The sequence below is a fragment of the Lygodium microphyllum genome, chromosome 1, assembly GCF_053477565.2.
Source record: "Lygodium microphyllum isolate KBCC chromosome 1, Lygodium_microphyllum_v1.1.10, whole genome shotgun sequence".
NCBI classification, from domain to species: Eukaryota; Viridiplantae; Streptophyta; class Polypodiopsida; order Schizaeales; family Lygodiaceae; genus Lygodium; species Lygodium microphyllum.
The window spans coordinates 147,086,663-147,151,597 of NC_141135.1; the positions used below are offsets into that span (position 1 = coordinate 147,086,663).

A 64,935-nucleotide genomic window follows, 5' to 3' on the forward strand; every position below is an offset into this window, starting at 1 on the left:
TCCTAGCCAAAACCGTGTTGTTTGACACGCTTGTCAAACCACTTCTTTCTTCACACCTTTTCACAAATTAGAGCGTGGGTGGCGATAAGTCTAGTTTTAGTGAGACATTCCAACTCGATAAGACGGTTAGTCCAAGCCTCTTTCCCTTCCCAACACTCCTGCACCGCTATCCTCAAGTTAGGGATAAAAATTTCTAAAGGCAAGAAAGCCTCAGTTCCATATGTCAACCTAAAGGGCGTTTGTCCCACAACCATTTTATACGCTATTCGATAGGCCCATAAAGCTGCCATGAGCTTGTTATCCCAGTCGCTCCAAGAAGTGGAAACCACCTTTGTGAGCAAGTTGACCAAGATCTTATTCATTAATTTTGCCTAGCCATTGGCTTGGGGATAGTATGGTGAAGACTTCCTATGGATGATTAAGAAGGTTGAGAGCAAGTGGACAATCACCTCATTGATGAGATGGGTGCCCTGGTCGCTCACTATCTCAATAGGGCAACCAAATCTAGAGATGACCTACTCCCATAAGAACTTCATTGTGGTCCTTGCATCATTCTTCCTTGTGGCTCTTGCTTTAGCCCATTTCGTCAAATAGTCAATTGCTATGATGATATATCGAGCCTATGAATACTGAGCCACAGGACTAATGGGTTCGATGAAGTCAATGCCCCATTTCTCGAAAGGTTGTCATGCTATTACAGGGGTCAATTCTATTTTGTCCTTCCGCACAGGGATCTTAGTCCTTTGGCACTCATCACAGTGCTTGACAAATCTAGCTCCGTCACGGAATAGTGTGGGCCACCGTAGTTAAAACTGCAGCACCTTGCCGGCTGTCATATTCCACTAAAATGCCCCCCAGCGATTTCGGCGTGTTCCTCTCTCAACGTGTCATGCATCTCATGTTCGCACACACACTTGCATAGCAACCCCTCTTGCCCAAACCTATAGAGTTGGCTGGCAATCAGCTGATAGGGTTGGATCTTCACAATAAGCCCCCTAAGCTTGGCCTTCTCGATAGAGCTCTCGGGTAGACCATGTTCGAGCACGTGGACGACATCATCGGCCCAATATGGTGTTAAATCAGCCTTGAATAATTCATTGTCACTGGATAGGTCAAAGAGATGCGCATCTGGAAGGTCGTCCGTTATGCCTTGTCCATCGGCTTCACTTGTGGTTATGCAGGACATGTGATCTGCCATGTAATGTTGTTTCCCTTTGCGTACAAGCACAGAGAAGTCAAACTCTAGAAGAAGCAATAACCATCGTGCAATGCGTCCTGTAGTGCAAGGCTTGTTCACTAGATAGAGCAATGCTTGATGATCAACAAGAAAGGTGAAGGGTGTGGCCAAAAGATAATGTCTAAATTTCTTAATGGCAAACACCATGGCCAACCCCTCCCTTTCCATAGTGGAATAGTTCATCTCCATGTCAGTGAGTTGCCTGCTAGCAAAGCTCACTAGATAATCAAGGTTTTGTTTGCTAGGTTGGCACAAAACAGCTCTAATGGCAAACTTAGATGCATCTATATGCACATGGAACGTTCTGGTCCAATTTGGGGCTCGTAAGACGGGTGCAGTGGTAAGAGCCTTTTTCAATTCTTCGTAAGCACATTGGCATTCTTCGGTCCACTCGAATACAATTAGCAGCTTATACGATGGTCTTGCGATTAGTGCATAATTTAGTACAAAGCGCCAATAGTACCCTGTGTGACCTAAGAAGCACTGAACACCCTTATAATTGTTGGGTGGTGGCAAGTTGATAATAACCCTGATCTTTGAGAAATCAGTGGCGATGCCATTCTTGGACACCACATGCCCTAGGATGTATCTGTATTTCACCCAAAATTAGTACTTCAAGGGGTTCAATGAGAGATTATAAAGTCGACACCGCTCAAAGATTGCCCGTAGTTTCTCTAAGTGTTCCGCCCAACTAGAGTATACGCATAGATCGTCCACAAACACCTCTAGCTCAAGTTTGAGCATGTCTTTGAAGATCGTGTACATCAAGCGTTGGAAGGTTGTGGGTGCATTCATTAGTCCAAAGGGCATAATGATGTATGCGAATACCCCCCACTCTATAGCGAAGGTAGTCTTGTGCTTGTTGTCAAGGTGTACTCGCACTTGATTGTAGCCCAAGAGGCCATCCGGAAAAAGGTATGCTTCTTTACCTGCCACCTTCTCAAGCATGTGCTCGGTGTATGGCAATGGGTAGTTATCTCTCTTCATAGTGGCATTGACTTTCTTGTAGTTAGTGCACACTCGTATCTTTCCGTTTTTCTTCATAACAATCACTATTGATGATATCCAGTCCATGTGCTCTATTTCGTAGATGAATCCTACTCTCATGAGTTTATCAATCTCCTCTTTTACTACATGGGCATGCTTTGGATTCATGGGATAAGGGCGTTGTTTTACAAGGACATCGTTAGGGACCATAGGGATGTTGTGGGTCACAACCCTGATGTCGACTCCCTTAAGTTCATCCAGATACTGGGTAAACACATCCACGTACTCTCATATGAGAGCAACAAGGGTAGCCTCCTCATCCTTAGTTAGGTTGTCTGCTATGAATACAAGTCGAGGCTTCTCACCTTCCCCTACCAGGTTGACTTCCTTGACCTTGGCGGGTCCTTCAATAGGCTCGCTAGTTTGGCCCTGCCTCTTTTCTCCTAGCAGGACCACCACTATGTCACCTTTCTTGAACTTAGTGAAGCATTGGGGTAGGTCATGTGGTTTCTTCTATCTTTCTACTTCTAACTCTTTTGGTAGTTTGTTTCTTTTCTCCTTTAGCCGATTGCGCCTTAGGTGGACCAGCAAGTCCCCCTGGTGAGTTTGTGTTTGGATGGCATGGGTATTTTAGGGTCGCTCTCCGTACTGACTTCAGACTCCGAGTTGAACTCACAGCCCTCACTGGAGGAAGGAGTCTCCTCGGGTGGTCATAGTTCAGTAGGTGCGTCTGTCCTAAACACAGGTACCATTGGTGGTTGGGCAATTCTAGCTTGCTCATAATCCACTGCCCCTATGCGTTCCAACCAAGAGCAATCACAATCCAATCTCATAACTCCTCTTAAGATATCATATGCATTCCTTTCTTGGGGCCTGGGATCTGCTCTTATCTGCTCTATCACCCTTTCATCAGTATCGTACTCCACGGTATCTATTTCCTCCTTACTCTCCTCACTGATGGAGGAATAATCCTCATATTCATTGTCAAAACCATCACTCCTTAACTGCTCCTCATCTCTTGGGTCCTCCTTTCTAGCCTCTTTCTTGTTGGTGACTACCGCCCAATTGTATAGCAAGTTTAGGTCGTGAACTTTGGTCCACTTCCACTTGTGCTCACCTAGGAGATCTCTAAGGGGCAAGAGACGGAAGGATTGCCCTCCAATATACATGTCAGATACTCTAGGGTTTCTTGGAGTTCTAGATTATTATTTGGGACATCAAAAGTGATAGGTTTGGGCCAACCGCACGCACTCCTTGCCATCATGCAGAGTGGTACCATTAGCCTTGGGCGTTTTGCTGGCCTATGGCTCCTAAGCTTCTCCAGGGTGGTGCTACTCGTGGCATAGGCGCATCTCTTGACCTTGGTCGAGAGGGTGAGACTAGGGTGCTCACACTAGAGAAGTCCTCGGTTTCGTCTTCTATGATGGCCTCAGTATCCTTCAGGTTCTCTTGGGCTTCCTTTACCCACTCCTTGACCTTTTCAATCCCTTTAAATTGGTGCTTCGAGCGAGGGTACTCCCCTACCTTAGCACTCCCTTTCTCTGTTATTTTCATAGCAGTGGTTTTAGCCTTAGCATCAGTTACCTTCATGCCATTCACTAGCGTCGTCTCTCTGTTAGTTTTGAGAGTGATCTTAGCGTCAGTTTTCTTCTTTCTCCACCTACGACTCTTCTTCCCTATTGAGGCAACGTCTAGGTCACTAGGCCCAGGCAGTGATATGCCAGCCTGCCATGTTTGTGCACGTGTCATGATATGCATCAAGTGTATCCTCATTGTCGAATGTCTCAATGCCAAATAGTCCCAAAGGTACTGATGGTACATTGCATGAGCTCAAGGACGGCTTTTTTCTGGGGCATCCCTGAAGAGATGGGTGATGCTGCACTCAGCACACTTGAGATCAGCTCTCTCCCTATTAGCTTGCTCTTTTTCTAGGCATCGTGTCGATATGTGACCAGGGTGACCACAAGTCCATCATGTGACTAGGTCTTTGGTTGGCCTTGAAAAACCTTTGCCTCTTTTCCTTCCTAACGCCATCATTGGCACTGGTCGATAATCCATGAGGACCGGATTACCCTCTTCATCATACGAGATGTAAAGGTTCACATATGACTCCTCCTCATTGAGCTCTTCCACATAGTGGATGCGAGGGTCACTCGATAGATGTGTCACGAAGGGTCTAGGCAGTGTGGATATGCTCGTGGGATTGATCTCTAATCTAGGAACAGCCAGTTTTGCATCATTAGGTGCTAGAAGGGCCAATGGGGCTCCTATTCCGAAGAAGTTAGGCGGCCTATTCCCGTAGTATGGTGAGTTGTATTGCTGTGCATAAGGAAACTATCTTGGCAATTGACAATGCATTGCATCGTGGTCAAACCTTTCGCAATTTTCACAAGGCCTGGATCTCGAATCCTAGCACTTGGCAGGGATGTGTTTGCCTCCACAGTGCACATACTAGACATGCGGTCTAGTGGGTCTCTTTACCAACTCCTGCAATTGTGCTAGTTCTATCCTAACTTTGGCTAGCTCTTGGTCTTGTACCATGCTCTTGCCCTTATCCTGCATATCAAGGGCTGATCTCTCGCTATAGATTGTGGCTTTCTATGTGGTTCTTTGGCTAGAGCCATCTCAATTCGAGCTTCTAGCACTTCTCTCCCTAAGCTGGTCATCTACCCTTATTGCCTCATCGAAAACCCTAGCAAGCACATCTCTCTATAAGCTCGAGTTGCTTGCCAATGGCTTGTAAAGTTCCTCGCTACGGATTCCATTTATAAAAATGGTAGAGACTGCTCTCTCATTTGGTCATTCATTGGTATTGATTCTCTTAAACAGGCTGCTACGTACATGAATGACATAATCTCTAATGTCCTCTTTGTCCTTCTGACTAACATTCATCAGTCGGACTATGAGGTTGTCCGAATGCCCTGTCTCTGAAAATCTCTTAATGAAGTTCTTCAGGTGATTGAAGTTCGTTCGCTCTACTGCGTCTAGGCCGGTGTACCACGTCCTTCCCTTATCACCCAAGCAAAGCCCGAAAGGCTGTGAGCATTGGGCGAGGTCTGTGAGAACGTTGGCTTCACAAACCTACTCGAACTGCTCCATGAAGCTATAGGGGTCGTTGCTAGGCTAGTACTTGTCCAGTTGCTTAACCACTACAGGGATCTTGTTGTGGCTCTTCGCCCTCTACGTGACTCCTAAGCCTGTGAGTAAAGAGGTGGCTACCGTAGTTGCACTCTATTCAGCAACTGTGTTGTCTATGAGCCGCTTGGTGACAAGCTCGCTCAGCGTCAGTTCTACCTCTAGCTCCCTCTCCCTCTCTGCGTTCGGCCCCATTGTGGCCTTACCAGCTAAGGCTAGAATGCGTCATATCTCGTGCACCTCTAAGTCTTGCTACAATTTCCTCGTCCTTTACTCGCAATTATACGTCGTGATGCTTTGCAGTGCTTTCCTAGCTGCCTTCCTCTCTTCCTCAAGGCTCATAACTACTTCCTCAATCGATCTGCCATGGATCATGGTCCTTGTTAGCTGGTCGTATTGGTCAACCATATGCTACAATTCGATTAGGAACTCGCCCAAGTCTAGCTGGTCATCCTCTCGGTCCGTGTCTGCTCCTAACATTTCTGCAACCTCTCGCTTCACCTGGTTGTCGATCAGTCCAATCAGCTCGGGTAGTGACTTGCCCTCAATCATGTCGTCTTTGAACTCTTTGGGGTCTTCAGGGTCCTATTAACGGGGCTCTATGGCACCCAGCTATGTCTTAGGGTCTGCTCCTACTGGTGGGTTCTTTGAATTATTATGATTCTATGTGAGTTCCTTGTTATTGAAAGTAGCTGTTAGTTTTATTCACACTTGTGCTTAGTGCTTTCCAGTGCACAATGCTAAATCAGGCTTTCTCCCTTTTAATGAACTTTAAATGATGAAATCAGCGTGGGATGCGAATGCAAAATGAACAATGTAGTTTCCGCATTTTTTCCCTTTCGTTCGTAGCCTAATATGGCTCTAAGCGCATTTCCTGGCTGTTCTCTTGTATTGTCTAGGGTCTACGCTGCACACTCTACACCCCATCAAGGCTGAATTGGAATCTAAGGGTCAGTTTTAGCTCTAAGTCTTGTCTATTCTATGGCCTGCTACTAGAGGTTGACTCTAGGCTGCCCATGTGTGGTTTCTCCAATTTCTGGCTTCTGAGAGTCGAGTCAGGTACTCAAGGATGTTTGGGGATGTGTTCAGAGTGGCCTTGGTCTGAGGAGGTGGATCACTTACCAGTTTAAAATGTTGTGCTCTAGTGGTCCAATTTCCAGAATCGGATCTCGTCCGATTCTGGGTGGTCCAACTGTCCAAGTTGGACTGTCCGATCGGACCGGGTGGTCCGATCCTAGTCTTGGTTTGGTCTGACTGTCTGATGGTGGTCCGATTAGACGGGTGGATCCGAGTCTAAAAATGGGTCCTACTGCCATGTGGCAGGGTCCGACTGGTAGAGTCAAACTGTCCAATTGCGTAGTTGGTCTGATCGGACCAGGTGGTCTGAGTCTAAGGTGGTGCGTCCAATTGGACGAGTGGTCCAACTAGTAGAGTCGGACAATCTGAGTGTTTGATTCTGGGAATCGGACACCTACAGCCTGGTCCAATTGCATTTGTCATGGCGCAGTTGCGAGTGACGAATGCTACAAATGGGGGTTCTTGTACAAGCTTTGACTTTCCAGATCAAACAAGCACAACTTAGAGAAGATCAAGGGATACCTAGAATGGCTGGGCGACAACAAAATGACCAGATTGAGCCCCTTCTGTACCTGCACTCACACACTCCCTCTCAAGCTCTCTCTCTCAATGTGTGACTGCAAAATGAGGTCTCCCCTGACCTTTTGAGTCTCTTATTGCCTTGCTCAAGTCTCCTTCAACCTTATGGTTGCCCCTCTTGCACCCAACTACTCAAGATTTAGATTTTATGCCCCTTTCTCCTAGTTTTCAGCATGTTTTCAACAGCAAAAAACCCTTCTGTTTTCCCTATTTCCTTGGTCCTAATCCTATCCAAGTGCAACAAAAATAAAAAACAGGCTGAGGGTGATTTACATATTTGCCTACTCAACAACAAACCAAAATACTTTCTTGTTCTAAAGATCAAACCACCTAAATCTCCTATCTATCTCAAGCATGGGTTCAGGCTGAAAACCCTACCTCTATGCTTGATTCGAAGCGCGCGGCACTCAAGGCTCGATTCCGTCGATCTCAGCAACGGTACCAAAATGAAAGGAGATACAAGCTCAACCCCCAAGACGTACGGACCGCTTATTGGTCAAGTGTTTCAAGCTGAGCGGCCATGGCTACCTCTCACATAGCTGACACGCCCTCCCTACCTATGGGGTGTAGTGAGCTTACCTTGATGCCCAATCAAGTACCCTCCTCTCTCGTGCACGCCGGTAGCTCCACAATCCTTGAGACAAGCTTAAGCAACCTCAATCCCTTTCCAACAAGCTCCATCCTCCATAGCCGCACGAGACAAGAGAAGAGTAGAGAAGAGAAGAAGATGAAGAGAGGAGATGGGGAACTTCCTCTCTTCAGTCCCTCACACTCACTCTCCCTCTCTCAAGCACAACTAAGAAGGCAAGAAGAAGAGAAGAAGAAGAAGAAGCTTTTTGCCACACACAAGGATGAGCTTCTCATTCACTTTTCAAGTTTATATACATTCCCTACTTCCCACGTGCGATCATCCTCAATTTTTACATGGCCGGCCATAGCCTAGGCCCTTTTTCTCCATTCTTTCACTTCCTAGCTAGTCCTACCGCCCTTTTAAGTTTACAATTTGCAGAGGAGGGAGCTTGGCGCTCTTTTATAAGGATTTGAGAGTGCCTTTGCATTTAAAGGTGCGCTTTCTTGCTTTTAACTCCTCCAAACTTTGGCGACTGCGCCTTGGACTTTTGGCAGTTGTTCCCATGCTTTTGGATTTTTTTTCGGACTTATTATTCTTCTAGGCGCCTTCTCCATGCCTACCCTACACCTTTTCCTGCTTCTCAGATTTTTCTATTTTATCGTTTTTTTCGTGTTGGTGTTGCAGTAAACAAATTACTCCCTCGACATGTACCAACTTTGCACCTTATTGGACACATTCAAAGGAGAGGAAACCTCACCACCTTTCATGACTATACTTTACATATATTGGTATTTATTCATGTTGTTTCTAACAATTGTAGGAATTATATATCATTGGGCCATACACTTTCAAAATTTTCAGGTCTTCCCTAGACAACACACATTCTTGCTCAGAGTTCAATGGTCCATATGGATTTGTAACTAAACACACATGACCAACTATTTTGCAAAAGGTTCGCATTTGATTGCATTTTCTTTTAGCAACTTCTGTAGCTCTTACATCCTCATTAGCCAAGACAAGGTAATGGAAATCTTGTTTGTGCACCTATCAAGCTAGATCAAGCTCTTTTGGTACACACCTACAACTAGCTCACTATGACTCTATGCATCACATTTCTGACACACTTGGGATTGGCGAGTTCATGGTGCACAAATATTTTTGGGGTAAAGGAAAATGGTCGATATAATCGAGCAAGTGTCCCTTATATAAGTACATATTGTATAATTATATATAAGTGAAGGTAACAAAGAATGAGGGTACCATTCATTATACTTAAAAAACTCTTGTTCCTTTTTCTCTCAATCCTCTTGCACTCTTGTACTCCATAACTTCTGCCTCTCATCCCACCATTGGTTCTCTCTCAACTAGTATTAGAGTGACATTCATTGGAGCTTGTGCTTGGAGTGAAGAGTGTGAGGAGTGAAGCTACATTAGGAATATCAAGGATTTGAGCTCTTTATTTGCAACTTGAAAGAGGTATTACTCTCATTATCGAGCTCTACATTTAAGTCAAACACTTGTTTCAATCTAAGGAGCCATCAAGGCTCGATTCAAGGGCTTTCATTGTTCAATTTGGTTGCATTTAGGCAACCATTAGTATGGCTAGTTTTCAAGTCAAATTGCTTAGTTTTGGATTCTCCCAGAGATTGAGCAACATTGAAGCCTTTCAAGAGAATAGGAATCAATATTCTCTTCTACTTTCCTCCTCTCAAATGCATGTGTAGTAGAGAAAAATTTGAGAATACCTTTTAACCATTCACCTTGGGAGAAATTCTATCCATTTTGAGTGAATACGAAGCATCCTACAAAAGTCATAGATAGCTATGGTAGTTTGATAGTACTTCGATATTTTGGTTATAACTTTTGCATCTGATATCAAATTATGGCAATTTATAGCTCAAAATGAAGAAAAAAGAAAGAGAGCTATAGATATGTTTAATGAAAAAAGTTGCTTTTATACCACTTTTTTTTTGTTTCATACTAAACAAATGTATTCTGGTTGGATAGTTGTTTTGGATAGTAACTCAAAATATGCTTATTGTAGGTGGATTTCCTAACCATTTAAAATTATTAAAGTTTTGTTTTGAAGATTATTCAATAAGAAATAAGGAAATAAGGTGTTGTTCTCCCTTCAATATTGGATTTGAAAATTTTATAAATGCATAAACAAACAATATTATTTATAGCTTGTACACACCATGCATAGAACACATACTTTTAGCTGTTATTGAGCAACGAAGTTATAAATAGTAATCCTTTGGATGTTACAAATATGAAATAATTTTTAAAAAGGGATTTGATGTACTTCTTGGTCACTTGGTGTGTATTTATCTTGGTTTTGGATTATTGATATTATTTCGGCCATCGTTTGGCTTTTGGGGGCATTTAGATCACAATTGATATATAGGACATATTGCAATCATTATGCCTTCTTTATAAACTTTAAAATTTGTATTGTTTAATATTTAAATATTGAATGGTATTAAATTTTTACTAGAAAGAGCAAGTTTACAATATATCGATTCAAAAGTAGTAGCTAAAGCTAATTAAATGCAAGGGTGTTAAGCCTAAGGATATGGATACTAAGTGTAAACTAGATGAGTTGGCATATTCCACTATTATGTTGATACTCTCAAAGTCCATATATTTTAATGTAAAATACATAAAGGTGCTGGTGGATTTAGTGTAAGGAAAAAGCTTGGTGATCTATATGAGAAGGAAAGTGCAGCTTTATAGGTTTATTGATTTAAAAACTCATTGATCTCCATGTGAACAAGGAGGATTCTAGATCCAACCATCTCTTAATGCTATTTTAAACCAGTTGACATCTCAAAATATCACCTTTCATGACTCAATTAAGGCTATATTCTTGTTGGTCACCTTGCTTAAGAGTTGGGACACTTTCAAGATAACGATTAGTAACTCTGCACTTGTAGGTGATCTTACAAGTGCTAATGTTAACCGTTTGCTCATTGAGGAGGTGAATAGAAGGAACAATGTAGGACCAAAGACTTTTGGTGCACTCATTGTGAGAGAAAGGTCAAATGCCAAGGGGAACTCTCATGATAGAGTAAAGTTAATGAGTAAGTCTCATAATAAGAGGAATGAGAAATTCTTCTTTTGTAATAAGAGAGAACGTATGAAGGATTGTTAGTAGTGAAAGAATTTTTAAAAATAAGTATTAAAACTTTAGCCCAAAACCCATTAGTGAGACTAGCAAAGAGCATATTATGGATTCTTTCTTGTAAGGTCCTATTCATCTTCTTAGCCATATCATTTTGAGTAGGATTTTAAAGAGCTATAAATTCTCTTTTAATACCATGATTAACACAAAACATGAGGTGTAAATGCGTCTAGCACATCACTCTTCTTATATAGAGGATAAGCCCAAAGTTTCCTTGTGGCACCCTCTATGAAACTGAAAAAGTATGAAGCTTCACCCCAATGACACCATGGGCATAAGCCCATAGAAATCACTATGAACCAAGTCCAATGACTTTGATCTAGTAGTATCATCACCTCTCTTATGTGACAATTTAGTTTGTTTCCCAAAAAAATAATGCTCAAAAAGACCAATATAAAACATGAAAGATAATTCAGATGGCATAGAGCTTTCATTCTAGTAATCAACATGTGCCTCAAATGGCGATACCATAAAGAAACTAATGGCTATTCAGTAATAGCTACAACATGGTCCTTAGCCCTAAAAACATGCAAAGGATGTAAAGTACTAAATTTAGGCCCTTTGGCAACATCACTAACCCTTTGCAAATTTTTCGTACATGATTTTCAAAGATCACCCTATAACCATGGTCACCAAGATGTCCTATACTAATCACACTCTTAGTCAAGTTTGAAACATGTTGTACATTCCACAAGACAAGGGAAAATCCATGAGGCAGTGAAAAATGTATAATCCCAATATCAACAATGTTGCATACATAGTTATTACCAAGATAGATGCATCCTTATTTCCCAAGATCATAAGTACTAAAACACTCTCTATGTGGAGTGACATGGAATGATGCTCTAGGAGCCAAAAGCCAATTATATGACATGCACTTAGCTATGGTAACCAATAATGCATCACCAAACAAGAATACATAGAAAACATCTCCATCAACATTGCTATATGCAACAATCTCCTTTATTTTTGCCTTGCTTTTCTTTTCCTTTTTACTATTATTTTCAACAACAATAGTGTGTTTAATCAATAGGTCTTCTAGTAAGCCATTGGATGATAAAATTTCAAAGGAGTTATAGTCTTGAAAGAGGCCTATTTATGAGATCACTTACATTTCTTTGGTTGTGAGGCATTTGTATAGGTATGTAGGGACAAGCGAAGTAAGCTATCCAAAAGTGTAATCTTCCTTGATATGGAGATTCAAGAAAAATGGGCTATTTCTCATGGGATCCTAAGTTTAAGAAGGTGATACATTGCCATGATGTCATTCTTAATGAGGATAATATGCGTATGCAATCTATTAAAACAATTGAGATCTGTAGGAGTAGTGTAATAAGAGAGAACATATGAAGGATTGTTCCAAGAGGATGAATATCAATCACATGACTAGTATGTACAGATGTTCTACATGACATAGGGCTTGAAAAGATAGCTAACATTGAGGTGAAAGCATCACAAGCAAGTGGATATCCTCATGATTTATAGGATGGAAAAGTGGGAACAAACACATGCTCCTGTTGAGCTAGTCTCACATTGATCTATGAGGGTTTTTAGACTGCTACTATAATCCATCATTAGACTATATCATGGTTATGGATTGCAATGAGCTTTTTTGTTATGTTGATACTATGATTAAGGATGATAGTTATAAGTGGAAGAAGGAAATGTAGTTATAGATGGATTCTCCTGTTTAGCTCCTTTGTTAAGGGAAAACATGCATTACCATGCATGTGGGTCTACAAGTTGAAGGTATCTCCATCTAATGCATTACCTAAAGCAAGATTGGTGGCCAAGGGATTTAAGCAGAAGAAGGAGATTAATGAAATATTTTCACCTACAATCAAGATGACCACCCTTTGTATGGTACTTGTACTAGTTTTGCCAATGAGGATATGGAATTGATTCAAATGGATGTAAAGACAACTTTCTTGCATGGAGATTTGCATGAGGACATTGATATGCAACAACCTGAAGGATTTGTTGTGGAAGGCAAGGAATCATTGGTATGTAACCTATGTAAGAGCCTATATGGTTTGAAACAAGCTCTTAGGGAATGGTACCATAAGTTTGATGCCTTTATGCGATCTTAAAGGTACATTAGAAGTGAGGTTGACTACTGCTTATACACTAGAAAGGCTAGGAATAGAAGCCTTATGATTTTAATTCTCTATGTGAATGATGTGCTGAATATGGGAAGTTAATCATGGATGTGAATGCATTTTAACATGAAGGACTAGGGAAACGTTGCTCACATTCTTAGCATGTGTATTATATGTGGAATAGAGGCAAAAAAAAACTCTATTCATCTCAACAAGAATATATTGGGAAGATATTGGAGTGTTCCAGTATCAAGAGGGGGAAGGCAATCAATATTCCATTGCCTCCATATTAGAAACTTAGCCAAGAGGACAACCCAAAATTAGATAGCTGGGCTAAGATGGCTAGAGGTTCCTTAAGTATCCGCAACTAGTAGCTTGATGTACACCATGGTTATTACATGTCCAAACATTGTCTATCCAATGGGAATAGTTAGCATCTATATGGTAAACCATGGCAACAAGCATTGGGAGGCAATAAAGAGTATCGTGAGAGACTTAAATGACACTAGAGCTATGTGCATATGCTTCAAAGGGAAGAATGTATCTATTCTTGGATATATAGATGCTAATATTGCAAAGGAAAATAAACTTTAAGAAGTCTACTATAGATTTTGTCTTTACTTTCATAAGTGGTGTAGTCTCTTAGGTCTCTCGATTGTAGCCATGCATGGCTTTATTTATCATTGAGGTTGAATATGTTGCAATCACAATGGCTTGCAAGGAAGCTATATCAACTTCTTGTTTAGTGGGAGACTTGGGCATTGCAAGAGAGGTGCTGATATTGCACTATGATAGTCCCATTGCCATTCAACTGGTAGAGAACCCTATCTCTCGTGCAAAGACAAAGCACATCGAAGTAAAATATCACTTCATTAAGGAGGTACTTGAGAACAAGCATATTGAGCTTATTAAGGTACACACAAATGATAACCTTGCAGATCTTCTTATGAAGAGTTTGCCATATGAGAACTTTGCACGCTGTAGAGTGCTTATAGGAATTGGATAGTATCTTCACTTTCTTCTTATTCTCCCATAAAGGCACATTAAGCTTTAAGTGGTAGGTTATTGGGGTAAAAGCTAATAACTAATAGCTAGTGGGAGGCACCCCTTGTATAAGTACACACTATACAATCATATATAAGTGAAGGTAACAAAAAGTAAGGGTACCTACCATACATTGTATTTACAAAACTCTCTTATGTGCTTCTTTCTCTCAATCCTCTTTCACTCTTATACTCCATAACTTCTACCTCACATCCCACCATTGCTTCCCTCTCAAATATTATCACATTATTGTTGATATTATGACCACAAAGCTTATGGGAAACTTTCATGTTTTATCTCTTAGGGGAGTGTGTGAAATGTCATTGCATATTTGTAAACCATCACTATATTGCCCAATATATACAGTGCTATTGATGGCTCTCACATCAAGCTTGCTCATATCCTAACATCAAAGATACCCTTGCTTAATACTAGTGCAGGCATCAATTTTGATGCACATAATCATATATGGGATGTCTGCGTCTTAGCTTCCAGTAGTACCAATGATGCTACATATTAGAAAGCATCCTCCATTTATAGGTAATTTAGAAGTAAACGAGTTATTCAAGAGTTAACAATGATGCTTGAAGGTGTTTGTGTGCTTCGCTATCTATTGGTAGATTCATGATATGGCGCTTGTGCACATCTTATAAATCCCTTCAAGGAGGACCTCCCTCCAAGAATCAGAGACTAGAAGCTCTTCAATCATGACTTGTTGAAGGGAAGACTGCACATTGAGCATGCATTTGAAATGCTCAAAAATTGATGGCACATCCTTAGGGACATCAATGTTGACCTTAATCATATGCCCAACCAAGTACATTGTTGATTATTGTGTCCACAAGCTTCTCGTGGATATGCCTGAGAAGGATCAAGATGAGAACTTTGATCCTCATTTGAACAATGGCAATGTTGTATGCAATGTCACAAAGTCTAAGACAAAAGAGGGTCAAACCTTGCATCAAGTCGTGTTTGAATGGTCCAACCATGTGCAAATTTCTTGATACCTTATATTTGCAATGTCACAAAGTCTAAGACGAAAGAGGGTCAAACCTTGCATCAAGCCGTGTTTGAGTGGTCCCACCATGTGCAAATTTCTTGATACCTTATATTTGGTTCTTCCATTGCATAACATTTTTCAACGTAATAAACATTTCATTACAATGACCTCTTTCATGTAATGACATTTTATATGCATAAAGTTAGTATTTCATTGAAATTTATCATTGCATTATCATATCCATTCCATTTCTTTTAGATAATGGTTTGGTCTCATTGCTATTGCATTAAAAATTAAGTGTTTTATTCCTTTGATTTAAGGATGTGTTCATAAAATCTTTTCTTTTACATGTTTGTATTGTTTGCACAAACTCCCATGGATGCATATAAATGCTTCACAAACATGATATTTCCCTTTATTAAAGGAAAATGAAGCAACACTAAAACACAATAATACATAAACATCTCTAATCTCAAATCTTGCTGGTACAATGAAGCTGCACATCTATAAGACTTATTTCCATTTTGCAAAAACATTTGCTTTTGTTGACTGTTTGATATATAAGATCTAGAATGAGCAAGGAGCTCTATAATCTTGAGTTGCATCTTAAGCCTTTTCTCATCTAATTTAATGTGGCAAATATCCATACATTGTAAAGCCTTTGCTAATGCCCCAACATGGCACTCCATGGAAGCTCCCAATCCATTGAGTGCAACCATTATTTTCTACATCTTAATCTTCTATCCCTGTATCACACGACCAGTGGCTAGGCTAGGAACTCCCTCATCATTGTTGTTGTCTCTCATTAATGTGTTCATGTCCTCACATCAACTCCTCTCCTAGGGGACGAGACACACCACTATCTTTATCTCCTTGTGCATTGTCTTCATTGTCAACCAAGGAAACCACATCCCAATGGACATAGTCTTCTCATATGAAGTCATCGTTCAAGCCTCGACCATGCAGTGTGCTTCCTAACAAATCATCCATCCTATTGAAAAACTCCCATTTGAAAGGCTCCACATTTGACCAAGATTCTTTATTCTTTTCTTTCATATATGTTTTTTCATGTTCTCCCATTTGGAGAAATCAATGCTACACTACCATTTAAGAGATTGCACAAAGTTGAGAAAGCTTCACATTCGACTAGGACCATGCCTACTATTAAATTCATATGCAATGGACACAAATATAAGGTACCATGCCTACTATTAAGCTCATGTGCAATGTCCACCCAATGTTTCACCTTAAAGTTACCCTTGTTTAGTGAAATCCATTTGTCCTCATACAAACCTAGCAATTTTTGGATGAGGGAGGGTGTTCAATATTTTTCTGCTCTTTCTTCTTTAACATGATGGTAGCTTCCTTGGTGCCACTTGCATGGTGGTAGCAATAGGAGTAAGTTGGTTGTTAGCATCCCTCTAAGGGGGATGTGATGGTCTATGAAACTAGAGGTAGGCTTAGGGTGGGGAAGGTGATGGTGCTCTTGGTTGGATGGAAGGGTCTACAACACTTGATGATGAAGAATAAGTTGGCACGTCTTGGATTGTCATTAGTAGGTGAATGCACTAGAAGAGGGGATGAAGGAGCCTACTCCAATAGCACCTCATGCATGAGATTCTAAAAGGATGAGCCAAAAGGAAATGGTCAATTTGTGGATGCTTGCGTGCTCTTCACAATGTTGTTGTTAAACAGAGAACTAGAAAGTTAGGATTTAGGTGCAGCCAAGAGGATGGAGGCAAATGCAATTGAAAGGGAGCAAAAGTGCATGGTTGAAAGAATGGGTTTTCACCTTCCATTTTCTCCTCATCCTATAATAATTTTATGCACTAAAAGATTTAGGAAACTACATTGTCATGTTTAAATGATTCTCTACTAAATACCTCAACATCATAAAAATTACATTGCTCTAAACCTATGCAAAGGTTTATGTGCTATGTAGTATCTGGATGCAAGTTTGGCAAATAGAATAATGGACAATAAGCTAGAGTAATAGTAATGTAAACACTAATTTACACAAATATTTGATTTTGCACTTGTATCCTGTACAAATGCTCACTAGTTTTAGTATCGCAAGCCACCATTATTCAAGGTCCTTAACAAGAATATTAAGTAGGAATTGAAATAATGATAATAATGTATATGCAAATTGTTTCCCAATAGCAAGTTCAACAAGTTCACTTTATATATATATATACTTGTAGAATCCAATTGATTTGCACAAGAAGTTAGAATAGAAAATGCACTTGCAGGTGTTACCAAGATCAAAACTCATGCAAGCACATGTGATGTTTCAATTGAATGTGGACTTAAAAGGACATACGAAGGTGTTCATATAAGAACATGCAAGGCATCCAATTCTTGAATGCAAGTTAGATAAGACTCCCATTCAAATCACCAAAGTGGATGTAAGCAATCACTTTTGTTTTGCAAGCAATCAAGTGTAAGCAAACAATGTTTTTTTCTTTGCAAGCAATAAATTGCATGTAAGCAATCTGATTTAGTTAATCAAGTACATGTAATCATCCAATACATAAATGGAACTTAATGGTGCTAAATGTAAATTTGATTGCATCCCCATTCAATAAATCAAATGAATATAAGCAATCTCAATACATGAATAGAACTTAATGGTGCTAAAGTTAAATTTTATTAGGCTCTCATTTAATGAATCAAGTGCACATAAGCAATCACAAATCTATCACTTATGTTTTCCCAAGCAACTGCTTTCAAGGTAGGTAATAAGTTTTTATATCATGTACAATTGCTCACACATTCAACAGGCTCACAAGTAGATAATATATCATGTACAATTTCTCACACATTCGACAAGCTCACAAACCATCTTCAAGGTAGATAACAATCATATTCAATCTTAATAACATTCTTGTGGTTTCATTGTTTGAATGAGCCACATATTATGTAACCATAAGTCTTGAGCTTGATGAACCCTTAAACACAAAAAGAAAAGCATCATATAGTAAGAACAATAACCATAACAATAATTTATAATGATGACAAAGCAACTGTTGAGGGATAGAATTGACAAGAAATCTAAGCATAAGAATCATTTTGTGATGATGGTGGAACCATTGTTGAGGACACAATTGTGTTGATAGAGCCATGATTTTAAAGAGACCACACTTAGGCAAAACACAACACCTCCAATAACAATTTGAAAGTACAATTATAGCACATACAACAAAGCTTTCCCAATAACTTGTACGTCAGTTCACTTGAGACATGTTCACTTGTAGATTCTAGCTCATTCATACGACAAGTTATAATAGAAGATACATGTGCATGAGCTAGGAAGTTCAAAGCTCATGCAGGTACACATGATGCTTCGATTAAACGTGACCATACATGCAATGTGAAACTTAATGGTGCCAAATGCAAATTCGATTAGGCTCCCATTCAATCAATAAAGTGCAACCATATCTGTATATCATATGCACGGACCTTCATGGTGCTACAATTACTTCCATGGCATTCTCATCGCAAGCACTTGAATTGAATGCTTTGCTATCAAAAGAAAAGAATAAGAGTTGTATACTTGGAGAATTTGGTGATTGCAATGCATGGATAAGAGTCGTCCACAATCACCCCCGCAATTTGGCATGCAGCCTCGTGTAGTAGAAGGACATTGGCGATGATTATAATAGGGATGAAAAATGCGAGCATCAAAACACATTGTTATAGTGATATGACATGTTGTGAATTTTCATGAATCTAACATGGCGTGAATTATCATGAATCGATGCATAAGTCAATGACGAATAATAGAGTAGACATTGTGAATTTTCATGAATTGATGCATGACACAGTTGGGGAATAATAGAGCAGACAAAGCACATTTGCCAAGCCTTGCAAAATAAGTGTGGCCTAGTTTGCACACATGTTGATGTTTTTTAATCTTTGGTTAATTTGACATGTGCAATCAAAAGTGATCACAATAGATGAGCATGGAGGAGGATCAATGCACACCACTCAATGGTGCTAACTCAATTGTGAAAAGAGATGAGCATGGAGGAGGAGGATGATCACAACACACATAGGCCTTGCAAAATAAATGCTACATAATCCACATGCAAGGTGTTGTTATTTAATCATTCATTGATCTGACATGTGTAGTTGAAAATGATCATAGACAAGATGTGCATGGAGGAGGATCAACAAATGCATCCCAATTGAGGAGAATTCAACACATGCAACCAATCTAAACAAGAAGGCCATGGTGGCTAGAGAATGGCGAAGACTCAACACAATAGAAAGAGCATGGCAATGAGGTCAGAGAAAATGAAATGGATGAGCAAAAATTTGTGAAGATGCACTTGGTAGCAATTCATTGAAAGGGAGGAAGCATGAAGCATGTCATGGCCATCTTATGGTCATAGACAAAGTTGTAGTGCTATGACATCAAAGTATTAGGGTGGCTGCTATGGAGATTATGGTGTGTGTGACATGTGGCATGGGATTCCAGTTACCATAATGGTAAGACCATGCAACACATGCTTTTTGCATAATTCTTGAGGTAGGGGGAGTTAATTGTTGATAATACGCCTATTTGCGTACCACATCAAAAGCAACAAGCTATGGCCACTTTTGCACATGAACACAGTTGGTCATGTGCACACCATTTGGGCAGCTTAAGACTTGCGCACCTTATAAGCAGCTTGAGACTAAAAGAATAAGAAGAAAAACTTATCTCCAACTGACGAATATGAAGAGCTAAAAGATATTCTCTAGTCATCTCTTCTTGCTGCCATAGTAAAGCACTCCAAGTAAGTGTGCAAGTCTTTGTAGGCATGACTGGCTTCTGCCCATACATCAACCTGGCATATAACTTGTAGTCACATTGTGAGTAGTGCGATCAGCCCATAAGGCATAAGGTAACAACTTAGGGCACTTTGTGACCCGTCCACCGCATGCTTTGGCCAAGGCTTTCACAATTGGTAGATGGCCTCTTTCGCTCTTCCCATTTTATGATTGCATCATAATCAAAGCAAATTTTTTGTAGTTGATCTTGACGATATAAAATTTTGCACATAATTGATGGATTTGGTACAACTATGGCGGGGGTAAACTAGTGTCGTAAAAGTTTTGATCAAATTGGCATTGTCATGCATATGAAGCGCCGGTAGAAGTGGCGTGGTTAGTGGTTGTCATTGGTCAAACATCCACAATGGAAAGTGAAGTTTAAAAGTGGTTTTCACTATGATAGAGAAACCACATACGCAAAATCTACAAACACTCTTGCCTCACCGTAGTGTGACACGTGTCACAGGGTCTTTAGATGTACTGGGCACTTCGAGATGGACCACATGGTTGGTCATGTGCGCGCAATGCGCATCGTATGACGGAATTGAGGACTCGCAAGTGGCAAGGATAACACACCTGTGACCTAAGCACATGTTTCTCGCAGTTCCTTCTAGAAACGCACCAAAAGCAATGATCAGCATTGTCGTGCGTTTTGTAGCATTTAGCGTGTTCGCAAAAGTTGCCGATTTGGCGCTGTTTTTTGGGTGGGAAATTGGAATGTGGAGGCAGGGGTGTCAGGCTGTTCGGCAAAAGGGCTCAACAGTAAATAGCTACCTTATCTCACTGACATTTCCGTATTATCATTATTCGCGTGAATACCTCCCAAGTTTATCTTCTTCTTGTATCCACCGAGCGTGAGAAGCAACCGGGAGGCGATGGCGGCCTTGGCATCTTTGACCTCCTCTGCCTCTGCCCTGTCGCTCGCCTCTTCTCATTCCATAACCAATTTGTCGTGCCTGTCTTCCGCATCCTCCTCCTCGTCGGGGTGCCCTCCGACGGCCCGCCCCTGCACCAAGCTCGTTGCCGTGCGCGCGATCGCGACAGAGCCATCCGTGTCCACGAGAAAGCTTACTGTTGAAGAATGCGAGGCTGCCGCTGTGGCTGGGAACCCGCCCCCTGCTCCCCCTCCCCCTGTCAAAGGCCAGCCTCCACAGGGCACCCCTGTCCTCGCACCTTTGGTAAGTAAGGCTCTCACACAACGTGTCGTGTCTACAAGCTTCAAAAATTGAGAGAGAACGCAAATGGGCCCCATTTCTGTTTTCTTCTGTCCCTTTTCCTGAATAGCAGGAAATGCCATGAATTTAGAAAGCCTATCTGAAGATTCGTCACTTCGGATGTATTCTGGAATCTCAGAGTCGTCTTAACACTACTGCATCGCTGCACTGAGGTTTCGCGTTTCAGTGGGGTTCCAGTGGAAATAGTTCAGCCAATGCATTTCTATCTGAAGATTTGTTATGTCCGATGTATTCTAATGTGTCTGAAGATTTGTTACTTCTGATGTATTCTAATCTCGGAGTTGTCTTAACACTAATTGCTACCCTGAGCTTTGCGTTTAAGTGGGTTGTGGCTGGAAATAGGTCAGCCGATGCATTTTGTGGTGTAGTGTCAATGAGTAGCTTATGACCACATAGAGCTAGAATTACGAGTCACTTACGACCTTAGTTTCAAACCATATTGAGAGCATGCTTAGCTTGTTTTATCCAACTGGTTTATCTCAACATTCTTGCTACTTAAACAAGGACTATCTGGTTTGACTAGACCTGATGCTCTTTTTTGTCAAATGAACCTCAAAAGATCAAGCTTTTGAGATGATTATGCACTAAAAGGGGGAGAGTCTCAGCCAATGTCTATGGGGATGTGTGAGAAGTTACAATTGGAAATAGGTGACTCAATTCTCCATGGGACAAATGCTATTGGCAAATAGTTTCTAACAATTGGAGCTTTGAATTTGTTGTTGTGGTCCTACCATGGATTCGATATGGTTTGAGAGTTGCTAAGATTGGGAGAAGCAAGGCAGACAACATGATGCTTAGGTTGGCAAAATGTGCAATTTGTGCATAACCACCCCCTCTAGGCTAGGGACCTTAGTATGCATTTCAAGGTTTATATGGGACTGGAGAGGATGTAGGATGGATCTCTTAATTAGGGATTGGGATTGGCTGATATTTTTATTGGTGTAGTCTCATTGTAAAGCTTGCTTGGGGTGTGAAGGTGGATAGGTATGTTTGGAGAGGGTATGCCCAGCCATAGGGGGAAGATGACCTTTGTTGAAGCTTCTGAGGCAGAGCTAGTATAAGCAGGTATGTGCCAATATGAGATTCCCTTGTCCATTTCATACAAAGAGGGAAACTTCTATCCATGGAAGACCTTATCAAGATGTGGATTCACGATGGGGTTTTTTCTCCTAGTTGAGGTAATGTAATCGTTTGAAGTAGCTATTGGTGTTTCAAAGGATCTTTTGCAGCATTATGGTTGTGTTTCTAAATTGTGTGGTTGCCTGTTTCCATTATTTCCAATGATTTCATCACATAATTGTATCTTTTTTGAGTGATCATCTGCCTTGGAATGTGTTCTTGCCATGTTGGATTTGTTTGAGATAGGGGATGGTTGGGGAGACTAATGTAACTTTGATGGATGTGTCACTTAGCAAGCCAAAATCTTGTGAATTTTAGAATAGAGGCGAGATTGAGGACTAGATCACGATGTATGTGGCAATAATAGTCACTCAAAGTCGTGATCACTGGATGTTATGGTAAAATTTGCATTGTTTAGGGGATATTTGTTAACTGTTTAGTGCCTTGTGGCAGTCCTTTATTTCAGGATTTTTGTAATTGGATAGGAGAGTGAGATTCGCATTGAGATAAGGTTGATACGTGTATGGATTACAACATTGCATTTTCAAGTGAAGGAGAAGCTTCATAAGGATCAATACAATGCATGCTTTGTCATAGCTAGACCGATTGTAGATGGCACTGGCAGCAAGTGCTATGGCCAAATGACAAGGATTTGCATGGTTTATTCTGTTAGCCTGCTCTTTTTCAGTCTCAGTCTGTCATCTCCTGGTTGTGAGCTCCTGTCAGAGTCTGACAGGAGACAGAGGAGCTCTGTCAGGACATTTTCTGTTCAGCATGCAGTCCTGGTTTTGTTCCAGCCCAAACTGGGCTGTTTTTGTGCTGACTGCCCATTTTTCTGGGCAGTCGGCCAGATCTGGCCAGAGTCGGCCAGATCTGGCTGGTCGGCCAAATCTGGCCAGGTCAGCCAGTTTGGCTGGTCGGCCAGTTTGCTGGCCTGGGGGCTATTTATAGCAGCCCCCCCAGTCAGTCCAGTATTGCTCTCTGCAGGTACAGCACTGCTCCCTCCATCTCCATCTCCGGCATTGGTGTTGCCTCTGCTTCCAGTCTGTCCTGGTTCCCTCACTGACGCTCCGGGCTGCGTGCAGGGACTGTTTTGTCCATTCCAGTGTATTCAGCATTCATCTCAGTCAAGTGCAGACTTTCTTCCTTCATTCTCTGCTTTCTCTCTCCTCTCCGCTGTGTTCGTGCTCTTCTTCTGCTGCGCACTCTCACATATTCTTCTAGGAGCTAATAAACTATGGAGATCAAAGGAGATCTCTTTTCCTAGCTCCGATTGCTAGAAAAGGATATCCTTGATTAAGCCACTATTTTGGTGAAAGTCATTTGGGTATCAATTATTCAATTTGTAAAAGATGGCTTACTTAGATGAATTTGCTTTGTGTAATTCACCTTGTGGGCCTTCAGTAACAATAGTAGTCGAAGAAAATAAGAGAGGAAAGTTGAAATGATATTGTTAACTTGAATGGGATTGCTCATCTGGTATGTGTGAAAAAAATTGGTCAACTTATTCTCTTGTACACACCAAGGTCTAAAATAAACCTAGTACGAGGTAGCTAGAATGACTTACCTATTGTTGTTCTAACTTGTGCATGCTTAGAGATATACATTAGATGTTGATAGCATGATAGGTAATTTCAAACTTGAGTTAATGCTTATTCTAAATTCAAAAAAACAATTTTAAAAGTCATCTCATATATCTCAACTAGAATTGTCATGTAAGTATAGATAAATTTAAGTTAATAGGGGTTACATTAAAAAGTGTGGAGAGAGAGAGAGAGAGAGAGAGAGAGAGAGAGAGAGAGAGAGAGAGAGCATGATGTTATCTTTAGAGAGATCTATATGGAGCTAGAAGAGATTGATCATTGGGCATTAAGTACTGGTAGGGGATGGTGGACCAATTCTCGAGGTATTGTAGTTGATCTACATGAGGTGTGGTTCTTGGAGCTCTTCTACTTTGATTGTATGTATTTCGGGCGATGCTCCTCTTCGAGAGCTAGCGTATGATGTGCATGACAATCCCCTTAGCAATGAGGATTTTGTTCCATGCACATCTGATTGATCTAGTAATGAGCATGAGACTCATTTGAGTGATGGATTTGAGGACTTATTTGACTAGTAACCTTTTGTCTTTTTGACATTTGTATCTTCTACTATTTTGTATTTACACATGGCACTTGTGACTTGCCGCCATCATTAGAGCTAGATTTGAAGTCTCGTTTTTGATCCATTGTAGATGTTTTCCATTTTGAAATTGAAGTTTATATTTTGTCTCAACCACTTGTCATCCACATCCATATGAATTATTGTTGAAACTTGAAACTTGACTCTTATCTATATTTGTGGTTTTTAAAAGTTTAAACTAAGACTAATGTTAGAACAATTAGTATTTGGTAGACTAATTCTCAATTTCCTATGTATTTTTTAATGATTGTACAAAACATTGAATTTTATCTGGTATTTTATTGTGTATGTTTTGTACCATATTGAGTCTACGGACTGAATGGATTGGACAAAAGATATGCTAGGGAAAACATAGAATGTATGAATACAATTAAAACGCAATAAAACTTAAATATTAATGCAATAAATGCAATCACCCTAAACACAAATCACAAAACTTAAAACTCAAAACGTAAACACAAACAAAGAGAAAGAGAACTTTGAAGTGAATGGATCAATGTTGTAAATGGATGAGAGAATATATAGAATGCTCAAGGGCAAATCAATAGTAGGTGGCTCTTGTGGGAGTAGGTAGAGGGAGGTTTCCATGTGTGTTGTCCACCAAAGATGGATCCTGAATGCAGTAACCACCAATCGGAGCAAAGATTGACAAAGAAAGGTGATGAAAAACACAAAAACAACATGGTACAAATTCAAATGCAAAACAAGCCGACCCTGAAAATGACAGGGTAGTGGGCTGGAAACTAAAACGCAATAGTCATGGGGGTTGAAATTGGTCAATGTTGCAAGGTAATTGCTTGAAGATGATGACAGATAATCATTGACGGTAGTGGGAAGTTGGTTGACAGTTGTAGACCATGTTGTAGTAGTCTTTCTCTCTCCTCACTACTGTCTGCATCAGATTCAGCTTCTCACTGTTGCGTTTGCTGGTGTTCGACATTTGGAGGTTGCCTTGCTACGATTGGAATCCGTTTGGAGTACGATACACTCTCCTGCTCATTATCCCTATCCTGATCCTTGAGATACAACAGTTCAAGGTTCAGTATTCATTCACTGCACAGTGTGTTTGCTGCATGAGCATCGTATTATTAGTTGTCATATCATTTCATTTATTCACTGTGTTCATTGTCTTCGAGTTACCCTAATCCTAATCCTAAATGTGTTCTTTTATTAGGCTGTGCTTTGTCGTACGGTTTCTGTTTATGCTTCTGTATTAGGGTATTTTCTTTACATGGTATTAGAGCTTGGTACTCTCTGAGAAACTTAAGTCTTTGATCTGAGAGCCCTTCGCAAGAAGCAATAACAACAGTTGGTTTAAAATACTTCGAATATATCAACACCGATTCAGTCTTTAGAACAGCCTACGCCAAGGACCGAGCGAGTGGGCCGATCAGCTTGCTCCACAAAGTTCCGACATAGCGGATGACACATTTGAGTACATGGAAGAAAAGACAGGCAAGCTGACCTCTGAAGAATATAAACTAATCATAGCCTATTGACAAAAGAAGATTGACGAGCTTGACCGAACAATTGCCCTTTAAGAAAAGCTTCTGAATAAAGGTATGCATGATTTTCACTTCTCGGATGTTGCGCGTAAGTTTGATGATGTTGTAGGGTCGTCGAGACCTTCATCAAGGATGGGCCCCCCTCTTGGAGAGCAAGATCTGGAGTATTTTCCAAATTTTCAGACTCTTTCATTCTCTCTGGTGCAAGGTACTTTTGATTTGTCTTTTGTGTCTTTTTCTTTTACCTCTTCTATTTTGCAATATACTGATAGAGATCATGTGGAAGAAAGAGACGAGTCTGTTGATTACCGAAAATGTTCTCTTGAGGATCAATTCTTGTATGTTAAAATACGTCGCAAGAATTATAAGAAAAAGTCAAGTATCTCTTCTTCTGCCCTTATTTTTTTTTCGTCTACTTCACATAATCAAAATGAATTTAGTATTCCTTTCACTTCATTACATGGTGCATCATCATCTTTACAGTTTCATTTTCAGTCTTTAAATGATAAAAATGAACTTAGAGAATATGCACCTTATACATCTCACTTTCAAAACCCATCCATCCCACCACATTCTTTCGTTGCTTCACCACTTCCATTTACACCATTTACATTTTCATTTCAGACATCTCATGTCGCACTGCACATCATATCGGGGGGTTATGAAAACATAGGCACATTCTTTAGGACCTCATCCTTCCCTCAGCCGGGTGGTGTTCCACCTACCTCATACACAATTTTGGGATCATTGCAGCCTGGGTATCCCACTCAGTCTTTCCCGAGTGTGGATCAATTGCCTCCACAGTTTGCCTCCATGACATTGTCTAGTGGATCTTTTGGTCATCCTGCTGTGTTCCAGCCTCGCTTTGGATAAGACTACCATGTCCCAGTGTCTCCACCTACACCGGCACCTTATGGAAACATTCATGTTCCAATGGCTCCGTATGAATCGAGACTTATTGAATACTCACACCCTTCTTCTGTCTACCTCTCTCTTTCCGCTCCGTCTTTCTCTTATCAGACATACCCACCTCCATCATCTTTTCCACCATCATCTTATACCACCTACCCGGCACCTCATGGTTCTAGCTCATCTCCTGCCAAGAATGCATTTAATGATAAGACTCGTTTTAACGGGTCAAACTTTACCACTTGGTCGAATTTGATGAGACGTGTCATTGACTCTTAGAACCTATGGGATCTTGTGTAGGGATTGGAACCCCAACCCAATCCCGCATTTGTTCCATACAAGGTTGTCCGCTTATGGAAGGCTAGTAATTTCTCCGTTATTGTTGAGTTGATGCTGGGCTTATTGCCTGAGTTTCATTATCAACTTTAGCATTTTGACTTAGCGTCAGAGCGATGGGCACAGTTGACTGATTGCTATGCGGCCCGGGATACGACCCGTCGTATTCATCTTGACTGTGAGCTTCAGCTTTTTAAAATCACTGACCGGGATGACTTGAAAGTCAAGTTGGTTGAATATCGGCGTCTCCTTGCTGAATTCTCCACTACGGAGACTCCCAAGTCCTCTGACGATCAGGTCACATTGTTCCTAAATAAACTTCCTAAGAAATACTTTAATTTTGTGGAAGGAATTGTTTCAAAGACTACCATGTCCACATTCTATGAATTTGGAAATGGCACAGTCATGGAAATGACACGCTCTATGCTGTTCGTTGCAGAGCTTCCTGAGCCCCTTTGGTTCGAGGTTGTTAACACTTCGGTATATATGCTCAACCGGTGCCCGACTGCGGCTCTTTCTTAGAAGACCCTCTATGAGGTATTTTTGGCTCTCGGCCTGTTATTTTTCATTTTAGAGTCTTCAGGTGTTGTACGTACACACACGTCTGATCACAAGATAGGTAAGCTTACCACTTCGGATCAGACACGGCCAATGGCCAAGCCTCTTGATCCTATTCTTCACTTGTCGAAGGATATCCTAGGGCAACCCTTCGATGCACACACCTATCATTTTGTTGTAGAAAAACTTCTTTGGTTAATTCACACTAGGCCAGATTTAGCTTACTCAATTAGCATACTCAGTCAGTATTTCACAGCATATGTTCTTATGGCTTAACATATGGTTCTGGTTTATGTTTGCAAGGGTACACTAATTTTGATTGGGTAGGAGATCCTGACACTCGGCGTTCCCATGGCGGCTACCTCTTTACCTTGGGCACGACTCCCATTTCTTGGTCTAGCCGTAAGCAAGAGAGGGCGGCGGTTTCCACGGCCGAGACCGAGTATCGGGCTCTCTTTGATAGCACCACCGAGGCCATCTATCTGAGGAGTTTACTGGCAACGCTTCATTTTCCATGTGACTCTCCCACAGTTGTCTACTGCGACAACCAGAGTACCATTGCCCTTGCGGGCAATCCGATCATCACACCACAGACACGGCATGTGGGAGTCCACTTCCATTTTCCCAGAGAGCAGGTTGAGCTAAGCACTATTCGCCTAGAGTTTGTGCCTTCATCAGATAATTTTGATGATATCTTGACCAAAGCGGTTAATTGCTACCCAGGATCGGCTTGGGTATATCCTCCCCTACTTCTTCAGCTTGACGGAGAGAGGGTGCTTCCATCTTGGTTTCTCTTCCAATTTGACAGGGGGTGGCTTCTACTCTTGATCGTGATAGTGATGATGCTTACAATTTTTAGACATTACATTTACTTATTCTTTTATATTGTATTATGGGCATTTGTAACTTCATCTGTACCGTAAAGATGACCTGATTGTAAAAGGACACTTGGACAAGTGACCAATTCCCCTACAAGGGCACTGTCCTAGTGGAACCGTTGCATAGCATATTGCATGAGCATGACATCTTGCATCTTCCTTTGCATTACCCCATGCATTGGCATTCTGTTCATGTATACATGCATCTGTGCGATTTATCCCTTTTTGGTCTTTTGGAGCGGTCGACTCTAGGATCCACCATATTCGTAGCATAACACATGGGTAGTTCTCCTAACAACAGTTTCCCTACCCTTGCTTGCTTGCTTGTTTTGCTTGTCTTGCTAAGCCCACCATCCTCTTTTTTGCCTTTCCATATATTTACCACATGATTGACACATGCATACACTTGTTCTTATCCTTAGGCACTTATCCTAGTCAGTGCGAGGGATTGGTTTGTTAGTTTTGTGCTTGACTTGGGTTTAAAACTCTCTTTATCTTTTCCTATCTGTCACTTAATCAGCTGTTGCTCTTATATTACTTAATGTATTTTCAAAACATAAAAAAAAAAAAAAGTCCATTGATTCCATCCGCCTTTGTAGGACTTGGTAGGCCCTTGGGCAGCTGCTGAGCACCCTTGGTCCAATGCCCTGGCCTCTCTGGGGTGATCACTTGGGCTCCCTTGGTAAGATAACCATTGCCTTTGTAGTCTTGGTAGGCCACTAGGCAGCCGACGTCCACCCTTTGTCTGATGCCTTGGCTACTTTGGGGTGGGACGCCTTGGGGTAAATCAAAATTTAGGCTGGCTTACTTTTCTCGCTCTATTTTGGGCCTGAGAGGGGGTATTGTGCTAAGAATTGCTCTTAGCCACTTAAACAGCCCCAAAACATGCTTATTTTAGGCTTATTTTAGCCAAAACCCTAAAACGGGAAGCGGATCGAGAGAGATAAGTGGAAGAGGAACTAGAACCCTAATTTTCTATAAATTGGCAGCTAGCCCTCCACTCTTCCCCCTAATCTCGTTTTTGCAGGTTTCAGGTGTTATCAGCTTGGTGCCCACACCCCATTCGCGAGAGACATCTCAGCCCTTGCTGTCCATCACTGTTCCTTACAGTTTGGCGCTTGCTTTCAGCCCTCCACATGCTGATTGCTGTTGTTTTTACGTGGCGACTAATTGCTGATCATATGCACTGTTGTCGTACCGACTGCTACGTCAACAAACTGCTGCGTTTGTAGAACCCCAGTTGCTGCCCTGATAGTTTTCTCTCTCTTGCTACAGCCACTGCAGTTTTTCTCTCTCTTGCAAGGTGTCCTGCCTGCGTTTTTAGTCTCTCTCTCTCTTGTAGGTTGTTTTGCCTACGTCTTTAGTCTTTCTCTCACCTGTAGCTTGCGTTTTTAGTTTTTCTCTCTCTTGCAGGCTGTCCTGTCTGCGTTTTTAGTCTTTCTCTCACCTGTTGCCTGCGTTTTTAGTATTTCTCTTCTCACTGTTGTCTGCACTAGATCTAGCTTCTCACTGCTGCGTTTGTTGGTGTTCAACATTCAGAGGCTGCCTTGCTACGATTCAGGATTCGTTCGGAGTACGATACTCTCTCCTGCTCATTATCCCTGCCCTAATCCTTGAGATACAGGAGTTCGAGGTTCAGTATTCACTCACTGTATAGTGTGTTTGTTGTATGAGCATTGAATTATTAGTTATCATATCATTTCATTTATTCACTGTGTTCATTGTCTTTGAGTTACCCTAACCCTAACCCTAACTGTGTTTTTTTATCAGTCTGTGCTTTGTTATATGGTTTCTGTTTTTTACTTCTGTGTTAGGGTATTTTCTTTACAGATCCGTCCCTTGAAATCCCCTGTGGGGCATGCCTGTAACCCCTTGGAGGCATCTCGCAAGATCGCAATGCGTCGTGTCCCAACACCGTTTCCCAACTCAACATGCACCTTGTCGAGAAATAACAAATGATGTATGCTCCAGGAAGAGATGTCTTGAATCCCATATGCACAGTGAGGAGAGTGGAGAAGCTGAAAAGCTATAAAGACATGTACTTGGTTCACTTTTGTATATATGTTATTGATACTTTGTATTTCATTTTGAGTCTCTGTCATGGTCAGCTCAAGATTGTGTTTATGAGTCCAAGCCTACATCTTGGAACCTAATTCACTTGAGGAACAATTTTCCTTCTTGTCTATGTCACTATGAGTCTTGTTACCGACTTTCATCTCCTTCATAAGTCAGTGCTATGCTCTAAAGCCATATTCTCTTTCATGGTATTAGAGCCCAGTCGGGCATGGCACTAATCTTCCAGCTTCAATTCACTCTTACCTAGCTCAACTTGAGCTCAGATCAACTCAGGACAAGTTTGGAATCCCAGTTCCTACTCCTCAAAGTAGATGCAGAATGACCACCACCAAAGTCAATTCATGAATGAAGAAGAAGAAAAAGATACTTTCTCTATCATCAATAACTCTTATAGATTGTTCTAGGAATTTGTTTCCATAGTGGATTTGCTTTGTAAAAACCTTTGCCAAAGATGTAAAGTCTCAAGCTTTAACTTGACTAGGCTACCTATGAGCTAGTTTCCCGGGCCATATTATCATGTTAGGGGGGCAAAAGCCAGTAAGTGTAGAGACTCATCATTTAAGGGGAGGTGTTGAGAAATAACAAATGATGTATGCTTCTGGAAGAGATGTCTTGAATCCCATATGCATAATGAGGAGAGTGGAGAAGCTGAAAAGCTATAAAGGCATGTACTTGGTTCACTTTTGTATATATGCTATTGGTACTTTGTACTTCATTTTGAGTCTCTTTCATGGTCAGCTCAAGATTGTGTTTATGAGTCTAAGCCTACATCATGGAACCTAATTCACTTGAGGAACAATTTGTCTTTTTGTCTATGTCACTATGAGTCATGTTACCGACTTCCATTCTCCATAAGTCAGCGTTATGCTCTAGATCCATATTCTCTTTCACACCTGTCACGCACTCAACACACACCTCAATGCACATGACATGGCACCAAAGTTCGCAAAATGGTCAATCTTAAGGGTAAAGCTCATATTCATGAAAGGGGGACTTTATACATGACGAGCCGAAGGCGCAGAGTATCATGGTTGGCAAGTGGGGGCTAGCACTGTCAACACACTTCCAAGTACGTCTCGACGCTGCAGGGTGCTGATGTAAAGTGCTGATTAGTTTGTAATGCATTTTTAGCTTAACGCGCCCTCTCAATCCCAAAACTAGAATCAAGAACGGATTGGAAGATAAGCTTAAGCCCATTTTTATCCCAAGGTATTTCACCCCAAAGCAACTAGGGCATTGGATAGAGGGTGCACGTTAGCTTCCAATGGTCTACCAAGACAATAGAGGCAATGGTTATCTTACCAAGGGAGCCCAAGTGATCACCCTAGATAGGCCAAGGTATTGGACAAAGGATCAAGACCTACAAAGGTAGATTGAAACACATTGAACTTTTTTTTTTAATCTTTAAAAAAAGTGATTTAGTGGAGAAGAAAATAACAATGCCCAGGGGAGAAAAAAAAGGGATGGTTAGATCGAATACATCACAAAACAAACAAGTTAACTTGACTACTTGAGAGTGTTGGTGATGAGGGAGAAGGGAGAATAAGTATATAGGTGTGGTGATAATGTGGTGAAAGAATTGTTTGTGGAAACAACTTAGGATCTGCTTTGGGATGCTTTGCACAATGAGATGCAAAGAGTGATGCTACATGATGAGAATACACATGCAAGAGGTGCCACTTGGAGAGAGTCCCTCATGGGAAAATTGTTCGCTTTTCCAAGCACCCTTTTACAAAGATGATGGTGATCATGCAATGCAAAGGGAAGGTATAACAGGAAAGAGAGGCTGATGTTGAAGACAAATGTTGGAACCCTATAGAATACCAAGAAATGGTCGAGATCCCCCCTTGACCATGTATGTTGATGCTGAAGGAGAAAGAACCTGATGTCACCCTTCATATGGTGTTGAGAACCATGATGAATTGGATGATGAAGATGAAGGTAGGCTTGATACATCTTAGCCAAAATAGCCAAAGGAGAATCAATCATGTGGGTACGCAGAACATGCCCGTACTCAATCTAAAAGAGTGCTTCAATGCTGATCAAGTGGCGTAGGAAAGCCCAAATCTCAAGCTTAGGAGAGGGCTCCATGCTAGTCGAGAAGTGCCAAGATACTAGTCCACCATGCAAATAGATCGAATGGATGGAGGAGGAAGACTTGATCCTCTCCAACTGGAAGAGTAGGGAAAAGGCAACTACCAAGGTAGTCGAGATGTGCCCTTACTTGATCTCAAGAGAGGGCTCCAATGTTGACCAAGTGTCATAGGCATGCCAGAAACTCAACCTTGGGAGATGGATCCTATGCCAATCAAGAATACAAAGGCACAACCACCATTGTAATAGTCCACCTATCATGGTAAAAGAAAAATAAACTAGAAGTGCAGAAAATGATGGATAAATGATTAAAACACCTCATTTGAAAGAAAAGAAAGATATTTGCCTAGAGAAGAAGGATACGCAAGACCTGATCTCAAGAGGGAATATACTGTCTTTGTCTCCATGCTGATGGAGGCAATATTCACCAAGGCAAGAACTGAAAAACAAACCTTCAGCCCGTATAGGACGTGGAATGTTAGTGCTAAACCAAAATATAAAACCCAACATGAAAGATCAATAGAGAAATCAGCATACTAGATGTTTCATATTTGGATGCTTTAGATGTTGTTAGAGCAAGATACATCGGAAGTAAATGAAAAAAGGAAGTGTGTAGTAGAAGAATTGAAAAGGTGCAGCCAAGTCTAAAGCAAACTGGCTTAAGGTTCCTAAGGGTGACCTAGGACTCCTAAGAGACTAATCTACTGGAAGGTAATGACTGAATGAGTTAGAGATGATATGAGGCACTGATTGAGGAGGAGATCCAAGATCCGCTGCACTGGTGGCTAGTCATTGATGAACACGGATACCATGGGGTGGAGAAACTGCGCTACCTCCTTGAGAAAGGCCCCCTCTCCCCCTTGAAGTGGCATTACCACTATCAAAAGGGCCAAGGTTGGTTTAGGAATGGGAATTGGATTTAGCTTTGGTATGGTTAGAAGACCCTTAGCTGGGGATAAGGTAATTTTGGGTGTGGTTCTAAGATCCTTGGCCTTTGAGTAACAATTGTCATCTACATGTCCAAGTTTTTGGTAAAATGTAAAAAACCTATTCTTTTTAGGCAAGAAGTGCCAAGGGGTCTTTGTGAGGGTGTGAGTGTACCTCTCCCTTTTTCCTTCAAAGGAGACTGACCATCGACATCAGAACATGGTCCATGTTTAGGGTAAATTGGGGAGGCAGAATCGGATCTAAATGTTGAGGTGATTTTTTTCCTTGTTTCATTCAAAGAAGTTGCTAATGATGTACCAGGGTGCAAAGTGCTATACCTTTTGAGTGTCTAGTGATGGCCTTAAACCTTGATGTGCATCAAAGACAATGTGTTCTAAGATTGGATAACCTATTGTAGGTCTACAATAAGGATCTAAGTTGAATGAAGGGGCATCTAAATGTGAAGTAAATGTGGGAGGGAGGGGTGGGGAATGTGAAGGCGAATGGGAAGTACCAAACTCATACTCAATTGAAATAGAGGATGAAGGATTACCTTGTGGAACATCTCTATACACAGTTTTCTCTAAAACCATACTGGTACCAATGTGGGTCTAAATGAATGGTAACTTACAGTTGGTCCTTGCATAACAGGATGCGTATAGACGAAATCAGACTCGCACAAAAATGAATTGTACAAACCTATCAACCACTAGGCTTCATTGTGAAGAGAACCTTTGGCTGCGTCCCAAGTGGATAGTCTTTCCTCAATTGAGAGGTGACCAACCTCATCAGCAAAGTGCTCCAACTAAGATTCACCTTGTGAATAAGTAAGAGACAAAGAAGAGTTGGGGCTTGGGGAGTGATCCCTACAAGAAAAGTTAGTAGAAGGAGCATTGTCCTCCAAATCAAGACCATAATGATATTCTTATAAGGTCGAGGCTTTCAATTTAATGCCCACATTTGACCTTGTTCCTTTTGCCTTTGCTTGTATCACATAGACTGTACGCTTGCATGCCAATGTCAAATCCTTCATTGCCAGTTGCAATGTCACTTTGGCTAAAGCTAAAGGTACGAAAACTATAGTCATTATTATTGAAAATCTTAGGTAAGGTTTAATCAAATCATTAGAAATCTCATTTACATTTCTCATTTTGGTGATGATCCCCACCTTCTCAAGGAAATCATTCATATCACCCTCATTCTTCACCAAGCAATGGAACTGCTGCATCAAATAGGCTACACTTCCCTACTAGTATAAAGCTTTAAGAGATTGCAGCATGCTGTAAAGTTATTTAAGTAGTAAGTAGGAGCATACAATCCTGAACAGACCAAAGCTTGCATATCTGGATTAAATTAGACCGTGTGCAGATGCGGGAGTGTAAGTGTGTTGGATAAGTTTTTGAACTTGGTTCTTTTACAGCAGTACACGATCTGAAAGTTCAAGACAGTATTTCATCTTTTTTTTTTGGTATGCTAACAAAATGGTATTTGTTGATCTGATGTGTTTTCTAAAATATGTTTCTGTAAGTTTCCAGAATTTGATGAAACGCCCTCGTCGAAACAGGAAATCTCCAGCTCTGCGGGCAGCTTGTCAAGAAACCACAGTGACACCTGCAAATTTTATTCTTCCTCTCTTCATACATGAAGGTAAGTGCTTTATTTGCACTTAAAATTGGCTCTCCAGATGAACTTTTTTAACTGCATTGCATTGGCATGTGCATATATTTTAGGTGAGGAGAACACTCCTATTGGAGCAATGCCAGGATGCTATCGCCTTGGTTGGAGGCATGGTCTGGTTGAAGAGGTGACATAGTTAATCTCTAATATTGTTATAAGAACCTCTAACATGCATGAGCTGGCACCTTTTCTTAGGGGGAGGGCATGGAAAGCATGCAAACATTTCTCTAAATCACTTTGTGTTCCTGTGCTTCAAACACTGAGTATCACTGACTTTGTGCAGGTCTACAAGGCTAGAGATGTAGGTGTGAATAGTGTTGTGCTGTTTCCAAAAGTGCCAGATGCATTGAAGGTAAACTAGCCTGGCTCCTCCATCCACACTGCAGGTGCAGGCCACCCTGTGCTTGCCATCGTCTCCTTACTTGTTCTACTTTCTTCTACGTGCATGGTATAATGATCTTCACAGACCAATGACTTGTGCGCTTACTGGGCTGTTTTACAGTCAGCAACTGGTGATGAAGCATATAACCCAGATGGGATTGTGCCAAGATCTATACGGCTTTTGAAAGACAAGTTTACAGATATCGTATGGCTGATTGCTCTTTCTTCTATTTATAGTTTTCCTTAGTGACATCAACCGTCTTTGGTTTTAAGTTTGCCATTGTGTATATAGGTCATATATACTGATGTTGCTCTGGACCCATATTCATCAGATGGACATGATGGCATAGTGAGATCAGATGGTCTGTGTATTTTTCTCCATTTGTTATGCTGATTCCTATATGATTTTCTGTGCTATGCTTAGCTAAGATTCAGTTTTTGTGCTCAGGTGTAATAATGAATGATGAGACAGTGCTTCAGCTATGTAAGCAAGCGGTCGCACAGGTCTTTATCTTTGAGGATCCTGCTCAATGGCTTTAGTTGCAAGTCAGTAGTTACAGAAGTTTGGAATTGTACCTTTCACCAGGGTATGCCTCAGGTTTTTGTGTGTGCTTTGCATCACAGGCTAGAGCCGGAGCAGATGTGGTTAGCCCAAGTGATATGATGGATGGGCGTGTTGGTGCAATTCGGAGGGCCCTAGATGCAGAAGGTTTTCAAGATGTGTCAATCATGTCTTATACAGCGAAGTATGTGCCTTGACACATATCTAAGATCAAGAAAGTGTGTTGTTGAGTGTTGGTCTGTCTTTATGAGTTATGGGACCTGTCACATGGGTTTCTAAGGCCTACATTTTGAAATGAACTATTAGCTTTTTACCCTAAACACGGTGAAGTAAAGCTCTGTGCTATATTTAGTTGTTTCCTCATGGGTTGAATATTGATGCAACATGACCTTCATAAACAGGTTTGCAAGTGCTTTCTATGGGCCTTTTAGGGAGGCACTTGAATCAAATCCTCGCTTTGGTGATAAAAAGACGTAAGAGTTTCAAATTGGATTTACAACATGCATACATCTACCTGTCTACCTGTACCTTTTGCAGTCATTGTCACCTTCATCTGTTGGCAGGTACCAGATGAATCCAGGTAACTACAGAGAAGCTCTGCTTGAGACACGCACAGATGAAGAAGAAGGGGCAGATATTTTGATGGTATGGTCTCTCTATATTTAAACATGGAGAAATTCCAACCTAGATGAAAGGATGATTTGAGTGGCAATGCATTAGTAGATCATGTTTGGTTTTAAGTAAGGGTTTGCTTATGCAGCTAATTAGTGTTTGTTCACTGTACATAAAGTTAGCAGGAGTTGATTTTGCTATGAGAACGAAGGCATTTGTAAGAAGCTTCATTTGTTCATCTTATTTAAGTGCAGGTCAAACCAGCAATGCCATATTTAGATGTGATCCGGCTTCTTCGAGATTCTTCGTCACTGCCTATCTCAGCATACCAGGTAAAAGCTGATCATAAAGTTGTTTAGTGTTGCTTAGAATAGCTAACCCTATGTGAACCATATTTGTTCTGACTTTTTACTTGTGCTTGGTTCGCAAGGTTTCTGGGGAATATTCAATGATTAAAGCTGCAGCTGCCCAAGGGATGCTGGATGAAAAGAAAGCAGTCTTGGAGTCTTTGCTCTGTATCAAGCGTGCCGGTGCAGACATTATACTCACATATTTTGCATTGCAGGCAGCAAGATATCTATGCGCGGAGCGCTTTTAGGCTGTTTTGAAAAGCTTTACTGACTGCCCACTTCCCTTCTTCCTGTGTCCCTATTCCCATTTATCCTTTGCGTCAAACTTGTCCTGTTGCATGAAGAAAACTAAAGCCTGTGGTCATCCACACTGGACTTGGAGGAATAGAGGTGTCCTAAACTTTGCAGTTTCAGCTGTTTATGCCATATTTATTTCTCATACGAGGCCAATGGGTGTCAAATTGAGTATTTTACCTATCAGTGTTGTGAGTATGGGCCTCTCGTCTTTCACCATGTGCCCACAAACTGGAAGACCATCCAATTTATTGCGCTGGAACCATGTGCCAAACACTTTCTATGTATGTAAAGGTGGATACTGAACTACCACTGAGTTGTCATGCAAATGGTGTGGTTGTTTTGCAACCAGCCTGTGAAAATGTAGAGTTTGCCAGATTATGCACTAGGTGAACATAGTTGAAGGATGCCACATTGATGAGTTTAGTATTGCTTTTATAGAGCAAGTGTAAGCAGACATTCCAGATCTCTTATTGAACCAATTTGAACAAACTGTTCTGGGTACACCTGTATGAATGTTGCCATGTTTTTGTGTGGACAAAGCAATGCTATTGCCTGAATTCCATGTTATTGTGCAATATGGTGGATTAGTTTTAATGGTATTTCCTATTATGGCCTTTATATTTTCTAGTTGCTTATATTTCCTATTATAGCTTAATGTTTAGGCTTTTTGAACTCTCCTATTATGGCCTTTATATTTTCTAGTTGCTTTCATCTTGGCTATCTCACTTGGTTGTGCTAGTGTGTGTACTCATTTGTGATATGCATTTTGGTTCCCCCAAACATTTTGAGAGAGAATAATAGTACTCCATATCACATCTCAAGTGTGTATGTGGTAAGTAGGAAAAATCTTCTAACCATATTCCTTCAAATACTACGTACTACATATATATCTTGAGTAGATATGTCGCACATGAAAGTAATCAATTCACATCAAGCAAATCAAGGTAGATTGTTTATGGTCAAGGGGTAGTGTAGCATCAATTGTAAAAGCACTAGCATTTGTAGTACTTGATTGAATTATATAAAAGGCCAGCCACCCCCATTGTTCCTAATGCCAGCTATGTTTAAAAAATACTTGTACCCAAAACATGTTTCATCATATAAGACGTGGGTAGGATTCATCCCATCTTGCCAAACAATTTTTTGTTTGTTAGTCATAGTGAAAAGAATAGCAAAGGACTGAAAAATGAACAAGACTGCAATCTGAAAAAAATGATCATAACCTACACATGGATTTATGTTGTAACAAAGCCTCAATAAGTGCTTGCTACAAATTCTAAAAAATAGTTAAAAATCAGAGTTCATTGCTAGCTGAGTCCAAGAGCATGCCATTAAAGTCCAAAGGTCTCAATGAGCAAAATTGAGAAAATAATAGCGGAAATTATAAAGCCTCAAATAAATGAAAAATGAAAACCGATAGCTAGAATGAGTTAATGAACCCACAAATTAAATGAGATATCATGAAGACTATAGATGATAAGTATATCTAGAAAGTTATTCGTTATTAATGAGAGAGCAAGAGCAAGCATAAGGACTACATTTCTATCTAGAGGATATATATGGTGCATGAGAGCCAACTTCAAGAACTAAGTACTACATCTCTTTCTAGAGTGGAGATGTGGCAAACAAGGAAAAACTTCTAGCTGATCTCCGATTTTAAAAAACTGACCTTTTATATAGAAAAGGTTCACATCAAGCTCACCAAGAAAAACTGTTAAGTGGAATAGTAGCAGCAACACTCGTAAAAGAACTACTTGCATTTGCAGTACTTGATTGTATGGATGTAGAAGAACCACTCCTGCTGTTATTAATGTCAACTATTTTTCAAAAGTACACATCACCAAAACATGTCATCATGCAAGACCACATGGGGTAACTTGTCCCATCAAAAGCATGCCAAACAAGCCATCCTTGTTAGCCATAAGGAACAGAATGGCAAAGGGCTGAAAAAAATTGGACTATGCAAAACCCTACAAAAGTGTTTATACCTACTAGTAAGACACATGTATATGTATATGCTCTCACACTATGAAGGGCTTGCCCATCTTCCAATATGCGGTACATAGGGACACTAGGAAGGCTCGAAAGAGTCCTCAGGCAGGATGCGGTACATAGGGACACTAGGAAGGCTCGAAAGAGTCCTCAGGCAGGATGCGGTACATAGGGACACTAGGAAGGCTCGAAAGAGTCCTCAGGCAGGATGAAAACAACGTACAATATCGACAAAATGTGAGGGGTCAGCAAATTGCAAGACTTTCTGTATCTTGAGCATTTGGAGAGATCAAGCTTGTAGAACTTATCAGCAAGATTAACTGGAAAAGATTGGGACCTGCTCTCTATACTCACCAGCACATTTTCACTCAAATGTGTCTCAAGTATTTTTGTATCTGCAGTTCAAGTGGAATGCGTAAAACTCTCTCAATACACTAGTAACAACAGCCCCCCTTTTTACTGACAGCCTGTTCCTCACCAACATGTATTGTTTTTCCCTCCTTTGGGCCTGCAGAAGCAGGATCTCCCTCAAAAGATAGGGACTTTTTGCTTACAATGTGGTAAATTTCAGTCAGAATAGTTTGAAATGCTGTATCCACATTAGTAGCATTCATTGCAGAAGTTTCAATAAAAGAGAGCCCTTCCTTTTTGGCAACCACTTCAGCGTCATCTGTTGAAACTATCCTCAAGTGAACCAAGTCAGATTTGTTTCCAATGAGCATAATAACAATGTTTGCATCTGCATGGTCGCGAAGCTCCTTCAGCCATTTCCCAACATGATCAAAGCTGTCCTGCTTTGTAATATCATAAATCAAGAGGGCACCGACAGCCCCTCTATAATATGCACTGGTGATTGCTCGGTATCTCTCCTGGCCAGCTGTGTCCCAGATCTGGGCTTTTATGGTTTTTCCCTCAACCTAAAGACAAATTGGCAGATGTCAGGAACATAGAAATATTTAAACCATCAATCAAAGCATACAAAGTCTCAGATTCTATGAACTCGTCTTTGAATACTAAGCAGACCATCTTTGTGGAAATAAACAAGGCATATTCAATAACAAGCTCATCCTACTCTGCAATTCTACAGAGCATAAAAATGCATGTCAATTTCCCATAATACAAGTTTTATTGATGCTATTTATGGAGGGGTGTTGCATTACATATGTAGTTGAGAACTGTTTGTATTGCTGCATGTTGTCATTCTAGCCCCTGGCAACCTGGTTGACCTGTTCCAGCACTGTATTTTGCTGTTCTCGAGGCTACTCTGCACATATGTCATTATCTGCAGCTGTACAGACAGCTGATGTAATCACTGACACATCATTGCTGTGCTTTTAGTCTGGCAGCCGCTACATTCCTGGGATCCAACTGACTGTGGAGGACTGCATGCTGCTCCCTTTACTGCCATCCTCATCATCATTCCAGCATAATGGACTACTGCTACTGTGTTTTGAGATTCATCAGAAGTATGACACACACTCAAAGCTGTTTCTATTTCCCCAACACCAGTCTCAGCTCACCTCATCCCTAGTCCCTGAGACACAGGTTTGAGGCCCCTTGTATCATATTTTGCATATCAGCATTCATTCATTCATGTTGCCTACATCTTGAGTTTACAAGATGCATTCTTGACCTCTACTTCTAGGTTGCCATCTGCCTCTAATGTGCAACCAAAAATGGCTGAGCCCACTTTCCCACAAGATCCTATCTAGCAGATCAGGTAGTGTTGCCTCCCTTGGTTCAGAAGCATGTGAAACTGGCCCAGATATAACAATGGTGACAATGACCTCACCACTCTGGGCAATATCAGAAGGCCGAGCGGCTTGGACAGCCTGCTGCATCAGAAAACACAGCTATGTGTGATATCAACAAGCTGGAAGTCAGGTCAGCAGCAGCCGGGACGTTGAAGGTAGTAGCTCACGCCACCAGGCTGTGTGCAGGTCGCCAGCTGGAAACGCAAATTCTAAGAGAAAGTAGCTGGTCATGGAGTAGTAGGCAATTGATGGCAGCAGCTGTAAGGATCCTCCATTGATGGAGATGTCCTCTAGGCAGGAAGTAACATGTGGGAAGATGGTGATCCTGGGGTATGGACACCAGTGTGAGAGAGATAGGATGATGGCTGAAGGCTGAGATTGATAACAATCAAGAATGAGCATGCACTAAACAATTGACTCTATTTATAGGGGATTTTGATGCAGACAGACAAATATTGGGGGGGGGGGGGGGGAGCCTAGTAGAGCATCTCGAACCCTTTGAGATGGAATCATGCAAAAGAATCCCTGAATCCCATATGGTTTGTTAATACTAGCAAAGTAACGGCGAGTACCTAAGGGGTGGCCACAGAGTTGAAGACTTTGTAGTTTTGTTAGGAATTGGAAGTTGACCAACCTCAAGTGGCACTCATGCAACCACTTATGAATGCAGAATATCCTGCTCATCTGCTTATCAAAGACAATGTACCTCCTAACCAAGATCTTGTGTGTAATTTGAGGATTGTAGAACAATAGGCCTTGGATTCAAAGTAGCCTATCAAAAGTCCCACTTTGGGCATCAATGTACCCATCTTGTCGTCACGGGTGTGCATGTATGCACGGCATCCAAAGACTAGAAGATGGGATATGGAAGGTGGAGTGCCATGAAATGCCTCAAAGGCTTCAAAGGGGGGTCTTTTTAGGGGGCCATCGCCATCAGGTATTGATTCAAAAGAGACATGAAGTGTTGACCACTTCTCACCATAGGTGCTTAGGTAGCTCAACTGCAAAGAACATTCAGCATGCCATGTTCTTGACTTTGCAGTTCCTGAACTCCACCGCTCCATTTTGTGAGGGGACCTAGTATAGATGAGCTGGCACTCTATGCCTTGCTTGCTTAAGAACTCTCACAACTCATGAGATTAACTCACCACAATTGTTGATCCTTGTTGTCCCCATATATATGTACAACCGTCTACTTTTGGACCACATGCAGCCATGTACAAAAGTGTGAATGGTTTGAATTTACCATGAGAAAGAAATATTGCGAACCATTTACGGAGACTGTGGATGATATGCCACTAAGGTTGAGGTGAATCAAGCAAAGTCACCCCTCAACTCAATGCAAATTACTGAGGGAATGACAATTGATGTTTCCTCGTTGACAAGCTTGGCAAATGTCCTTCAATAATTTTAGGCACAAAAGACCCTCAACCATTCGTTCATGATAACTCATAAAGAGAGTTGTATGAAGGTGGCCTAATTCGAAGCACCAAAGGTGCTCCTTGTCAAACATGACTTGACCATAAGCTATATAAAACTTAGAGCCCTCGACTATCAATTGCGATAGAAATTAGCCTTTAGGACATCAGGTAGAGACCATTAGGTTGCATCTTGCTATGAGTCATCACAGGATTGGTATTATCATCGATGACTTTGACTATAGTTGGTGTGAAGAAAAAAACTCTCCCCATGTGACACAACTAATACACAAAAAGTAAATTCACCCTAAGCTAGGGTATATAATACACATCGTTCAACATAGTGAGATCCAGGCCCTTGTCAATATCAAGCTTGACTTATTACATTCCCAATGCCCTAAATCTTGGCTAAGAAGTTTCTGCAACATTCCTGCCACTAATCCATGTAAGACAAAGATGTCCTCAAGTAGTGATGTATGATGTGGTTCCATTAGCCACTATGCAAGTATCATGATAGCCATATGGACATGTAGGGTGGGGCTTTTGATGAAGTCTCATTTGGAGACAACTCATATATATAGGGTGGGCCTTTGTATGTCTCTACAAAGGCAAGGGGGACCTCAAAATTGAACCAAAAAAATCAAAATCAAAATTAAAACCAACCTATGAGTCACAAGAGAGCTCTTAGTCATCCTTAAACTCGGTGGCAAAATGTACCAAAGAAAAACAAGTATAGCCAACACTGTTTGACATGGAGTGTCGATCAAAGGCAAGAGATCCACAATCCAAACAAAAGACTCAAAACCCTACCCCTCAATCAAGTAAACCCCAACAAGGGAGGTAGGATGGTGGCAACCAAAATTAGGGACAATGGTAAGGCTAAATCTACATTCCCACTAGTTCGCCATCACAACTAGTATTATTCTCAACTCTAGAGGGCATATTTGATCGGTCTACTAGACATGAGGCCCACCTTATCTCCATAGAGACATCAATGGTTGTGAGCTTAGTCCACATTCACGAGTTACCTCTTGATGAGGCGACTACAAACACTCTACCCGACCAAGCACATCCTCTCCTGTTTCGATCACAGATAGTAGAGCTACCCATCATATGACCTCCATCCATGACATTTTTCTCTTGAGACCCTACAACCGAGAATATCTAGTGTGGAAACAACCATGGTTTAGGTCACATCAAGTTTGATACTGATGAGGGTTAGGATCTTGCTTTGTTGAATGATGTCTATTATGTCCCCCAGCATGGGGTGAACCTTATATCCATTCAACAAGTTTGCCAAGTGAAGCGAGCAGTCTTCTTTATTATGACCACAGTCGAGGTCATAGACTATCAAACTAGTTTAGTAATTGCTCACGGTAAAGCACAACCTAGTGGCCTCTACATGATGACTGAGTTACTTTTCTAGCCAACAATCGAGGACTCAGCATCACTTTAGACACCTTGGATATGACTCTCTATGAGCTATCATGCCGTTAGATGATTCAAGGTCTTCCACACCTTAAATGTCTAAGGATGTTTGTCCAGCCTATCAACTTAGAAAATAACATTGCACTCCATTCCCTCAACAAACTACATATAGAGTTGGACACCCCTACAATTGATCTATGTTGATCTTTACGGGCCGACATCTACCAGTTCTTAATTATTGCAATGTACTTTTCAATAGTGGATGATTTTTCTAGATACATGTGAATGTATTTTCTAAAGCATAAATTTGATGCATTCATTTGCTTCTCTTCATGGGTGCTTCTGGTGTATATCTAGACAGGTTGTCGAGTAGGTTGTATAAGGAGCGATAGTGGAGATGAGTTTATCTCCCACAAGTTTTACCAGGTTTCTGTAGGAGCATGGTATTTCTTACAATCTCACTTCTACCAACTCCCTCTTCGAATGGAGTCATACAACATAGGAACTAGATTGTGATAAACATAGCATACTCTATGATGCTCGCAATATAGCCCTTCAAGCGCCTTTGGGTCAAGGCTATTGACACTTCAATGTACATCCTCACCTAGTGTTCGACTACAATGGTCCCCTCAGATGACCCCCTTCAAGGCATTTTTTGGCACTGTGCTTGTTATTTTCCAATTCTAAGTTTTTCAAGTGTCGTGCTCACATGCACTCCTAATGATAACTCTCAAAATGGAGTCATACAACGTAGGAACCGGATTGTGATGAACATGGCACACTTTGTGTTGTTTGCAATAAAGCTCCTTGAATACCTTTGGGTCAAGGATACTAACACTTCATTGTACATCCTCAATATTAACACTTCATTGTACATCCTCAACCAGTGTGCCCAATTATGATGGTTCCTCAGATGACCCCCTTCGAGGCATATTTTGGCACTCAACCTGTTATTTTCCACTTCTGAGTTTTCGAGTGTCATGCTTACATGCACATTCCTAATGATAAGATAGAAAAGCTCACTCCTCGAGCTAATGTCGACTTTTGTTGAATATTCCTAGGTTGAGAACTGCTCAGGGAATGCTTGAAGAGGAGACAAAGAACTGATGAGATAGAACTTACAAGTTTTTCTCATGGGGAAAGTGAAATCAGTCTTCCTTCTTGGATAGGGTGGTAACATCTTATCAAGCACTTAACTATAGCAATTAATAAAAGAGCACTAACAGAAATACACACTTTTACCTTAACAATCTCGAACAATAGACATCCTATTGGCCCTAAAACTAACGCCTCTTTCGGTATTTCTTTAACTTGAATTGCTAATGGATTGAGTATAAGTTGAGATTCCACAATCTCCTTTGCTGATCCAAAAGTCCTTGTTGTATAAAAATCAACAAGCAATTTAGGCAAATTTTCCCTTGATTTTTACCTGGGACTTGATCTAATGGAACCACCAACTGGCCAAATGCTGCCCCAATTCACAATGGATGAGGTGGCCTCTGAAATCCCTAAAAATCCCTCGAAATTCAAGTGTTGATTTCAATGTATGATGCCCTTGACCGATGCGGTTCCAAGTCGGCTGCTAAACCCTAATTTCTGTAAAAATTTAGGGTTTACAACAAAATTCTCCATATTGTCCACTAAATTTGATTGAGATCTTCAAAGAATAGACTAGAGAAGGTAAGAGAATGTTGAGAGAGAAATCTAAGAATCTTTGCAAGGAAATGTCCAAAATTGATTGCTGGTTTGTTAAATCTGCAATTAAAGCAATTGCATGCTATCCTAAGGCCCCATAAATGTTGTCACCTAATCAACAATGCTGTCACCAATACCTATAGAGAGTCCCTTTATTGTTATTTGCCTCCTAGAGTCCTCTCATGGTTGTCACTTGCAGCAAATGCTGATTTCTGTGCAAAGAATTGGACCAACAGTCTCCTCTCAGTCTCTATCTTTCTCAACCTACCAACACTAAATAGCTCTCTACCAACCCCCAAAAATGTTTTTCTTAGTTACATGGGTATTTTTGCCAAGTGGCAACCTTCTAATTCCATTTTCCACCAATTTCTAGAAATTAAATTAATTTTTAGAATTAATTGATTTCGAAAATTAATTTCAGCCCTTCTAACCCTACCCAAAATTAAATGTGCCTTAAATTGGCTAGGCCATTTGCAAACTGAAGTGGTCCTGTCATGAGGACATGTATTTTTGAAACCTCACTTAACATGTGGATTAATTTTTAATCACATGATTAAGTAAATTTATGAGCTTGGGATGTGAAGAAATCACGCGATGTCAAAGGCAAAAGTTGCTATAAGTTATGCCGCACAGGTACTTGGTGGTATCTAGTGCCAATTGTTAGCCTAGATTATTCATTTGACCATAAGTATCAGTTGGTGACACTAGAGAAGTGGTACCTGATACCAATCTAATGGTCAAAGATAACGCAGAGACACTCAAGAATCGCCAATTTAATTATTGGCCAATCAAATTATTTTTCAGTGCACCGAAATAATTATTAGATTACTTTTCAATATTTAAAGAATGAGAATTAATATTTAATTATGGATAATGTTGGAAAAACCATTTGGGAAGGTTGCCACTTGTCAAACATGCCCATGCAAGACTGAAAAACGTCTTTAGATGCTGTTGGTCTGATTTACAGCCATTGGAGGATCTTCTGAGGCAACCAAGGGCAAGAGAAGAACAATCAACAGTAGGTGACAGCATCTACAAGCTGTTGAGACAAGGCAGCACCAATAAATGACTGATTTTCTTCAGTTCTTTGCATCTACAAGCTGTTGTGGCAAGGCAATGGCTGCATTTGATTGATTTTCAGACATTCTTTGCAACAAAACTCTGAATTTTCTCTCTCTACAACTTTTCCTCTCATCTCCCAGTCATTTCACAACCTTGCTCCAAAGATCTCAGAATTTGGACCCTTGGAGACTGAAAATTTGCAAATTTCTTTGCTATAAACCCTAGTTTACATCAGAAATTAGGGTTTAGTAACAACCTTGGGAAGCATGCCAGAAATTGGAAGTTCCAAAACTTGGATTCAACAAGGCTGAAGGTGAATTTCAGCTAAATTCAGGTGGAAAACTAGCCACCCATTGAATTTGGGGCATTTCCATCATCTATGAAGTGAGTGAAGGCCAATTAAGTATCCGAATCAAGGGGCAAAATAGATTGAAGACTAGCTGGTCACTTTGGACAACAAGAGAAGTTTGGATTGCAAAGGGGATTGGGAGAATCCCATTGTAAATCAACTTCTTCTTCAATAAACTAAAGAAATACTGAAAGGGGAGCTAATTTTGGGGCCAATCGTCTGTGCATTGTCCAAGATCAGTAGGTAAATTTGTATTTTCAGATTTGCATTAATTGTTTTCTGCTATAATTAAGTTGTAATCAAGGATTTACCACCCATCCACGAAAGGAGCACTGGTCACAGGTCCCCTTCTCGATTGATCCTTAGACTTGCATTAATAGATTAACTAATGCTCGTCCCTAGTGTTACCACTAAACGGAATGGTAAAGTTGTTATCCTAGGGCCAAAACTGACACCAACTGACAACCGAAGCTCAACTGGCACAAGTTGTCACAACTTTTGCCTTTGACATCCATTGACTCCTCAGGGTCCTTGGCCATCAACCATGAAATAACTGCCATGTGCATCACATGTGCCTAGTAACCTTGCACATTTGATTATTAAATTAATCAAATGTTACTAGCAAGATTAAAGCATCTAAAAATTTTCATATCCCCATGGCAAAAAGGTCCAAATTTGCTGCCAACACCTCTAGAATCAGCCCCGAGGTTGTCTCATGCAGCCAATAGGGCTGAAGATGTCGTCGTTTGGCCCCAAATGCTCACATCTAGCCTTGGGCAGCTCTCTCCTAGCTGAAAATGATCAAGTTCTGTTGATACTTGCTTGGATAGCACACCGTCCTTCTCTCTTAGCATCCAACTCCAGAATGGCTGGAATGGCCCTCAGCCATCCTCTAACAGCCTTTCCTCACTTGCATGGGAAGGCTTTGCCAAGTGGCAACCTTCTAATTGAATTTTTCAATCATTTTAATTAATTTTCAGACTTAATAATTCTAAAAATTAATTCACTTTTGTAAATTAATTCAACCCTTTGTCCTTGCCTAGAAAATTCAACCTATTATTAATCTCATTCTTCTCAATTTTTTCTTTTCAAAACGCAGCAATACACAATTGCCCTCTACACATTGTGAAGTATATCTATGGCAATTAGTTGCCCTCTTTTGCTTCTCTTGCGATCTTAGTGCTTGCTTTACTTTTTGATTAACTACACCCATGTTCTCAACATAGTGATAAACCTTCTTTAGTGTGCAAAATAGGAGGTACTTTCTTGCCACCTTACACAATCTCAAATGGAGTCTTACTAGTGGAACTATGCACTATATTATTTGCGAACTCAACCATGTTGGAATTTGCCAATTCTATGGGCACTGCCCAATGTTTTAGTTAGTTGGTTTGTAGTGTGAACACAACTACATTAATGAGTTGTCACCAATTCTAGAGTTAAATTAACTCTAGTTGAGTTAGGGATAGGTCTAGCATGCTTAAGACCTATTGTACTTTCATTCTATCATTCTAGTGCTTGCATCTTTGAGTGTGGAACTACTACCCACTCTTGCTCATTGTCTTGTGTTCACTCTTTTTCTACCTTCCTCCATTTCCAACATTTGGTATCAAACCAACTTTTATGCACTGATTCTGAACAGCCATTGTCAACTGGTGTCACTCCACCAAGGTCTTATTGCAACCACCCAATGTTCAGTCTGAGGAAGTGAAGTTGTTGTTTTAGAGGAGGTGTTCTTGTTGTTTTCAGCCTGCATGCAAGTCTATATGCAATCTTGCACACAGCTATGCACACGTAGCCTCTCTCAACCCTGCTCGTAATATTCTTTGCCTTGCCTTCCATTTTCTCAGCCCTACCCACCATTTTCTGAGCATATGAGAAAAAACATGCAGATTCTAAACAGCCACCGTCATTCAGTGCTACTCCACCAAGGTCCTATTGCAACCAGCCAATGGCCAATGTTTAATTTGAGGAAGAGAAGTTGCTATTTTGGAGGAGGTGTTCTTGTTGTTTTCAGCTTGCATGCAAACCTATATGTAGTCTTGCACACAGCTATACACACCTAGCCTCTCCCAGCCTTGCTTGTAATATTCTTTGCCCTACCTGCCATTTTCTCAACCCTACCCACCATTTTCTCCGCATCTATGCAAAAACCCTAATTTTCCAAATTTAGAGGTTTTCAAATTTTTTTGCAATTTCTCATCCGTCTTGCTCATCTCATACCTAATTTCAAAGAAATTTTCAATTTCTCCCACTCCGTGCCAAGATATTCAGGGATTTTCCACCGACTGTCCCAATTTCTAAAATTTCTCAAAATTTCTTTTGAGGAAAGTTGGGGCTTTTGCCCGATTTGAGTTCCACACACAAATCTTCACCGACAATGCCGACATTGCACAATTTCTTCGTGATTTGTGCAAGAAATTTGGGGCTTTTTGGCCTAGAGATAGCGGCATGCATCACAAGGCAAATTCCAACTGCTGGTTACTCTTGGCACACATCCAAAGGCAATATTTCTGCAAAAAGTCGAGTTGTAATGTACAAATTTCTTCAATTTCTTTGAAATTTTGTGAAGAAATTTAGAGCTTTTACCTTGCACACACTCCAATGCAAGAAATCAATGGTACAACAGCATTTCATTGCTGCTACAATCATATTGAGCAAAAAACTTTGGAAATTTTCAAAAAATTCTAGTAAGAATCAACATTAAATTGGTGGAATTTTTAATTTTGTGGACACATATTACGAGGCAGGTTTACTATAGTAGTATACAACAATGCATTGTTTTTATTCTTGTGGCTGAGTTCTAATTTGGGTGACATTGTGCACACTTTGGTATTTTTGTGACAATTTGGCACTTGTTTGATAATCTCGAGGGATTCTTGGTACTCTGAGAAATACACACTCTATACTTCAGCATTGAAGTATTTAGCTAAAGATTTCTGTTCATTACTGACGGCATGGCACGTCAGGGAAATAATGATAAGAGCAATATCCTTAATGTCCTCACTCAAGAGGACAAGCTTGATGGCCCCAACTACTCGTTGTGGAGTTTTATGGTCTAAAACCTTCTTGTTGCGAAGAACTTATAGGACTATGTTACAGATGACTTGCAACAACCAAGAGGTCTCACACCTCAAACACCTCAATGTCATGCTTGAGGACACCTCAAAATCAGCATGGGACATACTTGAATGTATGTTTGTAGCCTACAATGAGGGCAAGATCTCCCATCTTCCCAAGGTTGACAAATGTGAACATGGATGAGGGTGATAGCATGACAAATCACCTTACTCACATACAAGATTTGCATGATCAACTGCTTAATGTTGATGTGGTTATTTAGGATAGTGAATCAGCGAACATCACACTGAACTCTCTTCCACAGTTGTAAATTGGTTTCCATACCTTGTTGATATTATCTTTGGGCAGGGGGAGGCAAACCCCAAACCACTTACATGTATGGAGTTGGAAGGCCTCTTGTTGCAAGAGAAACGAACTCGAAAAAATATTGCATTATGTTCAAGTGATGTGGCTATGCTTTCTAAGTTCAAAGGCAAAGGAAAAGTCGTGCAAAATGCAAAAAATCAACAAAAGGGTGATACTATATAACCATCAAATAAGGCTATCCAAGACTCAAAACAATCTAAAAAGAAGGAAAAATGCCATCATTGCAAGAAACTCAAACACCATATTGATAAATGAAAGAAAAAAGGCCAAAGAGAATAAGAAAGACTCTGATTTGGCTATCCAAGAGGCATCAACCAGCAAATCAGCAGATGGTGATGTTTCAACCAACTTTGTGGAGGAGGATTATGCATTTCTCACATGCAATTATAATTCTTCTATGGCTAGCTATTGTATACAAGCATCGGACGTTTGTTGGGTGATCCAACATTCAATGCTGCTAAAATGTGACAAACATGGTGTTTTGACAATGGTGCATCAAAGCACATCACTTCCAAAAGTGCTTGTTTACTTCTTTGCATTCAACCCCTCTGTCACATGTGCAAACAACAACAGTTATGATGTATGTGGCATTGGGACAGTCACTATTGTTGTTGCAGATGGTTTTAACTTCACGCTTCTAGATGTCTTGTTTGTTCCTAGCATTACAAAGAACTTGTTGTCTATCTCTGCTTTTAATAAGCATAGCTTTTAGGTCATCTTTGAGCATGACAAATGGATTGTCAGAGACAAAGAGATGGGTTATGCATTCAAGCTGTCCGATGCCCTATACAAGGGTTTCTTTTTGTTGTATACCTATGATAGAAAATCTCATGATGCTATGGCAATTACTACTCTTTCGCTTACAATAAATGCAAAATGCAAAGCTATAGCATGCCTGCTATGGACATATGAGTTTTGGGAGTTTTATGACCCCTTAGAGGTGTCACATGGTAGATACATTGCCTCCAATGGAGACTCTACCTCCTCATGCATACAAGGGAAATATTTTGAGCAAGATGCACAAGTTTGTCTTCAAAAAGGATGGTGCGATACGTATTGTTTGAAAAATGCAGCTTATTCACTCTAATGTTTGTGGTCCCATGAGGACACGTGCACTTAGGGGTCACCTTTACTTTGTTACATTTCTTGATGACTACTCGAGATATACATGGTATGTATGGATTGAAGGCTAAATCTAATGCATCCATACATTTTAAACATCTTGTGGCAAAGCTTGAGGCTAAAAATCGTTTAAAAGTGCAAACACTTCGCATAGATAGAGAGGGAGAGTACATGTCTTACATTTGAGACATTTGTTGGCTCGTGGCATTACGCATCAAGCCATTGTTAGAATGACTCCTCAACAAAATAGAGTTGCTGAAAGAAAGAATTGCACTCCCATGAAAATGACTCATTGTGTATTGAAAAGCAAGGGGCCGCATCATAAATTTTGATTAGAAGGGCTTCAATATACAAGTCATGTATTGAATCATGCACCGACAAAGGCTTTAAAGACAATCACACTATTCAAAGCTTGGTATGGCAAGAAACCTAAAGTTGACTACTTTCGGGTGTTTGGTTGCATAGCCTGTGCACATGTTCCGAAAGAGCTACATGGAAAGCTTGATAATGAGGCTAGCAAAGGCTATTGCATATATGACCCATACACAGAGGCAAACCCTAAACCCCTTACATGTATGGAGTTGGAAGGCCTCTTGTTGCAAGAGAAACAAAATCAAAAAAATGTTGCATTATGTTCAAGTGACATGGCTACGCTTTCTAAGTTCAAAGGCAAAGGAAAAGTCATGCAAAATGCAAAAAATTAACAAAAGGGTGATACTAGATAACCATCAAATAAGGCTATCCAAGACTCAAAACAATCTAAAAAGAAGGAAAAATGCCATCATTGCAAGAAACTCAGACACCATATTGATGAATGAAAGAAAAAAGTCCAAAGAGAATAAGAAAGACTCTGATTTGTCTATCAAAGAGGCATCAACTAGCAAATCAGCAGATGGTGATGTTTCAACCAACTTTGTGGAGGAGGATTATACATTTCTCACATGCAGTTATGATTCTTCTATGGCTAGCTGTTGTATGCAAGCATCAGACGTTTGTTGGGTGATCCAACATTTAATGCTACTAAAATGCGACAAACATGGTGTTTTGACAATGGTGCATCAAAGCACATCACTTCCAAAAGTGCTTGTTTACTTCTTTGCATTCAACCCCTCTGTCACATGTGCAAACAGCAACAGTTATGATGTATGTGGCATTGGGACAGTCACTATTGTTGTTGCAGATGGTTTTAACTTCATGCTTCTAGATGTCTTGTTTGTTCCTAGCATTACAAAGAACTTGTTGTCTATCGCTGCTTTTAATAAGTATAGCTTTTAGGTCATCTTTGAGCATGACAAATACATTGTCAGAGACAAAGAGATGGATTGTGCGTTCAAGTTGTCCGACACCCTGTACAAGAATCTCTTTTTGTTGGATACCTATGATAGACAGTCTCGTGATGCTATGGCAATTACTACTCTTTCGCTTACAATGCAGAATGCAAAGCTATAGCATGCCTGCTATGGACATATGAGTTTTGGGAGTTTTATGACCTCTTAGAGGTGTCACATGGTAGATACATTGCCTCCAATGGAGACTCCACTTCCTCATGCATGCAAGGGAAATATTTTGAGCAAGATGCACAGGTTTGTCTTCAAAAAGGATGGTGCAGTACGTATTGTTTGAAAAATGCAGCTTATTCACTCTGATGTTTGTGGTCCCATGAGGACACGTGCACTTAGGGCTCACCTTTACTTTGTTACATTTCTTGATGACTACTCGAGATATACATGGTGTGTATGGGTTGAAGGCTAAATCTGATGTATCCATACATTTTAAATATCTTGTAGCAAAGCTTGAGGCTAAAACTGTTTATAAGTGCAAACACTTCACATAGATAGAGAGGGGGAGTACATGCCTCGTGCATTTGAGACATTTGTTGGCTCGTGGCATTACACATCAAGCCATTGTTAGAATGACTCCTCAACAAAATGGATTTGTTGAAAGAAAAAATTGCACTCCCATGAAAATGACTCATCGTATATTGAAAAGCAAGGGGCCGCCTCATAAATTTTGGTTAGAAGGGCTTCAATGTGCAAGTCGTGTATTGAATCATGCACCTACGAAGGCTTTAAAGACGATCACACTATTCAAAGCTTGGCATGGCAAGAAACCTAAAGTTGACTACTTTCGAGTGTTTGGTTGCATAGCCTATGCACATGTTTCGAAAGAGCTTCACGGGAAGCTTGATGATAAGGCTAGCAAAGGCTATCGCATATATGACCCATGCACAGAGAAGGTGTTTATTAGTAGGGATGTCATATTTGCTGACAATGCAGCATTTTCACTTGACCACTTTAAAATGCCAACCACACATGACATTGGTGATGTTTTTGAAAGCCTTTTACCACTTTCTTTGGGGTCCATACCTATTGTAAATGAAGTATAGACCTATTACAGCAAGCTGTTGCTGCTCCATATGCTCCCAAACAGCAGGGTAATGATGAGGGTTTGCCACATGTAGTGGAAGCAACAGTTCAGCATGAAAGGGCTGCTGTAAATGCAGCAAAAACAGTCCCGAGATGGCTGTTACGAACTCTCCATGAGAGTAAAATGGATGCACTTTTACCTTAGCTCACTAGAATGGGTGCTAGGCATGCAACACATGATGTAGGGGGGGCATATTTGGCCGATATTATGAAAGTAGATGATTGTGATGAGCATGTGTTTATGAGCTCACTCTTGGATGATGACGAGCCTGCTTCCTTGGACAAAGCTCAACAAGATATACATTGGATACAAGCCATGCAAGATGAGTTAGACTCCATTGCCACTAACTCTATATGGAATCTTGTGGATTTATCACTTGGCATGAACATCATTGGCACAAAATAGATTTTTAAACTCAAACACAAGGCCAATGATACAATTGACAAGTACAAAGCATAGTTGGTAGCAAAAGGCGATGCACAAAAGAAAGACATAGATTATAAGGAAACTTTTGCTCCTGCCTCCTATATGAGTACAATGAGATGTGTGATTGCTATGGCTGGAAAGTACATAAGTTGAACATTAAGATAACATTCTTGAATGGGGATTTGCATGAGGATGTGTATGTATCACAACCTCTAGGTTTCATGATTAAGGGGAAAAAGCATATGATATACAAGATGCATAAAGCTCTTTATGGTCTTAAGCAAGCTTCTCCTACATGGTACTCTAAAATTGATACTTATTTGGCCAGCAAAGGGTTCAAAAATAGTCGAACTAATCCCACTCTATACACTAAGAATGGGGGGGCCTTACTCATTATCATTCTTTATGTAGATGGCATGCTGCTCATTGGACCTATAAAAAATTCCAAATTTTAAGGTTGAATTAAAACATGCATTTGCTATGTCAAATATGGGTTGTCTACCTTGGGAATTCAGTTCACCCAAAATCAACATGGTATCATCATGTCACAATCAGAGTATGTGGATAAGCTGTTACATAGGTTTAATATGCAAGATTGGACCTTGTGCATATCTAATAGTATCCACTTTTTAAATCAATAAGGCTATATATGGCTGATCCCTACAATCTATCTCATGATATCACTGATCCTAGGAATGCAAAATCGATTCTTAATCAGGATATTATTCAAGGCATGATAGTCGAGACACATGCATCATGAACCATCCTTTTGCACCAAAAGTATAAGTAAGCCAAAAGGAGTTGAGATAGGCTGAATTGAGCCTTTTTCCAACAGCTCATTCACAACTCATGATCTCTTCCTATTGGGCTGCACTCACCCTATATGGTGGCTTATTAGGAGGAGTATTTCTAGGGATCTCTCTATGACTGCAAGCATGCGATGACACCATGGTATTCCTAGTAAGATATCACAACCCTCAAGTGGTGCAATGAAGAACTCTTCACTATCTAAATAACATTGTATATGAAAGAGAAGCTTATAGGTGTGGCAGGCTCTCCATGCCCCTTGCATGCCATGCCAATTTCTTCCATAAGTCCCATCTCATCATCTCTAATGCCTGGATGACAACCAAATCTGTAGAGATAAAGTTTGCTTATGCACTAGGATCAAAGAAGATCAAAGCATACTAATCTCTAACTTTTCTCATGCTCTACAAAGCTCAATAGCATCCGCATTAGGCTAATTGCTAAGCACATCAAGGACTAAACCAATTGATATTCTTACATGAGACACAACCAATGGCCACAACTCTAGATCCAACTATGATCACAAAGGATACCCATGCACAAACTTTTAACAAGCAAACTTACTAACCACTAGTGAGGGAAAGCTCTTATGACTATCCATACTAGGCCAAATCTAGTATACTATGTTTCTATTCTCAACCTATACTTTAATGCACCAAGCATGTCTCACTAGATCTATTTTTTGACCTATGTTAAGGTATACCAAGAATAAACATGCTTAAGCATATGCCCTCACCATTCCTTTATCACTTATCCATACCTCATCAAATAGCTCTCTACCCATGCCTTGCCTTCCATGATCTCTGTCTATGGAGAATGTATTTATGTTCCGCTTACTATCAATAAAATCCATTCTAAAGAAAATAGAGGAAAAGGAAAGAAAAATCTTAAGACAAGCGTTGAATCGCTAGATTTAGGATTTTTATTAACCCATAATGAAGTCTCATTTGACACCAACTCCTCCAGCAAAGGTGAAGGCCAAGGCATGTGTTACAGCCCTTCTTTGTGTATAATACATAACAAGAGTACATTGATGTATGAAGAATTGCAGCAAATTGCTGCAGGCATTGCAGCAAACTAGTATGTTGCTTCACGAAATGAGCACAAGAATTAGAGATAACATTATGGAACATAGGGAAAGACTCCATAATGTTTACAATAGCATTAAGGAGACAAACAAACAAGGAATATTGCTGAAATAAAACACAAGAACAAGGCAAAACAGGGCACAAACTATCAAGACTAAATTTCATAATCAAAATCTCATCATCCATATAATGTGATCAGCATATATAGAGAGCATTGTGTCTCTTCAGGCCAAGCCTATTCTAATTGCATAAACCACTAATCATATGACTTCTAAAGTCTATTTACATATCAAGACTAATGAACGAAGATAAATGACTAAGTTAAAACATAATACTAATGTCATATGTGAATATGATGTCAAAGCCTAGGCTAAGAGTATGGAAGGTTTCATCTTCTTCAATGAAGGGGACGTGCATAACAACACCTTCCTCTACTAACTCTTGGTATTGGTGATGTGATCATCCCTCATGGCTCTTCAGTGCCAAAGAGGGATTGTGAGGGGTTGTTTAGGTGGGGTGGTTGGGCCTCACCTATACATGCATATGGGTGCAAAAGACCCAAAGAGGGACTTCCCTTATGCATCAACCTAAAACATAATACTAATGTCATACATGAATATAATGTTAGAGCTTAGGCTAACAGAATGGAAGGTTTTATATTCTTTAGAAAAGGGAACAAGCATAGCGGCTGCTTCCTCTCTTGCCTTCTAGTATTGGTGATGCAATCATCCCTCGTGACTCTCTAATTCCAGAAAGAGACTATGAGAGGGTGGTGACGTAGGGTAGTTGGGCCTCATCTTTACATGCATATAGGTGCAAAAGACCTAGAGAGGGGCTTCCCTTATGCATAGATTGAAGTTTGGCAAGTTTTAAAATCTTGGAGCTAGGTGATGTCCACGTTCATGATGGGCTTTTTGTTGACACAGAGCACAATTCGCTCCTAGTCTAAGCTCACATAAGGGGATACTTTGGCGATCTCATTGAAGGCAAGGAATCCATGGTCACGTATGCTACTACAGAAGCATTGTTGACAAACATAAAGCGCTACTATGACTACTTTTTGTTTTCAAGAGCTGGTATGATCGACATAGATATGGAGTTCTTTCCAAGACACTCCTTGGATATTCATGGTCCATTCTGATGGTCATTGTTGTATGTACTATAACAAGTTATTATCATTGTATATTGTATTGTACCAAATCACCCATGATCTGAGAGAAGATATTAATAGATTAATCAATTTGTGTGTGAAGCTGTGCATGTATTTGTGGGTTGGGCACATTTCTTTTCCAATTGTGATGTTGGCCCTAGTTTATTTGACCCAAATTGTGCCCGATTGTCATTATTTTGACTAACCTACCTATTCTATTGTGGCTCAAACTTTTTCATGATGATGGCTTATTTATGGCCAAGGCTCCCTATTCAAACACATCTTCAACATGATCCATTCCTTGCAAGTCTCTTGTCTTGGTTTAAGGATTCCATTCCTTTTTCTTTTTTTTTTGAGTTCTTTCGTAATGTTCATCTTTTCTTTGCAGTATGCAATCTATTGCAACAAATTCTCACACTTCCATCACTGCAACCACTTCTAATAGTACTCATTTGTAGCTCATTCTAACACCTAAAACTACCTTCCCTGTTAGAACAAAATGTTAGCATATCATAGGACTACATTCACCCCTCCAAGTCTACAAATTATTCTTGACTTCAATACTCTTGGAGAAGTGCTCTTTGAATTGTTGGAGGGCTAGGAATATCTATCAATGAGTTTAGAACAAAATATACAATTGTTCAAACTTTTTGCCATCTACTTTCCAGATGCAACAATGTCTACTTAAATGCTTGTACTAAGTCTTAAAAGTATCAACTTTGGACTTTCTTTTTCATTTCGAACATTGTTTCTTCAATTTGTTATTAGCCCAACCATATAGTATGATTCTTGTCCCCTTTGTTCTATGTTGATGCTATTTGGAAGTCTATTAACCTAGTCACAATTAACAATGTTAATTAGTAACTAGCTTAGAGTTAATAAGGTATACTAGGAATCAGCAATTTGCATAAAAAGACATTTCAAATGCTTGACTGATTGACTTGTTCGAATCCTTAGCAAACACATGAATCCATTAAAAATGCTTAAGAACTCCACAAAAGACATAAGTGGCCCATCAATTTAACCACAAATCAAGTGCATCTACAATGGCATACTTACAAATGGCTTTCAAATGATACCAACATGAAATGATAAAGTCCCTATTCAAAGACAAGTGCCAGATCACTCACATGAGTCAAATCATGTGTATCTACAATGGCATACTTACAAATGGCTTTCAAATGATGCCGACATGAAATGATAAAGTCCCTATTCAAAGACAAGTGACAAATCACTCACATGAGTCTTTTGTAGCATCTTTGATACGAATGGCATGAAGATCGATGTCACTAGCCGATTCTTCCAGAAAGGTCTTTAATCTCTCAAAAGCACCACATACCACCTTGATAAATGTTCACTTGCTGAGCAAGTTATTGGGAGGGACATTAATATGGCAAGTCGATGATTAGATGCAGGTCAAACACTGTTGCAGTAGTTGGTGTCACAAGTTTAACGGTGTATCATGCATGTGTTTCATTCTTGTACAGCAGGAGGTAGATAATCCAGAGTGCGCCTAACCAGATCAGTTCAAAAGTAAAGACTAACGTTGCCCAAGCGCATTGCTTTAAGCCATCGTGAGATCTATCCTAATCTCAGATGGTGTTTGTGGAAAACTGGGTCGCTGAGCTCCGAGCACTAATTCTAAACTAAATGTTCTAAACGTGGAAAGATTATGCTTGTTGAACCCTAGATCAAGACAATCTTAAGTCCCGTCAGATTCCGTTTTGTATTTAAACAATAACCATTCTAGGGACAGTTGGCTACATGGCACAGGTGCATTTTAACCAGATTTGTAAGCTGAACAGGCTCGACCTTCGAGTAGAAGTTTGTGGATGTATGAAACTAAAAATGATCGCAACGAGGTCTAGGTTGGGCCACTCTCTTAACCATGATCCAGGCTACAGAGCAGATTACAGATCTACTTAGATCCAGTCAAAGCCGCACTAGCAGCATTCTTATTTGCAACAACAGCCATATCGGAGTCCACAAGGGATCGTAATCCACATGCCAGCTAATTATAATAACTTGAGCTGATAGACAATGGAATCTAACATTGCCTTGAGTTCCTGGAATTGAAACCTATACAGACACGTGGAAGGATAAGAATGCATGCGATGGAGAAACAGGGCAAGAGAGAGTATGTATGCGCGCGCGCACGGTGTATACCTGCATTGTTCGCGTTGCGAACTCCACGCCGATGGTAGACTTGGACTCCAGGTAGAACTCGTTTCGTGTGAACCGAGACAGAAGATTCGACTTGCCTACCCCCGAGTCACCGATGAGGACAATCTTGAACAAGTAATCATATTCGTCATCGGGTCTACGAGGCATGACTGGCGCGCGCGCGCTCTCTGTCTGTCTGTGTCTGATCGCAGCAAACGGAAGAAGCTCTAGAGGTTTCTGCTGATGCTGATGCGGAGCTTCCGTTTCCCTTCGGAGATAGTACCAAAAGAAAGCTTGATTGGAAAGCCTACTCAGAAAAGGAGAGCCTGGGGAGGTGGTGAAGCTGAACAGACCTCGAGGAAATGGTAGGACTCATAAATGTCTTAAAAAAGAACCAAATAAACAGCAGCTATGAATACGTAACAGTAAACTGGCCAACCTATGCACCCACGCTCAACAGGGTGCTTGAATTTGTAAAGCGATGGTAATTTAAACCCTCCTCTTTTAGACTCTCTAAACTCTTTCCATGTTTACTACAACCCAAACCCTAAATACCCTTTACAATAATGTATACTAGCGTTTTGTGCGCGCTGCAAGAGAAGTTGCCGTGCTATTGTACGGGAACTTCGCTCAATAATCCATTTCTCATATTTCTCTCTCATCTTTTTCCTCTCTCTCTCGAGCCCTCTAAAATTCCCTATGTCTAATTTTCACACTCTCTCTCTCTACTTATTCTCCCCCCTCTCTCCTCTCTTTTCGTTCTCTCTCTCTCCCCTTTTTTCCCTTTTTTTCTTCTCTCTCCCTCTTCATTCTCTTTTTAAAAATTTTCTTCTCTCTCTCTCTCTCTTTCCTTTTCTTCTCTTTGCACTTTTCTTCTCTCTCCTCTCTTTTCCTTCTCTCTTTCTCCTCTATTTTTTATTCTCTTTTGTAAATTTTATATTTTCTCTCTCTATAATTCTCTCTACATGTTCTCTCTCTCTTCTTCTTCTTCTTTTGCTTTCTTTCCCCTTCTCAGTCTCTCTTAAAGTATGTAAATTTTATCTTTTCCTTATATATAATTCTCTCTTTATGTTTATATTCTCTCTCTTCTCCTCTCTCTCTCTCTCTCTCTCTCTCTCTCTCTCTCTCCGTCCCCTTTTCTTTTTCTCCCCTTTCTCCTAATTTTCTTTTTTTTATTATCTCCCTCTCTCTCTCTCTGAAATTTTATCTTTTTATTCTCTTCTTCTCTCTTTTAAATTTTATATTCTCTCCTCTCTCACTTCCTCTCTCTCTCTCTCTCTCAAAAAATATTTAAATTTTAAAAAGACTTTTCTTTTTTTCTTTTTCTCCATCTCTCTTCCTCTTTTCCTCTCTCTTCTTCTTCTCTCTCTCTCTCCCCCCTCTCCTCTCCTTTCTTTCTCTCTCCTCTTTTTTCTTTTTTTTATTCTCTCTTTAATTTCTTTTTCTTTTTCTTTTAAATTTTATATTTTCTCTCTCTATAATTCTCTGTGTTCTCTCTCTTCTTCTTCTTTTCTCTCTCTCATTTTCTTCTCTTTGTCTCTGTCCCCCCTCCCTCTCTTCTTTTTTCTTTTTCTCTCTCTTTCTTAAATTTTATATTTTCTCTCTCTATAATTCGCTTTCTCTCTGTTCCCTCCCTCTCCTCTTCTTTCTTTTTTGCTCTTCTTCTTTGTCTCTATCCCCCCTCCCTCTCTTCTTTTTTCTTTTTCTCTCTCTCTCTCTCTCTTAAATTTTATATTTTCTCTCTCTATAATTCTCTTTCTCTCTGTTTTCTCCCTCTCTTCTTCTTTCTTTTTTGCTATTTGTATATTTTTCTCTCTCTCTCTCTCTCTCTCTTAAATTTTATATTTTCTCTCTCTATAATTCTCTTTCTCTCTGTTCCCTCCCTCTCCTCTTCTTTCTTTTTTGCTCTTTGTATATTTCTCTCTCTCTCTCTCTCTCTCTCTCTCTCTCTCATTAAACTTTTTAATGTAAACTTTTTGTTTAATTAATATAAGGAGAGAGACTCTCTAATTAAACTTTTTAATGTAAACTTTTTGTTTAATTAAAATAAGGAGAGAGAGAGAGAGAGAGAAAACCTAGGCCCTACGGATGAGAGAGAGGGGGAGGGGGAGAAGAAAAATGTTTAATTAAAAAAAGACTATTCTCTTTCCTCTTTCTCCCCCTTCTCTCTCCATCTTCTTCTTTTTATCATTCTTCTTCTTCTTCTTCTTACTCTTCTCTCTCTCTCTTTTATTCTATCTCCTTCTCAAAGTGTGTGAAAAACTATGTTTGAATATTTTTAAATTAAAAAAACTTTTAAAATATTTAATTAAAAAGTTTAATCTAACTGAGAGAGAGATATATATATAAACTTTTGATTTAATTAAAGGAGAGAGAGAGAGAGAACCTAGGCCCTACACATGAGAGAGAGGGGGAGAAGGGGGAGAAATTTAATTAAAAAGGGAGGTGAGGAAAGGAGGCTTTAATAAAAAAAGGGAAGAGGAAGAGAAAATGAGATATTACACATGAGAAAGAAAGGAAGGGAGGGGGTTTTGATTAAAGAAAAGAGGTTTGGAAAAGGGGATAGGTTCGGAAAGCCCTCTAGAGGTTCGAGGCTTTCCGAACCTATAGCTAAAATAATACGGCAACTTCGCTCAACAATTCAATTCTCATCTTTCTCTCTCCTCTTTTTCCTCTCTCTCTCTCCCCCCTAAATTCCCTATGTTTAAATTATATATATATATATATATATATATATATATATATATATATATATATATATATATATATATATCTCTCTCTCTCTCCACTTTTCTTTTCTCTCTCTCTCTCTCCTTTTATTCTCCCCCCTCTCCTCTCTTTTCCTTCTCTCTCCCTCTCCTCTTTTTTCTATTTTTTCCTCAAAGTGTATGAAAAACTATGTTCGAAAAAATTTAAATTAAAAATACTTTTAAAATATTTAATTTAAAAAAGTTTAAATTAAAAAGTTTAATATAACAGAGAGAAAGAGAGAGAGAAACTTTTGATTTAAAAAGAAGTTTGATTTAATTAAAGGAGAGAGAAAGAGAGAGAGAGAGAACCTAGGCCTTACACATGAGAAAGAGGGGGGGAAAGGGGGAGGAATTTAATTAAAAAGGGAGGTGAGGAAAGAAGGCTTTAATAAAAAAAGGGAAGAGAAAATGAGATATTACACGTGAGAAAGAAAGGAAGAGAGAGGGTTTTGATTAAAGAAAAGAGGTTTGGAAAAGGGGATAGGTTCGGGAAGCTCTCTGGAGGTTCGAGGCTTTCTGAACCTATAGCTAAAATAATACAACTTCGCTCAACAATCCAATTCTCATATTTCTCTCTCCTCTTTTTCCTCTCTCTCTCTCTCTCCCCCAAATTCCCTATGTTTAAATTTTCTTTCTCTCTCTCTCTCTCTCTCTCTCTCTCTCTCTCTCTCTCTCTCTTTCTTTGGCTTCTATTTTTCTATTTTTCTTTTCTCCTGGTTTTCTCTCTCTCTTTTCTCTCCCCGCTTTTCTTTTCTCTCTCTCTCTCTCTCTCTCTCTCTCCCCTTTTATTCTCCCCCCTCTCCTCTCTTTTCATTCTCTCTCCCTCTCCTCTTTTTTCCTTTTTTTTTCTTTTTCTTCTCTCTCTCTCTCTCTTCATTCTCTTTTTAATTTTTTTCTTTTCTCTCTCTCTCTCTCCTTTTCTTCTCTCTCTCTCTCTCCTCTCTTTTCCTTCTCTTTCTCCTCTAATTTTTATTCTCTCTCTTTTTAAATGTTATATTTTCTCTCTCTCTACATATTCTCTCTCTTCTTCTTCTTCTTTCACTTTCTTTCCCCTCTCCCCAGTCTCTCTTAAAGTATGTAAATTTTATCTTTTCCCTATATTCTCTCTTTATGTTTATATTCTCTCTCTCTTTCTCCTCTCTCTCTCTCTCTCTCTCTCTCTCTATCCGCCCCCTTTTCTTCTTCTCCCATTTCTCCTAATTTTCCTTTTTTTATTCTCTCCCTTTTAAATTTTATCTTTTTCTTCTCTCATTCTCTCTTTTAAATTTGATCTTCTCTCTCTCTCAAAAAAATAAATAAATTTTAAAATTAATTTTCTATTTTTTTCATCTCTCTTCCTCTTTCTTCTTTTCTCTCTCTCTCTCTCCCCTCTCCTCTCCTTTCCTTCTCTCTCCTCTTTTTTTCTTTTTTTAAATCTCTTTAAATTTGTTCTTTTCTCTTTCTTTTAAATTTTATATTTCCTCTCTCTATAATTCTCTATGTTCAAATTCTCTCTCTTCTTCTTCTTATTTTCTCTCTCTCATTTTCTTCTCTCTATCTCTGTCCCCCCTCTCTCATCTTTTTTCCTTTTTTCTTTTTCTCTCTCTCTCTCTCTCTCTCTCTCTCTCTCTCTCTCTTAAATTTTATATTTCCTCTCTTTATAATTATCTTTCTCTTTGTTCCCCCTCTCTCTCTCTTCCTCCCTCTCCTCTTTTTTTTGCTCTTTGTGTGTGTGTATGTGTATGTGTGTGTGTGTGTATCTCCTCCTCAAAATGTATGAAAAACTATGTTCGAAAAACTTTAAATTTAAAAAAATTAAAATATTTAATTAAGGAAAAGTTTAAATTAAAAAGTTTAATCTAATTGAGAGAGAGAGAGAGAGAGAGAGAGAGAGAGAGAACCTAGCCCTACACATGAGAGAGAGGGGATAGAGGGGAAGAATTTAATAAAAAAAGGGGATGGGAAAAAGAAAGAGAGAGATTATAAGTGAGAGAGAGGGAAATGGATTTTAATTTAAAAAAGAGAGATGAGGGGAGAGAGAAGGCTTTAATGAAAAAAGGGAAGGGGAAGAGAAAATGAGATATTGCACGTAAGAAAAAGAGGAGGGGAAGGGGTTTTGATTAAAAAAGGGAGGTTTGGAAAAGGAGGTAGGTTCGGGAAGCCCTCTGGAGGTTTGGGGCTTTCCGAACCTATAGCTAAAACAATAATATACTAGTAAGATAAACACCTCTCTTGTTATTTTCTCGCCAGATTACTTCTCTCTCTTTGTTATTTGTCTTTGTTACTCTTTGCTTTTCCGTTGCATATTTACACACTATCTTTCTAAGAGGGTCCTCATGTGTGTAAAGACAAATGAGAGTGAAACCTAATAAATTAATCTCCACTCTACTTTTCTTCCATTTGTGAGACCATTTTTCTTCTCCATAACTCTTGCACACGTGCACACA

The 64,935-nt window shown here is 40.1% G+C and overlaps 2 protein-coding genes across 2 annotated transcripts; one reads left to right on the forward strand and one right to left on the reverse strand.

Moving 5' to 3' along the window:
• Window positions 1-20,455: 20,455 nt before the first annotated feature.
• LOC148041790 (delta-aminolevulinic acid dehydratase, chloroplastic-like) lies at window positions 20,456-37,932 on the forward strand. Its single transcript, XM_087682441.1, has 12 exons — window positions 20,456-20,912; window positions 35,088-35,199; window positions 35,283-35,356; window positions 35,513-35,581; window positions 35,732-35,815; window positions 35,903-35,972; window positions 36,059-36,114; window positions 36,235-36,356; window positions 36,574-36,645; window positions 36,736-36,817; window positions 37,039-37,116; window positions 37,215-37,932. Exons 1-12 carry the CDS (start codon window positions 20,610-20,612, stop codon window positions 37,380-37,382), a joined length of 1,290 nt encoding a protein of 429 aa, XP_087538567.1. The 5' UTR covers window positions 20,456-20,609; the 3' UTR covers window positions 37,383-37,932.
• A 1,277-nt stretch (window positions 37,933-39,209) lies between these two features.
• On the reverse strand, window positions 39,210-60,225 carry LOC148041791 (ras-related protein RABA2a-like). Its single transcript, XM_087682442.1, has 2 exons — window positions 59,763-60,225; window positions 39,210-40,340 (listed from the first exon to the last, which is right to left on the reverse strand). The coding sequence occupies exons 1-2, from the start codon at window positions 59,925-59,927 to the stop codon at window positions 39,858-39,860; spliced, it is 648 nt and encodes a 215-aa protein (XP_087538568.1). The 5' UTR covers window positions 59,928-60,225; the 3' UTR covers window positions 39,210-39,857.
• Window positions 60,226-64,935: the final 4,710 nt, after the last annotated feature.

Bases quoted from the DNA above. Each gene is read 5' to 3' on its own strand.
- LOC148041791 (XM_087682442.1), bottom strand. From the start codon at position 59,927: ATGCCTCGTAGACCCGATGACGAATATGATTACTTGTTCAAGATTGTC. The intron at 40,341-59,762 runs GTATACACCGTG...ATTTGTCTTTAG, and splicing joins TCGCAACGCGAACAATGCAG to GTTGAGGGAAAAACCATAAA.
- LOC148041790 (XM_087682441.1), top strand. From the start codon at position 20,610: ATGGCGGCCTTGGCATCTTTGACCTCCTCTGCCTCTGCCCTGTCGCTC. The intron at 20,913-35,087 runs GTAAGTAAGGCT...GTAAGTTTCCAG, and splicing joins CCCCTGTCCTCGCACCTTTG to AATTTGATGAAACGCCCTCG. The intron at 35,816-35,902 runs GTATGGCTGATT...TTGTGTATATAG, and splicing joins AAGACAAGTTTACAGATATC to GTCATATATACTGATGTTGC.